This window comes from Zophobas morio, unplaced genomic scaffold (assembly GCF_036711695.1).
Source record: "Zophobas morio isolate AGI-343-1 ecotype UQ-CSIRO unplaced genomic scaffold, CSIRO_AGI_Zmor_V1 ptg000632l, whole genome shotgun sequence".
NCBI lineage: Eukaryota > Metazoa > Arthropoda > Insecta > Coleoptera > Tenebrionidae > Zophobas > Zophobas morio.
The window spans coordinates 7,507-79,595 of record NW_026972735.1 but is presented as its reverse complement, the minus strand read 5'-3'; the positions used below and the strand labels follow the sequence as shown (position 1 = coordinate 79,595).

The following is a 72,089-nucleotide window of genomic DNA, read 5'->3' as shown; positions in this document are numbered from 1 at the left end:
GATTTTTATTGAATTTTAACTATATTTCAACGTTTTTTGATGGTTCTGAGCCACCAAACACACTTAAAGCATGCAGAATCGACTCAGAATAGGAAAAGGAGACGTTTAGGTCAATTTTATGCATTCTGGCGTTCGTAGATACAAGAAAACTGTTAAAATTCTTCAGAAACGTCACTTTTGAAGTGTTTTCTTGTACTTTTAAGCCAATCAGATACCCTACGGGCTCGGAAAGTGCAACGAAACCATCAAATTTTAGCTAGAAACTGTATTTTTGTCGATTTTTATTGAATTTGAACTATATTTCAACGTTTTTTGATGGTTCTGAGCCACCAAACACACTTAAAGCATGCAGAATCGACTCAGAATAGGAAAAGGAGACGTTTAGGTCAATTTTATGCATTCTGGCGTTCGTAGATACAAGAAAACTGTTAAAATTCTTCAGAAACGTCACTTTTGAAGTGTTTTCTTGTACTTTTAAGCCACTCAGATACCCTACGGTCTCGGAAAGTGCAACGAAACCATCAAATTTTAGCTAGAAACTGTATTTTTGTCGATTTTTATTGAATTTGAACTATACTGCAAAGTTTTTTGATGGTTCTGAGCCACCAAACACACTTAAAGCATGCAGAATCGACTCAGAATAGGAAAAGGAGACGTTTAGGTCAATTTTATGCATTCTGGCGTTCGTAGATAAAAGAAAACTGCTAAAATTCTTCAGAAACGTCACTTTTGAAGTGTTTTCTTGTACTTTTAAGCCACTCAGATACCCTACGGGCTCGGAAAGTGCAACGAAACCATCAAATTTTAGCTAGAAACTGTATTTTTGTCGATTTTTATTGAATTTGAACTATCTTTCAACGTTTTTTGATGGTTCTGAGCCACCAAACACGCTTAAAGCATGCAGAATCGACTCAGAATAGGAAAAGGAGACGTTTAGGTCAATTTTATGCATTCTGGCGTTCGTAGATACAAGAAAACTGTTAAAATTCTTCAGAAACGTCACTTTTGAAGTGTTTTCTTGTACTTTTAAGCCACCCAGATACCCTACGGGCTCGGAAAGTGCAACGAAACCATCAAATTTTAGCTAGAAACTGTATTTTTGTCGATTTTTATTGAATTTGAACTATATTTCAACGTTTTTTGATGATTCTGAGCCACCAAACACACTTAAAGCATGCAGAATCGACTCAGAATAAGAAAAGGAGACGTTTAGGTCAATTTAATGCATTCTGGCGTTCGTAGATACAAGAAAACTGTTAAAATTCTTCAGAAACGTCACTTTTGAAGTGTTTTCTTGTACTTTTAAGCCACTCAGATACCCTACGGGCTCGGAAAGTGCAACGAAACCATCAAATTTTAGCTAGAAACTGTATTTTTGTCGATTTTTATTGAATTTGAACTATATTTCAACGTTTTTTGATGGTTCTGAGCCACCAAACACACTTAAAGCATGCAGAATCGACTCAGAATAGGAAAAGGAGACGTTTAGGTCAATTTTATGCATTCTGGCGTTCGTAGATACAAGAAAACTGTTAAAATTCTTCAGAAACGTCACTTTTGAAGTGTTTTCTTGTACTTTTAAGCCACTCAGATACCCTACGGCTCGGAAAGTGCAACGAAACCATCAAATTTTAGCTAGAAACTGTATTTTTGTCGATTTTTATTGAATTTGAACTATATTTCAACGTTTTTTGATGGTTCTGAGCCACCAAACACACTTAAAGCATGCTGAATCGACTCAGAATAGGAAAAGGAGACGTTTAGGTCAATTTTATGCATTCTGGCGTTCGTAGATACAAGAAAACTGTTAAAATTCTTCAGAAACGTCACTTTTGAAGGGTTTTCTTGTACTTTTAAGCCACTCAGATACCCTACGGGCTCGGAAAGTGCAACGAAACCATCAAATTTTAGCTAGAAACTGTATTTTTGTCGATTTTTATTGAATTTGAACTATATTTCAACGTTTTTTGATGGTTCTGAGCCACCAAACACACTTAAAGCATGCAGAATCGACTCAGAATAGGAAAAGGAGACGTTTAGGTCAATTTTATGCATTCTGGCGTTCGTAGATACAAGAAAACTGTTAAAATTCTTCAGAAACGTCACTTTTGAAGTGTTTTCTTGTACTTTTAAGCCACTCAGATACCCTACGGGCTCGGAAAGTGCAACGAAACCATCAAATTTTAGCTAGAAACTGTATTTTTGTCGATTTTTATTGAATTTGAACTATATTTCAACGTTTTTTGATGGTTCTGAGCCACCAAACACACTTAAAGCATGCAGAATCGACTCAGAATAGGAAAAGGAGACGTTTAGGTCAATTTTATGCATTCTGGCGTTCGTAGATACAAGAAAACTGTTAAAATTCTTCAGAAACGTCACTTTTGAAGTGTTTTCTTGTACTTTTAAGCCAATCAGATACCCTACGGGCTCGGAAAGTGCAACGAAACCATCAAATTTTAGCTAGAAACTGTATTTTTGTCGATTTTTATTGAATTTGAACTATATTTCAACGTTTTTTGATGGTTCAGAGCCACCAAACACACTTAAAGCATGCAGAATCGACTCAGAATAGGAAAAGGAGACGTTTAGGTCAATTTTATGCATTCTGGCGTTCGTAGATACAAGAAAACTGTTAAAATTCTTCAGAAACGTCACTTTTGAAGTGTTTTCTAGTACTTTTAAGCCAATCAGATACCCTACGGGCTCGGAAAGTGCAACGAAACCATCAAATTTTAGTTAGAAACTGTATTTTTGTCAATTTTTATTGAATTTGAACTATATTTCAACGTTTTTTGATGGTTCTGAGCCACCAAACACACTTAAAGCATGCAGAATCGACTCAGAATAGGAAAAGGAGACGTTTAGGTCAATTTTATGCATTCTGGCGTTCGTAGATACAAGAAAACTGTTAAAATTCTTCAGAAACGTCACTTTTGAAGTGTTTTCTTGTACTTTTAAGCCAATCAGATACCCAACGGGCTCGGAAAGTGCAACGAAACCATCAAATTTTAGCTAGAAACTGTATTTTTGTCGATTTTTATTGAATTTGAACTATATTTCAACGTTTTTTGATGGTTCTGAGCCACCAAACACACTTAAAGCATGCAGAATCGACTCAGAATAGGAAAAGGAGACGTTTAGGTCAATTTTATGCATTCTGGCGTTCGTAGATACAAGAAAACTGTTAAAATTCTTCAGAAACGTCACTTTTGAAGTGTTTTCTTGTACTTTTAAGCCAATCAGATACCCGACGGGCTCGGAAAGTGCAACGAAACCATCAAATTTTAGCTAGAAACTGTATTTTTGTCGATTTTTATTGAATTTGAACTATATTTCAACGTTTTTTGATGGTTCTGAGCCACCAAACACACTTAAAGCATGCAGAATCGACTCAGAATAGGAAAAGGAGACGTTTAGGTCAATTTTATGCATTCTGGCGTTCGTAGATACAAGAAAACTGTTAAAATTCTTCAGAAACGTCACTTTTGAAGTGTTTTCTTGTACTTTTAAGCCAATCAGATACCCTACGGGCTCGGAAAGTGCAACGAAACCATCAAATTTTAGCTAGAAACTGTATTTTTGTCGATTTTTATTGAATTTGAACTATATTTCAACGTTTTTTGATGGTTCTGAGCCACCAAACACACTTAAAGCATGCAGAATCGACTCAGAATAGGAAAAGGAGACGTTTAGGTCAATTTTATGCATTCTGGCGTTCGTAGATACAAGAAAACTGTTAAAATTCTTCAGAAACGTCACTTTTGAAGTGTTTTCTTGTACTTTTAAGCCAATCAGATACCCTACGGGCTCGGAAAGTGCAACGAAACCATCAAATTTTAGCTAGAAACTGTATTTTTGTCGATTTTTATTGAATTTGAACTATATTTCAACGTTTTTTGATGGTTCTGAGCCACCAAACACACTTAAAGCATGCAGAATCGACTCAGAATAGGAAAAGGAGACGTTTAGGTCAATTTTATGCATTCTGGCGTTCGTAGATACAAGAAAACTGTTAAAATTCTTCAGAAACGTCACTTTTGAAGTGTTTTCTTGTACTTTTAAGCCAATCAGATACCCTACGGGCTCGGAAAGTGCAACGAAACCATTAAATTTTAGCTAGAAACTGTGTTTTTGTCGATTTTTATTGAATTTGAACTATATCTCAACGTTTTTTGATGGTTCTGAGCCACCAAACACACTTAAAGCATGCAGAATCGACTCAGAATAGGAAAAGGAGACGTTTAGGTCAATTTTATGCATTCTGGCGTTCGTAGATACAAGAAAACTGTTAAAATTCTTCAGAAACGTCACTTTTGAAGTGTTTTCTTGTACTTTTAAGCCAATCAGATATCCTACGGGCTCGGAAAGTGCAACGAAACCATCAAATTTTAGCTAGAAACTGTATTTTTGTCGATTTTTATTGAATTTGAACTATATTTCAACGTTTTTTGATGGTTCTGAGCCACCAAACACACTTAAAGCATGCAGAATCGACTCAGAATAGGAAAAGGAGACGTTTAGGTCAATTTTATGCATTCTGGCGTTCGTAGATACAAGAAAACTGTTAAAATTCTTCAGAAACGTCACTTTTGAAGTGTTTTCTTGTAGTTTTAAGCCAATCAGATACCCTACGGGCTCGGAAAGTGCAACGAAACCATTAAATTTTAGCTAGAAACTGTGTTTTTGTCGATTTTTATTGAATTTGAACTATATCTCAACGTTTTTTGATGGTTCTGAGCCACCAAACACACTTAAAGCATGCAGAATCGACTCAGAATAGGAAAAGGAGACGTTTAGGTCAATTTTATGCATTCTGGCGTTCGTAGATACAAGAAAACTGTTAAAATTCTTCAGAAACGTCACTTTTGAAGTGTTTTCTTGTACTTTTAAGCCAATCAGATACCCTACGGGCTCGGAAAGTGCAACGAAACCATCAAATTTTAGCTAGAAACTGTATTTTTGTCGATTTTTATTGAATTTGAACTATATTTCAACGTTTTTTGATGGTTCAGAGCCACCAAACACACTTAAAGCATGCAGAATCGACTCAGAATAGGAAAAGGAGACGTTTAGGTCAATTTTATGCATTCTGGCGTTCGTAGATACAAGAAAACTGTTAAAATTCTTCAGAAACGTCACTTTTGAAGTGTTTTCTTGTACTTTTAAGCCAATCAGATACCCCACGGGCTCGGAAAGTGCAACGAAACCATCAAATTTTAGTTAGAAACTGTATTTTTGTCAATTTTTATTGAATTTGAACTATATTTCAACGTTTTTTGATGGTTCTGAGCCACCAAACACACTTAAAGCATGCAGAATCGACTCAGAATAGGAAAAGGAGACGTTTAGGTCAATTTTATGCATTCTGGCGTTCGTAGATACAAGAAAACTGTTAAAATTCTTCAGAAACGTCACTTTTGAAGTGTTTTCTTGTACTTTTAAGCCAATCAGATACCCTACGGGCTCGGAAAGTGCAACGAAACCATCAAATTTTAGCTAGAAACTGTATTTTTGTCGATTTTTATTGAATTTGAACTATATTTCAACGTTTTTTGATGGTTCTGAGCCACCAAACACACTTAAAGCATGCAGAATCGACTCAGAATAGGAAAAGGAGACGTTTAGGTCAATTTTATGCATTCTGGCGTTCGTAGATACAAGAAAACTGTTAAAATTCTTCAGAAACGTCACTTTTGAAGTGTTTTCTTGTACTTTTAAGCCAATCAGATACCCGACGGGCTCGGAAAGTGCAACGAAACCATCAAATTTTAGCTAGAAACTGTATTTTTGTCGATTTTTATTGAATTTGAACTATATTTCAACGTTTTTTGATGGTTCTGAGCCACCAAACACACTTAAAGCATGCAGAATCGACTCAGAATAGGAAAAGGAGACGTTTAGGTCAATTTTATGCATTCTGGCGTTCGTAGATACAAGCAAACTATTAAAATTCTTCAGAAACGTCACTTTTGAAGTGTTTTCTTGTACTTTTAAGCCAATCAGATACCCTACGGGCTCGGAAAGTGCAACGAAACCATCAAATTTTAGCTAGAAACTGTATTTTTGTCGATTTTTATTGAATTTGAACTATATTTCAACGTTTTTTGATGGTTCTGAGCCACCAAACACACTTAAAGCATGCAGAATCGACTCAGAATAGGAAAAGGAGACGTTTAGGTCAATTTTATGCATTCTGGCGTTCGTAGATACAAGAAAACTGTTAAAATTCTTCAGAAACGTCACTTTTGAAGTGTTTTCTTGTACTTTTAAGCCAATCAGATACCCAACGGGCTCGGAAAGTGCAACGAAACCATCAAATTTTAGCTAGAAACTGTATTTTTGTCGATTTTTATTGAATTTGAACTATATTTCAACGTTTTTTGATGGTTCTGAGCCACCAAACACACTTAAAGCATGCAGAATCGACTCAGAATAGGAAAAGGAGACGTTTAGGTCAATTTTATGCATTCTGGCGTTCGTAGATACAAGAAAACAGTTAAAATTCTTCAGAAACGTCACTTTTGAAGTGTTTTCTTGTACTTTTAAGCCAATCAGAAACCCTACGGGCTCGGAAAGTGCAACGAAACCATCAAATTTTAGCTAGAAACTGTATTTTTGTCGATTTTTATTGAATTTGAACTATATTTCAACGTTTTTTGATGGTTCTGAGCCACCAAACACACTTAAAGCATGCAGAATCGACTCAGAATAGGAAAAGGAGACGTTTAGGTCAATTTTATGCATTCTGGCGTTCGTAGATACAAGAAAACTGTTAAAATTCTTCAGAAACGTCACTTTTGAAGTGTTTTCTTGTACTTTTAAGCCAATCAGATACCCTACGGGCTCGGAAAGTGCAACGAAACCATCAAATTTTAGCTAGAAACTGTATTTTTGTCGATTTTTATTGAATTTGAACTATATTTCAACGTTTTTTGATGGTTCTGAGCCACCAAACACACTTAAAGCATGCAGAATCGACTCAGAATAGGAAAAGGAGACGTTTAGGTCAATTTTATGCATTCTGGCGTTCGTAGATACAAGAAAACTGTTAAAATTCTTCAGAAACGTCACTTTTGAAGTGTTTTCTTGTACTTTTAAGCCAATCAGAAACCCTACGGGCTCGGAAAGTGCAACGAAACCATCAAATTTTAGCTAGAAACTGTATTTTTGTCGATTTTTATTGAATTTGAACTATATTTCAACGTTTTTTGATGGTTCTGAGCCACCAAACACACTTAAAGCATGCAGAATCGACTCAGAATAGGAAAAGGAGACGTTTAGGTCAATTTTATGCATTCTGTCGTTCGTAGATACAAGAAAACTGTTAAAATTCTTCAGAAACGTCACTTTTGAAGTGTTTTCTTGTACTTTTAAGCCAATCAGATACCCTACGGGCTCGGAAAGTGCAACGAAACCATAAAATTTTAGCTAGAAACTGTATTTTTGTCGATTTTTATTGAATTTGAACTATATTTCAACGTTTTTTGATGGTTCTGAGCCACCAAACACACTTAAAGCATGCAGAATCGACTCAGAATAGGAAAAGGAGACGTTTAGGTCAATTTTATGCATTCTGGCGTTCGTAGATACAAGAAAACTGTTAAAATTCTTCAGAAACGTCACTTTTGAAGTGTTTTCTTGTACTTTTAAGCCAATCAGATACCCTACGGGCTCGGAAAGTGCAACGAAACCATCAAATTTTAGCTAGAAACTGTATTTTTGTCGATTTTTATTGAATTTGAACTATATTTCAACGTTTTTTGATGGTTCTGAGCCACCAAACACACTTAAAGCATGCAGAATCGACTCAGAATAGGAAAAGGAGACGTTTAGGTCAATTTTATGCATTCTGGCGTTCGTAGATACAAGAAAACTGTTAAAATTCTTCAGAAACGTCACTTTTCAAGTGTTTTCTTGTACTTTTAAGCCAATCAGATACCCAATGGGCTCGGAAAGTGCAACGAAACCATCAAATTTTAGCTAGAAACTGTATTTTTGTCGATTTTTATTGAATTTGAACTATATTTCAACGTTTTTTGATGGTTCTGAGCCACCAAACACACTTAAAGCATGCAGAATCGACTCAGAATTGGAAAAGGAGACGTTTAGGTCAATTTTATGCATTCTGGCGTTCGTAGATACAAGAAAACTGTTAAAATTCTTCAGAAAAGTCACTTTTGAAGTGTTTTCTTGTACTTTTAAGCCAATCAGATACCCTACGGGCTCGGAAAGTGCAACGAAACCATAAAATTTTAGCTAGAAACTGTATTTTTGTCGATTTTTATTGAATTTGAACTATATTTCAACGTTTTTTGATGGTTCTGAGCCACCAAACACACTTAAAGCATGCAGAATCGACTCAGAATAGGAAAAGGAGACGTTTAGGTCAATTTTATGCATTCTGGCGTTCGTAGATACAAGAAAACTGTTAAAATTCTTCAGAAACGTCACTTTTGAAGTGTTTTCTTGTACTTTTAAGCCAATCAGATACCCTACGGGCTCGGAAAGTGCAACGAAACCATCAAATTTTAGCTAGAAACTGTATTTTTGTCGATTTTTATTGAATTTGAACTATATTTCAACGTTTTTTGATGGTTCTGAGCCACCAAACACACTTAAAGCATGCAGAATCGACTCAGAATAGCAAAAGGAGACGTTTAGGTCAATTTTATGCATTCTGGCGTTCGTAGATACAAGAAAACTGTTAAAATTCTTCAGAAACGTCACTTTTGAAGTGTTTTCTTGTACTTTTAAGCCAATCAGATACCCTACGGGCTCGGAAAGTGCAACGAAACCATAAAATTTTAGCTAGAAACTGTATTTTTGTCGATTTTTATTGAATTTGAACTATATTTCAACGTTTTTTGATGGTTCTGAGCCACCAAACACACTTAAAGCATGCAGAATCGACTCAGAATAGGAAAAGGAGACGTTTAGGTCAATTTTATGCATTCTGGCGTTCGTAGATACAAGAAAACTGTTAAAATTCTTCAGAAACGTCACTTTTGAAGTGTTTTCTTGTACTTTTAAGCCAATCAGATACCCTACGGGCTCGGAAAGTGCAACGAAACCATCAAATTTTAGCTAGAAACTGTATTTTTGTCGATTTTTATTGAATTTGAACTATATTTCAACGTTTTTTGATGGTTCTGAGCCACCAACCACACTTAAAGCATGCAGAATCGACTCAGAATAGGAAAAGGAGACGTTTAGGTCAATTTTATGCATTCTGGCGTTCGTAGATACAAGAAAACTGTTAAAATTCTTCAGAAACGTCACTTTTGAAGTGTTTTCTTGTACTTTTAAGCCAATCAGATACCCTATGGGCTCGGAAAGTGCAACGAAACCATCAAATTTTAGCTAGAAACTGTATTTTTGTCGATTTTTATTGAATTTGAACTATGTTTCAACGTTTTTTGATGGTTCTGAGCCACCAAACACACTTAAAGCATGCAGAATCGACTCAGAATAGGAAAAGGAGACGTTTAGGTCAATTTTATGCATTCTGGCGTTCGTAGATACAAGAAAACTGTATAAATTCTTCAGAAACGTCACTTTTGAAGTGTTTTCTTGTACTTTTAAGCCAATCAGATACCCTACGGGCTCGGAAAGTGCAACGAAACCATCAAATTTTAGCTAGAAACTGTATTTTTGTCGATTTTTATTGAATTTGAACTATATTTCAACGTTTTTTGATGGTTCTGAGCCACCAAACACACTTAAAGCATGCAGAATCGACTCAGAATAGGAAAAGGAGACGTTTAGGTCAATTTTATGCATTCTGGCGTTCGTAGATACAAGAAAACTGTTAAAATTCTTCAGAAACGTCACTTTTGAAGTGTTTTCTTGTACTTTTAAGCCAATCAGATACCCTACGGGCTCGGAAAGTGCAACGAAACCATCAAATTTTAGCTAGAAACTGTATTTTTGTCGATTTTTATTGAATTTGAACTATATTTCAACGTTTTTTGATGGTTCTGAGCCACCAAACACACTTAAAGCATGCAGAATCGACTCAGAATAGGAAAAGGAGACGTTTAGGTCAATTTTATGCATTCTGGCGTTCGTAGATACAAGAAAACTGTTAAAATTCTTCAGAAACGTCACTTTTGAAGTGTTTTCTTGTACTTTTAAGCCAATCAGATACCCTACGGGCTCGGAAAGTGCAACGAAACCATCAAATTTTAGCTAGAAACTGTATTTTTGTCGATTTTTATTGAATTTGAAATATATTTCAACGTTTTTTGATGGTTCTGAGCCACCAAACACACTTAAAGCATGCAGAATCGACTCAGAATAGGAAAAGGAGACGTTTAGGTCAATTTTATGCATTCTGGCGTTCGTAGATACAAGAAAACTGTTAAAATTCTTCAGAAACATCGCTTTTGAAGTGTTTTCTTGTACTTTTAAGCCAATCAGATACCCTACGGGCTCGGAAAGTGCAACGAAACCATCAAATTTTAGCTAGAAACTGTATTTTTGTCGATTTTTATTGAATTTGAACTATATTTCAACGTTTTTTGATGGTTCTGAGCCACCAAACACACTTAAAGCATGCAGAATCGACTCAGAATAGGAAAAGGAGACGTTTAGGTCAATTTTATGCATTCTGGCGTTCGTAGATACAAGAAAACTGTTAAAATTCTTCAGAAACGTCACTTTTGAAGTGTTTTCTTGTACTTTTAAGCCAATCAGATACCCTACGGGCTCGGAAAGTGCAACGAAACCATTAAATTTTAGCTAGAAACTGTGTTTTTGTCAATTTTTATTGAATTTGAACTATATCTCAACGTTTTTTGATGGTTCTGAGCCACCAAACACACTTAAAGCATGCAGAATCGACTCAGAATGGGAAAAGGAGACGTTTAGGTCAATTTTATGCATTCTGGTGTTCGTAGATACAAGAAAACTGTTAAAATTCTTCAGAAACGTCACTTTTGAAGTGTTTTCTTGTACTTTTAAGCCAATCAGATACCCTACGGGCTCGGAAAGTGCAACGAAACCATCAAATTTTAGCTAGAAACTGTATTTTTGTCGATTTTTATTGAATTTGAACTATATTTCAACGTTTTTTGATGGTTCTGAGCCACCAAACACACTTAAAGCATGCAGAATCGACTCAGAATAGGAAAAGGAGACGTTTAGGTCAATTTTATGCATTCTGGCGTTCGTAGATACAAGAAAACTGTTAAAATTCTTCAGAAACGTCACTTTTGAAGTGTTTTCTTGTACTTTTAAGCCAATCAGATACCCTACGGGCTCGGAAAGTGCAACGAAACCATTAAATTTTAGCTGGAAACTGTGTTTTTGTCGATTTTTATTGAATTTGAACTATATCTCAACGTTTTTTGATGGTTCTGAGCCACCAAACACACTTAAAGCATGCAGAATCGACTCAGAATAGGAAAAGGAGACGTTTAGGTCAATTTTATGCATTCTGGCGTTCGTAGATACAAGAAAACTGTTAAAATTCTTCAGAAACGTCACTTTTGAAGTGTTTTCTTGTACTTTTAAGCCAATCAGATACCCTACGGGCTCGGAAAGTGCAACGAAACCATCAAATTTTAGCTAGAAACTGTATTTTTGTCGATTTTTATTGAATTTGAACTATATTTCAACGTTTTTTGATGGTTCTGAGCCACCAAACACACTTAAAGCATGCAGAATCGACTCAGAATAGGAAAAGGAGACGTTTAGGTCAATTTTATGCATTCTGGCGTTCGTAGATACAAGAAAACTGTTAAAATTCTTCAGAAACGTCACTTTTGAAGTGTTTTCTTGTACTTTTAAGCCAATCAGATACCCTACGGGCTCGGAAAGTGCAACGAAACCATCAAATTTTAGCTAGAAACTGTATTTTTGTCGATTTTTATTGAATTTGAACTATATTTCAACGTTTTTTGATGGTTCTGAGCCACCAACCACACTTAAAGCATGCAGAATCGACTCAGAATAGGAAAAGGAGACGTTTAGGTCAATTTTATGCATTCTGGCGTTCGTAGATACAAGAAAACTGTTAAAATTCTTCAGAAACGTCACTTTTGAAGTGTTTTCTTGTACTTTTAAGCCAATCAGATACCCTATGGGCTCGGAAAGTGCAACGAAACCATCAAATTTTAGCTAGAAACTGTATTTTTGTCGATTTTTATTGAATTTGAACTATGTTTCAACGTTTTTTGATGGTTCTGAGCCACCAAACACACTTAAAGCATGCAGAATCGACTCAGAATAGGAAAAGGAGACGTTTAGGTCAATTTTATGCATTCTGGCGTTCGTAGATACAAGAAAACTGTATAAATTCTTCAGAAACGTCACTTTTGAAGTGTTTTCTTGTACTTTTAAGCCAATCAGATACCCTACGGGCTCGGAAAGTGCAACGAAACCATCAAATTTTAGCTAGAAACTGTATTTTTGTCGATTTTTATTGAATTTGAACTATATTTCAACGTTTTTTGATGGTTCTGAGCCACCAAACACACTTAAAGCATGCAGAATCGACTCAGAATAGGAAAAGGAGACGTTTAGGTCAATTTTATGCATTCTGGCGTTCGTAGATACAAGAAAACTGTTAAAATTCTTCAGAAACGTCACTTTTGAAGTGTTTTCTTGTACTTTTAAGCCAATCAGATACCCTACGGGCTCGGAAAGTGCAACGAAACCATCAAATTTTAGCTAGAAACTGTATTTTTGTCGATTTTTATTGAATTTGAACTATATTTCAACGTTTTTTGATGGTTCTGAGCCACCAAACACACTTAAAGCATGCAGAATCGACTCAGAATAGGAAAAGGAGACGTTTAGGTCAATTTTATGCATTCTGGCGTTCGTAGATACAAGAAAACTGTTAAAATTCTTCAGAAACGTCACTTTTGAAGTGTTTTCTTGTACTTTTAAGCCAATCAGATACCCTACGGGCTCGGAAAGTGCAACGAAACCATCAAATTTTAGCTAGAAACTGTATTTTTGTCGATTTTTATTGAATTTGAAATATATTTCAACGTTTTTTGATGGTTCTGAGCCACCAAACACACTTAAAGCATGCAGAATCGACTCAGAATAGGAAAAGGAGACGTTTAGGTCAATTTTATGCATTCTGGCGTTCGTAGATACAAGAAAACTGTTAAAATTCTTCAGAAACATCGCTTTTGAAGTGTTTTCTTGTACTTTTAAGCCAATCAGATACCCTACGGGCTCGGAAAGTGCAACGAAACCATCAAATTTTAGCTAGAAACTGTATTTTTGTCGATTTTTATTGAATTTGAACTATATTTCAACGTTTTTTGATGGTTCTGAGCCACCAAACACACTTAAAGCATGCAGAATCGACTCAGAATAGGAAAAGGAGACGTTTAGGTCAATTTTATGCATTCTGGCGTTCGTAGATACAAGAAAACTGTTAAAATTCTTCAGAAACGTCACTTTTGAAGTGTTTTCTTGTACTTTTAAGCCAATCAGATACCCTACGGGCTCGGAAAGTGCAACGAAACCATTAAATTTTAGCTAGAAACTGTGTTTTTGTCAATTTTTATTGAATTTGAACTATATCTCAACGTTTTTTGATGGTTCTGAGCCACCAAACACACTTAAAGCATGCAGAATCGACTCAGAATGGGAAAAGGAGACGTTTAGGTCAATTTTATGCATTCTGGTGTTCGTAGATACAAGAAAACTGTTAAAATTCTTCAGAAACGTCACTTTTGAAGTGTTTTCTTGTACTTTTAAGCCAATCAGATACCCTACGGGCTCGGAAAGTGCAACGAAACCATCAAATTTTAGCTAGAAACTGTATTTTTGTCGATTTTTATTGAATTTGAACTATATTTCAACGTTTTTTGATGGTTCTGAGCCACCAAACACACTTAAAGCATGCAGAATCGACTCAGAATAGGAAAAGGAGACGTTTAGGTCAATTTTATGCATTCTGGCGTTCGTAGATACAAGAAAACTGTTAAAATTCTTCAGAAACGTCACTTTTGAAGTGTTTTCTTGTACTTTTAAGCCAATCAGATACCCTACGGGCTCGGAAAGTGCAACGAAACCATTAAATTTTAGCTGGAAACTGTGTTTTTGTCGATTTTTATTGAATTTGAACTATATCTCAACGTTTTTTGATGGTTCTGAGCCACCAAACACACTTAAAGCATGCAGAATCGACTCAGAATAGGAAAAGGAGACGTTTAGGTCAATTTTATGCATTCTGGCGTTCGTAGATACAAGAAAACTGTTAAAATTCTTCAGAAACGTCACTTTTGAAGTGTTTTCTTGTACTTTTAAGCCAATCAGATACCCTACGGGCTCGGAAAGTGCAACGAAACCATCAAATTTTAGCTAGAAACTGTATTTTTGTCGATTTTTATTGAATTTGAACTATATTTCAACGTTTTTTGATGGTTCTGAGCCACCAAACACACTTAAAGCATGCAGAATCGACTCAGAATAGGAAAAGGAGACGTTTAGGTCAATTTTATGCATTCTGGCGTTCGTAGATACAAGAAAACTGTTAAAATTCTTCAGAAACGTCACTTTTGAAGTGTTTTCTTGTACTTTTAAGCCAATCAGATACCCTACGGGCTCGGAAAGTGCAACGAAACCATCAAATTTTAGCTAGAAACTGTATTTTTGTCGATTTTTATTGAATTTGAACTATATTTCAACGTTTTTTGATGGTTCTGAGCCACCAACCACACTTAAAGCATGCAGAATCGACTCAGAATAGGAAAAGGAGACGTTTAGGTCAATTTTATGCATTCTGGCGTTCGTAGATACAAGAAAACTGTTAAAATTCTTCAGAAACGTCACTTTTGAAGTGTTTTCTTGTACTTTTAAGCCAATCAGATACCCTATGGGCTCGGAAAGTGCAACGAAACCATCAAATTTTAGCTAGAAACTGTATTTTTGTCGATTTTTATTGAATTTGAACTATGTTTCAACGTTTTTTGATGGTTCTGAGCCACCAAACACACTTAAAGCATGCAGAATCGACTCAGAATAGGAAAAGGAGACGTTTAGGTCAATTTTATGCATTCTGGCGTTCGTAGATACAAGAAAACTGTATAAATTCTTCAGAAACGTCACTTTTGAAGTGTTTTCTTGTACTTTTAAGCCAATCAGATACCCTACGGGCTCGGAAAGTGCAACGAAACCATCAAATTTTAGCTAGAAACTGTATTTTTGTCGATTTTTATTGAATTTGAACTATATTTCAACGTTTTTTGATGGTTCTGAGCCACCAAACACACTTAAAGCATGCAGAATCGACTCAGAATAGGAAAAGGAGACGTTTAGGTCAATTTTATGCATTCTGGCGTTCGTAGATACAAGAAAACTGTTAAAATTCTTCAGAAACGTCACTTTTGAAGTGTTTTCTTGTACTTTTAAGCCAATCAGATACCCTACGGGCTCGGAAAGTGCAACGAAACCATCAAATTTTAGCTAGAAACTGTATTTTTGTCGATTTTTATTGAATTTGAACTATATTTCAACGTTTTTTGATGGTTCTGAGCCACCAAACACACTTAAAGCATGCAGAATCGACTCAGAATAGGAAAAGGAGACGTTTAGGTCAATTTTATGCATTCTGGCGTTCGTAGATACAAGAAAACTGTTAAAATTCTTCAGAAACGTCACTTTTGAAGTGTTTTCTTGTACTTTTAAGCCAATCAGATACCCTACGGGCTCGGAAAGTGCAACGAAACCATCAAATTTTAGCTAGAAACTGTATTTTTGTCGATTTTTATTGAATTTGAAATATATTTCAACGTTTTTTGATGGTTCTGAGCCACCAAACACACTTAAAGCATGCAGAATCGACTCAGAATAGGAAAAGGAGACGTTTAGGTCAATTTTATGCATTCTGGCGTTCGTAGATACAAGAAAACTGTTAAAATTCTTCAGAAACGTCGCTTTTGAAGTGTTTTCTTGTACTTTTAAGCCAATCAGATACCCTACGGGCTCGGAAAGTGCAACGAAACCATCAAATTTTAGCTAGAAACTGTATTTTTGTCGATTTTTATTGAATTTGAACTATATTTCAACGTTTTTTGATGGTTCTGATCCACCAAACACACTTAAAGCATGCAGAATCGACTCAGAATAGGAAAAGGAGACGTTTAGGTCAATTTTATGCATTCTGGCGTTCGTAGATACAAGAAAACTGTTAAAATTCTTCAGAAACGTCACTTTTGAAGTGTTTTCTTGTACTTTTAAGCCAATCAGATACCCTACGGGCTCGGAAAGTGCAACGAAACCATCAAATTTTAGCTAGAAACTGTATTTTTGTCGATTTTTATTGAATTTGAATTATATTTCAACGTTTTTTGATGGTTCTGAGCCACCAAACACACTTAAAGCATGCAGAATCGACTCAGAATAGGAAAAGGAGACGTTTAGGTCAATTTTATGCATTCTGGCGTTCGTAGATACAAGAAAACTGTTAAAATTCTTCAGAAACGTCACTTTTGAAGTGTTTTCTTGTACTTTTAAGCCAATCAGATACCCTACGGGCTCGGAAAGTGCAACGAAACCATCAAATTTTAGCTAGAAACTGTATTTTTGTCGATTTTTATTGAATTTGAACTATATTTCAACGTTTTTTGATGGTTCTGAGCCACCAAACACACTTAAAGCATGCAGAATCGACTCAGAATAGGAAAAGGAGACGTTTAGGTCAATTTTATGCATTCTGGCGTTCGTAGATACAAGAAAACTGTTAAAATTCTTCAGAAACGTCACTTTTGAAGTGTTTTCTTGTACTTTTAAGCCAATCAGATACCCTACGGGCTCGGAAAGTGCAACGAAACCATCAAATTTTAGCTAGAAACTGTATTTTTGTCGATTTTTATTGAATTTGAACTATATTTCAACGTTTTTTGATGGTTCTGAGCCACCAAACACACTTAAAGCATGCAGAATCGACTCAGAATAGGAAAAGGAGACGTTTAGGTCAATTTTATGCATTCTGGCGTTCGTAGATACAAGAAAACTGTTAAAATTCTTCAGAAACGTCACTTTTGAAGTGTTTTCTTGTACTTTTAAGCCAATCAGATACCCTACGGGCTCGGAAAGTGCAACGAAACCATCAAATTTTAGCTAGAAACTGTATTTTTGTCGATTTTTATTGAATTTGAACTATATTTCAACGTTTTTTGATGGTTCTGAGCCACCAAACACACTTAAAGCATGCAGAATCGACTCAGAATAGGAAAAGGAGACGTTTAGGTCAATTTTATGCATTCTGGCGTTCGTAGATACAAGAAAACTGTTAAAATTCTTCAGAAACGTCACTTTTGAAGTGTTTTGTTGTACTTTTAAGCCAATCAGATACCCAACGGGCTCGGAAAGTGCAACGAAACCATCAAATTTTAGCTAGAAACTGTATTTTTGTCGATTTTTATTGAATTTGAACTATATTTCAACGTTTTTTGATGGTTCTGAGCCACCAAACACACTTAAAGCATGCAGAATCGACTCAGAATAGGAAAAGGAGACGTTTAGGTCAATTTTATGCATTCTGGCGTTCGTAGATACAAGAAAACTGTTAAAATTCTTCAGAAACGTCACTTTTGAAGTGTTTTCTTGTACTTTTAAGCCAATCAGATACCCTACGGGCTCGGAAAGTGCAACGAAACCATCAAATTTTAGCTAGAAACTGTATTTTTGTCGATTTTTATTGAATTTGAACTATATTTCAACGTTTTTTGATGGTTCTGAGCCACCAAACACACTTAAAGCATGCAGAATCGACTCAGAATAGGAAAAGGAGACGTTTAGGTCAATTTTATGCATTCTGGCGTTCGTAGATACAAGAAAACTGTTAAAATTCTTCAGAAACGTCACTTTTGAAGTGTTTTCTTGTACTTTTAAGCCAATCAGATACCCTACGGGCTCGGAAAGTGCAAGGAAACCATCAAATTTTAGCTAGAAACTGTATTTTTGTCGATTTTTATTGAATTTGAACTATATTTCAACGTTTTTTGATGGTTCTGAGCCACCAAACACACTTAAAGCATGCAGAATCGACTCAGAATAGGAAAAGGAGACGTTTAGGTCAATTTTATGCATTCTGGCGTTCGTAGATACAAGAAAACTGTTAAAATTCTTCAGAAACGTCACTTTTGAAGTGTTTTCTTGTACTTTTAAGCCAATCAGATACCCTACGGGCTCGGAAAGTGCAACGAAACCATCAAATTTTAGCTAGAAACTGTATTTTTGTCGATTTTTATTGAATTTGAACTATATTTCAACGTTTTTTGATGGTTCTGAGCCACCAAACACACTTAAAGCATGCAGAATCGACTCAGAATAGGAAAAGGAGACGTTTAGGTCAATTTTATGCATTCTGGCGTTCGTAGATACAAGAAAACTGTTAAAATTCTTCAGAAACGTCACTTTTGAAGTGTTTTCTTGTACTTTTAAGCCAATCAGATACCCTACGGGCTCGGAAAGTGCAACGAAACCATCAAATTTTAGCTAGAAACTGTATTTTTGTCAGATTTTTATTGAATTTGAACTTATTTCAACGTTTTTTGATGGTTCTGAGCCACCAAACACACTTAAAGCATGCAGAATCGACTCAGAATAGGAAAAGGAGACGTTTAGGTCAATTTTATGCATTCTGGCGTTCGTAGATAAGAGAAAACTGTTAAAATTCTTCAGAAACGTCACTTTTGAAGTGTTTTCTTGTACTTTTAAGCCAATCAGATACCCAACGGGCTCGGAAAGTGCAACGAAACCATCAAATTTTAGCTAGAAACTGTATTTTTGTCGATTTTTATTGAATTTGAACTATATTTCAACGTTTTTTGATGGTTCTGAGCCACCAAACACACTTAAAGCATGCAGAATCGACTCAGAATAGGAAAAGGAGACGTTTAGGTCAATTTTATGCATTCTGGCGTTCGTAGATACAAGAAAACTCTTAAAATTCTTCAGAAACGTCACTTTTGAAGTGTTTTCTTGTACTTTTAAGCCAATCAGATACCCTACGGGCTCGGAAAGTGCAACGAAACCATCAAATTTTAGCTAGAAACTGTATTTTTGTCGATTTTTATTGAATTTGAACTATATTTCAACGTTTTTTGATGGTTCTGAGCCACCAAACACACTTAAAGCATGCAGAATCGACTCAGAATAGGAAAAGGAGACGTTTAGGTCAATTTTATGCATTCTGGCGTTCGTAGATACAAGAAAACTGTTAAAATTCTTCAGAAACGTCACTTTTGAAGTGTTTTCTTGTACTTTTAAGCCAATCAGATACCCTACGGGCTCAGAAAGTGCAACGAAACCATCAAATTTTAGCTAGAAACTGTATTTTTGTCGATTTTTATTGAATTTGAACTATATTTCAACGTTTTTTGATGGTTCTGAGCCACCAAACACACTTAAAGCATGCAGAATCGACTCAGAATAGGAAAAGGAGACGTTTAGGTCAATTTTATGCATTCTGGCGTTCGTAGATACAAGAAAACTGTTAAAATTCTTCAGAAACGTCACTTTTGAAGTGTTTTCTTGTACTTTTAAGCCAATCAGATACCCTACGGGCTCGGAAAGTGCAACGAAACCATCAAATTTTTGCTAGAAACTGTATTTTTGTCGATTTTTATTGAATTTGAACTATATTTCAACGTTTCTTGATGGTTCTGAGCCACCAAACACACTTAAAGCATGCAGAATCGACTCAGAATAGGAAAAGGAGACGTTTAGGTCAATTTTATGCATTCTGGCGTTCGTAGATACAAGAAAACTGTTAAAATTCTTCAGAAACGTCACTTTTGAAGTGTTTTCTTGTACATTTAAGCCAATCAGATACCCTACGGGCTCGGAAAGTGCAACGAAACCATCAAATTTTAGCTAGAAACTGTATTTTTGTCGATTTTTATTGAATTTGAACTATATTTCAACGTTTTTTGATGGTTCTGAGCCACCAAACACACTTAAAGCATACAGAATCGACTCAGAATAGGAAAAGGAGACGTTTAGGTCAATTTTATGCATTCTGGCGTTCGTAGATACAAGAAAACTGTTAAAATTCTTCAGAAACGTCACTTTTGAAGTGTTTTCTTGTACTTTTAAGCCAATCAGATACCCTACGGGCTCGGAAAGTGCAACGAAACCATCAAATTTTAGCTAGAAACTGTATTTTTGTCGATTTTTATTGAATTTGAACTATATTTCAACGTTTTTGATGGTTCTGAGCCACCAAACACACTTAAAGCATGCAGAATCGACTCAGAATAGGAAAAGGAGACGTTTAGGTCAATTTTATGCATTCTGGCGTTCGTAGATACAAGAAAACTGTTAAAATTCTTCAGAAACGTCACTTTTGAAGTGTTTTCTTGTACTTTTAAGCCAATCAGATACCCAACGGGCTCGGAAAGTGCAACGAAACCATCAAATTTTAGCTAGAAACTGTATTTTTGTCGATTTTTATTGAATTTGAACTATATTTCAACGTTTTTTGATGGTTCTGAGCCACCAAACACACTTAAAGCATGCAGAATCGACTCAGAATAGGAAAAGGAGACGTTTAGGTCAATTTTATGCATTCTGGCGTTCGTAGATACAAGAAAACTGTTAAAATTCTTCAGAAACGTCACTTTTGAAGTGTTTTCTTGTACCTTTAAGCCAATCAGATACCCTACGGGCTCGGAAAGTGCAACGAAACCATCAAATTTTAGCTAGAAACTGTGTTTTTGTCGATTTTTATTGAATTTGAACTATATTTCAACGTTTTTTGATGGTTCTCAGCCACCAAACACACTTAAAGCATGCAGAATCGACTCAGAATAGGAAAAGGAGACGTTTAGGTCAATTTTATGCATTCTGGCGTTCGTAGATACAAGAAAACTGTTAAAATTCTTCAGAAACGTCACTTTTGAAGTGTTTTCTTGTACTTTTAAGCCAATCAGATACCCTACGGGCTCGGAAAGTGCAACGAAACAATCAAATTTTAGCTAGAAACTGTATTTTTGTCGATTTTTATTGAATTTGAACTATATTTCAACGTTTTTTGATGGTTCTCAGCCACCAAACACACTTAAAGCATGCAGAATCGACTCAGAATAGGAAAAGGAGACGTTTAGGTCAATTTTATGCATTCTGGCGTTCGTAGATACAAGAAAACTGTTAAAATTCTTCAGAAACGTCACTTTTGAAGTGTTTTCTTGTACTTTTAAGCCAATCAGATACCCGACGGGCTCGGAAAGTGCAACGAAACCATCAAATTTTAGCTAGAAACTGTATTTTTGTCGATTTTTATTGAATTTGAACTATATTTCAACGTTTTTTGATGGTTCTGAGCCACCAAACACACTTAAAGCATGCAGAATCGACTCAGAATAGGAAAAGGAGACGTTTAGGTCAATTTTATGCATTCTGGCGTTCGTAGATACAAGAAAACTGTTAAAATTCTTCAGAAACGTCACTTTTGAAGTGTTTTCTTGTACTTTTAAGCCAATCAGATACCCTACGGGCTCGGAAAGTGCAACGAAACCATCAAATTTTAGCTAGAAACTGTATTTTTGTCGATTTTTATTGAATTTGAACTATATTTCAACGTTTTTTGATGGTTCTTAGCCACCAAACACACTTAAAGCATGCAGAATCGACTCAGAATAGGAAAAGGAGACGTTTAGGTCAATTTTATGCATTCTGGCGTTCGTAGATACAAGAAAACTGTTAAAATTCTTCAGAAACGTCACTTTTGAAGTGTTTTCTTGTACTTTTAAGCCAATCAGATACCCTACGGGCTCGGAAAGTGCAACGAAACCATCAAATTTTAGCTAGAAACTGTATTTTTGTCGATTTTTATTGAATTTGAACTATATTTCAACGTTTTTTGATGGTTCTGAGCCACCAAACACACTTAAAGCATGCAGAATCGACTCAGAATAGGAAAAGGAGACGTTTAGGTCAATTTTATGCATTCTGGCGTTCGTAGATACAAGAAAACTGTTAAAATTCTTCAGAAACGTCACTTTTGAAGTGTTTTCTTGTACTTTTAAGCCAATCAGATACCCTACGGGCTCGGAAAGTGCAACGAAACCATCAAATTTTAGCTAGAAACTGTATTTTTGTCGATTTTTATTGAATTTGAACTATATTTCAACGTTTTTTGATGGTTCTGAGCCACCAAACACACTTAAAGCATGCAGAATCGACTCAGAATAGGAAAAGGAGACGTTTAGGTCAATTTTATGCATTCTGGCGTTCGTAGATACAAGAAAACTGTTAAAATTCTTCAGAAACGTCACTTTTGAAGTGTTTTCTTGTACATTTAAGCCAATCAGATACCCTACGGGCTCGGAAAGTGCAACGAAACCATCAAATTTTAGCTAGAAACTGTATTTTTGTCGATTTTTATTGAATTTGAACTATATTTCAACGTTTTTTGATGGTTCTGAGCCACCAAACACACTTAAAGCATACAGAATCGACTCAGAATAGGAAAAGGAGACGTTTAGGTCAATTTTATGCATTCTGGCGTTCGTAGATACAAGAAAACTGTTAAAATTCTTCAGAAACGTCACTTTTGAAGTGTTTTCTTGTACTTTTAAGCCAATCAGATACCCTACGGGCTCGGAAAGTGCAACGAAACCATCAAATTTTAGCTAGAAACTGTATTTTTGTCGATTTTTATTGAATTTGAACTATATTTCAACGTTTTTTGATGGTTCTGAGCCACCAAACACACTTAAAGCATGCAGAATCGACTCAGAATAGGAAAAGGAGACGTTTAGGTCAATTTTATGCATTCTGGCGTTCGTAGATACAAGAAAACTGTTAAAATTCTTCAGAAACTTCACTTTTGAAGTGTTTTCTTGTACTTTTAAGCCAATCAGATACCCTACGGGCTCGGAAAGTGCAACGAAACCATCAAATTTTAGCTAGAAACTGTATTTTTGTCGATTTTTATTGAATTTGAACTATATTTCAACGTTTTTTGATGGTTCTGAGCCACCAAACACACTTAAAGCATGCAGAATCGACTCAGAATAGGAAAAGGAGACGTTTAGGTCAATTTTATGCATTCTGGCGTTCGTAGATACAAGAAAACTGTTAAAATTCTTCTGAAACGTCACTTTTGAAGTGTTTTCTTGTACTTTTAAGCCAATCAGATACCCAACGGGCTCGGAAAGTGCAACGAAACCATCAAATTTTAGCTAGAAACTGTATTTTTGTCGATTTTTATTGAATTTGAACTATATTTCAACGTTTTTTGATGGTTCTGAGCCACCAAACACACTTAAAGCATGCAGAATCGACTCAGAATAGGAAAAGGAGACGTTTAGGTCAATTTTATGCATTCTGGCGTTCGTAGATAAGAGAAAACTGTTAAAATTCTTCAGAAACGTCACTTTTGAAGTGTTTTCTTGTACTTTTAAGCCAATCAGATACCCAACGGGCTCGGAAAGTGCAACGAAACCATCAAATTTTAGCTAGAAACTGTATTTTTGTCGATTTTTATTGAATTTGAACTATATTTCAACGTTTTTTGATGGTTCTGAGCCACCAAACACACTTAAAGCATGCAGAATCGACTCAGAATAGGAAAAGGAGACGTTTAGGTCAATTTTATGCATTCTGGCGTTCGTAGATACAAGAAAACTCTTAAAATTCTTCAGAAACGTCACTTTTGAAGTGTTTTCTTGTACTTTTAAGCCAATCAGATACCCTACGGGCTCGGAAAGTGCAACGAAACCATCAAATTTTAGCTAGAAACTGTATTTTTGTCGATTTTTATTGAATTTGAACTATATTTCAACGTTTTTTGATGGTTCTGAGCCACCAAACACACTTAAAGCATGCAGAATCGACTCAGAATAGGAAAAGGAGACGTTTAGGTCAATTTTATGCATTCTGGCGTTCGTAGATACAAGAAAACTGTTAAAATTCTTCAGAAACGTCACTTTTGAAGTGTTTTCTTGTACTTTTAAGCCAATCAGATACCCTACGGGCTCAGAAAGTGCAACGAAACCATCAAATTTTAGCTAGAAACTGTATTTTTGTCGATTTTTATTGAATTTGAACTATATTTCAACGTTTTTTGATGGTTCTGAGCCACCAAAACACACTTAAAGCATGCAGAATCGACTCAGAATAGGAAAAGGAGACGTTTAGGTCAATTTTATGCATTCTGGCGTTCGTAGATACAAGAAAACTGTTAAAATTCTTCAGAAACGTCACTTTTGAAGTGTTTTCTTGTACTTTTAAGCCAATCAGATACCCTACGGGCTCGGAAAGTGCAACGAAACCATCAAATTTTTGCTAGAAACTGTATTTTTGTCGATTTTTATTGAATTTGAACTATATTTCAACGTTTCTTGATGGTTCTGAGCCACCAAACACACTTAAAGCATGCAGAATCGACTCAGAATAGGAAAAGGAGACGTTTAGGTCAATTTTATGCATTCTGGCGTTCGTAGATACAAGAAAACTGTTAAAATTCTTCAGAAACGTCACTTTTGAAGTGTTTTCTTGTACTTTTAAGCCAATCAGATACCCTACGGGCTCGGAAAGTGCAACGAAACCATCAAATTTTAGCTAGAAACTGTATTTTTGTCGATTTTTATTGAATTTGAACTATATTTCAACGTTTTTTGATGGTTCTGAGCCACCAAACACACTTAAAGCATGCAGAATCGACTCAGAATAGGAAAAGGAGACGTTTAGGTCAATTTTATGCATTCTGGCGTTCGTAGATACAAGAAAACTGTTAAAATTCTTCAGAAACGTCACTTTTGAAGTGTTTTCTTGTACTTTTGAGCCAATCAGATACCCTACGGGCTCGGAAAGTGCAACGAAACCATCAAATTTTAGCTAGAAACTGTATTTTTGTCGATTTTTATTGAATTTGAACTATATTTCAACGTTTTTTGATGGTTCTGAGCCACCAAACACACTTAAAGCATGCAGAATCGACTCAGAATAGGAAAAGGAGACGTTTAGGTCAATTTTATGCATTCTGGCGTTCGTAGATACAAGAAAACTGTTAAAATTCTTCAGAAACGTCACTTTTGAAGTGTTTTCTTGTACTTTTAAGCCAATCAGATACCCTACGGGCTCGGAAAGTGCAACGAAACCATCAAATTTTAGCTAGAAACTGTATTTTTGTCGATTTTAATTGAATTTGAACTATATTTCAACGTTTTTTGATGGTTCTGAGCCACCAAACACACTTAAAGCATGCAGAATCGACTCAGAATAGGAAAAGGAGACGTTTAGGTCAATTTTATGCATTCTGGCGTTCGTAGATACAAGAAAACTGTTAAAATTCTTCAGAAACGTCACTTTTGAAATGTTTTCCTTGTACTTTTAAGCCAATCAGATACCCAACGGGCTCGGAAAGTGCAACGAAACCATCAAATTTTAGCTAGAAACTGTATTTTTGTCGATTTTTATTGAATTTGAACTATATTTCAACGTTTTTTGATGGTTCTGAGCCACCAAACACACTTAAAGCATGCAGAATCGATTCAGAATAGGAAAAGGAGACGTTTAGGTCAATTTTATGCATTCTGGCGTTCGTAGATACAAGAAAACTGTTAAAATTCTTCAGAAACGTCACTTTTGAAGTGTTTTCTTGTACTTTTAAGCCAATCAGATACCCTACGGGCTCGGAAAGTGCAACGAAACCATCAAATTTTAGCTAGAAACTGTATTTTTGTCGATTTTTATTGAATTTGAACTATATTTCAACGTTTTTTGATGGTTCTGAGCCACCAAACACACTTAAAGCATGCAGAATCGACTCAGAATAGGAAAAGGAGACGTTTAGGTCAATTTTATGCATTCTGGCGTTCGTAGATACAAGAAAACTGTTAAAATTCTTCAGAAACGTCACTTTTGAAGTGTTTTCTTGTACTTTTAAGCCAATCAGATACCCTACGGGCTCGGAAAGTGCAACGAAACCATCAAATTTTAGCTAGAAACTGTATTTTTGTCGATTTTTATTGAATTTGAACTATATTTCAACGTTTTTTGATGGTTCTGAGCCACCAAACACACTTAAAGCATGCAGAATCGACTCAGAATAGGAAAAGGAGACGTTTAGGTCAATTTTATGCATTCTGGCGTTCATGCATAAAATTGACCTAAACGTCTCTTACTTTTCCTATTCTGAGTCGATTCTGCATGCTTTAAGTGTGTTTGGTGGCTCAGAACCATCAAAAAACGTTGTAATATAGTTCAAATTCAATAAAAATCGACAAAAATACAGTTTCTAGCTAAAATTTGATGGTTTCGTTGCACTTTCCGAGCCCGTAGGGTATCTGATTGGCTTAAAAGTACAAGAAAACACTTCAAAAGTGACGTTTCTGAAGAATTTTAACAGTTTTCTTGTATCTACGAACGCCAGAATGCATAAAATTGACCTAAACGTCTCCTTTTCCTATTCTGAGTCGATTCTGCATGCTTTAAGAGTGTTTGGTGGCTCAGAACCATCAAAAAACGTTGAAATATAGTTCAAATTCAATAAAAATCGACAAAAATACAGTTTCTAGCTAAAATTTGATGGTTTCGTTGCACTTTCCGAGCCCGTAGGGTATCTGATTGGCTTAAAAGTACAAGAAAACACTTTAAAAGTGACGTTTCTGAAGAATTTTAACAGTTTTCTTGTATCTACGAACGCCAGAATGCATAAAATTGACCTAAACGTCTCCTTTTCCTATTCTGAGTCGATTCTGCATGCTTTAAGTGTGTTTGGTGGCTCAGAACCATCAAAAAACGTTGAAATATAGTTCAAATTCAATAAAAATCGACAAAAATACAGTTTCTAGCTAAAATTTGATGGTCTCGTTGCACTTTCCGAGCCCGTTGGGTATCTGATTGGCTTAAAAGTACAAGAAAACACTTCAAAAGTGACGTTTCTGAAGAATTTTAACAGTTTTCTTGTATCTACGAACGCCAGAATGCATAAAATTGACCTAAACGTCTCCTTTTCCTATTCTGAGTCGATTCTGCATGCTTTAAGTGTGTTTGGTGGCTCAGAACCATCAAAAAACGTTGAAATATAGTTCAAATTCAATAAAAATCGACAAAAATACAGTTTCTAGCTAAAATTTGATGGTTTCGTTGCACTTTCCGAGCCCGTAGGGTATCTGATTGGCTTAAAAGTACAAGAAAACACTTAAAAAGTGACGTTTCTGAAGAATTTTAACAGTTTTCTTGTATCTACGAACGCCAGAATGCATAAAATTGACCTAAACGTCTCCTTTTCCTATTCTGAGTCGATTCTGCATGCTTTAAGTGTGTTTGGTGGCTCAGAACCATCAAAAAACGTTGAAATATAGTTCAAATTCAATAAAAATCGACAAAAATACAGTTTCTAGCTAAAATTTGATGGTTTCGTTGCACTTTCCGAGCCCGTAGGGTATCTGATTGGCTTAAAAGTACAAGAAAACACTTCAAAAGTGACGTTTCTGAAGAAGTTTAACAGTTTTCTTGTATCTACGAACGCCAGAATGCATAAAATTGACCTAAACGTCTCTTTTTCCTATTCTGAGTCGATTCTGCATGCTTTAAAGTGTGTTTGGTGGCTCAGAACCATCAAAAAACGTTGAAATATAGTTCAAATTCAATAAAAATCGACAAAAATACAGTTTCTAGCTAAAATTTGATGGTTTCGTTGCACTTTCCGAGCCCGTAGGGTATCTGATTGGCTTAAAAGTACAAGAAAACACTTCAAAAGTGACGTTTCTGAAGAATTTTAACAGTTTTCTTGTATCTACGAACGCCAGAATGCATAAAATTGACCTAAACGTCTCTTTTTCCTATTCTGAGTCGATTCTGCATGCTTTAAGTGTGTTTGGTGGCTCAGAACCATCAAAAAACGTTGAAATATAGTTCAAATTCAATAAAAATCGACAAAAATACAGTTTCTAGCTAAAATTTGATGGTTTCGTTGCACTTTCCGAGCCCGTAGGGTATCTGATTGGCTTAAAAGTACAAGAAAACACTTCAAAAGTGACGTTTCTGAAGAATTTTAACAGTTTTCTTGTATCTACGAACGCCAGAATGCATAAAATTGACCTAAACGTCTCCTTTTTCCTATTCTGAGTCGATTCTGCATGCTTTAAGTGTGTTTGGTGGCTCAGAACCATCAAAAAACGTTGAAATATAGTTCAAATTCAATAAAAATCGACAAAAATTTCTAGCTAAAATTTGATGGTTTCGTTGCACTTTCCGAGCCCGTAGGGTATCTGATTGGCTTAAAAGTACAAGAAAACACTTCAAAAGTGACGTTTCTGAAGAATTTTAACAGTTTTCTTGTATCTACGAACGCCAGAATGCATAAAATTGACCTAAACGTCTCCTTTTCCTATTCTGAGTCGATTCTGCATGCTTTAAGTGTGTTTGGTGGCTCAGAACCATCAAAAAACGTTGAAATATAGTTCAAATTCAATAAAAATCGACAAAAATACAGTTTCTAGCTAAAATTTGATGGTTTCGTTGCACTTTCCGAGCCCGTAGGGTATCTGATTGGCTTAAAAGTCCAAGAAAACACTTCAAAAGTGACGTTTCTGAAGAATTTTAACAGTTTTCTTGTATCTACGAACGCCAGAATGCATAAAATTGACCTAAACGTCTCCTTTTCCTATTCTGAGTCGATTCTGCATGCTTTAAGTGTGTTTGGTGGCTCAGAACCATCAAAAAACGTTGAAATATAGTTCAAATTCAATAAAAATCGACAAAAATACAGTTTCTAGCTAAAATTTGATGGTTTCGTTGCACTTTCCGAGCCCGTAGGGTATCTGATTGGCTTAAAAGTACAAGAAAACACTTCAAAAGTGACGTTTCTGAAGAATTTTAACAGTTTTCTTGTATCTACGAACGCCAGAATGCATAAAATTGACCTAAACGTCTCCTTTTCCTATTCTGAGTCGATTCTGCATGCTTTAAGTGTGTTTGGTGGCTCAGAACCATCAAAAAACGTTGAAATATAGTTCAAATTCAATAAAAATCGACAAAAATACAGTTTCTAGCTAAAATTTGATGGTTTCGTTGCACTTTCCGAGCCCGTAGGGTATCTGATTGGCTTAAAAGTACAAGAAAACACTTCAAAAGTGACGTTTCTGAAGAATTTTAACAGTTTTCTTGTATCTACGAACGCCAGAATGCATAAAATTGACCTAAACGTCTCCTTTTCCTATTCTGAGTCGATTCTGCATGCTTTAAGTGTGTTTGGTGGCTCAGAACCATCAAAAAACGTTGAAACATAGTTCAAATTCAATAAAAATCGACAAAAATACAGTTTCTAGCTAAAATTTGATGGTCTCGTTGCACTTTCCGAGCCCGTAGGGTATCTGATTGGCTTAAAAGTACAAGAAAACACTTCAAAAGTGACGTTTCTGAAAAATTTTAACAGTTTTCTTGTATCTACGAACGCCAGAATGCATAAAATTGACCTAAACGTCTCCTTTTCCTATTCTGAGTCGATTCTGCATGCTTTAAGTGTGTTTGGTGGCTCAGAACCATCAAAAAACGTTGAAATATAGTTCAAATTCAATAAAAATCGACAAAAATACAGTTTCTAGCTAAAATTTGATGGTTTCGTTGCACTTTCCGAGCCCGTAGGGTATCTGATTGGCTTAAAAGTACAAGAAAACACTTCAAAAGTGACGTTTCTGAAGAATTTTAACAGTTTTCTTGTATCTACGAACGCCAGAATGCATAAAATTGACCTAAACGTCTCCTTTTCCTATTCTGAGTCGATTCTGCATGCTTTAAGTGTGTTTGGTGGCTCAGAACCATCAAAAAACGTTGAAATATAGTTCAAATTCAATAAAAATCGACAAAAATACAGTTTCTAGCTAAAATTTGATGATTTCGTTGCACTTTCCGAGCCCGTAGGGTATCTGATTGGCTTAAAAGTACAAGAAAACACTTCAAAAGTGACGTTTCTGAAGAATTTTAACAGTTTTCTTGTATCTACCAACGCCAGAATGCATAAAATTGACCTAAACGTCTCCTTTTCCTACTCTGAGTCGATTCTGCATGCTTTAAGTGTGTTTGGTGGCTCAGAACCATCAAAAAACGTTGAAATATAGTTCAAATTCAATAAAAATCGACAAAAATACAGTTTCTAGCTAAAATTTGATGGTTTCGTTGCACTTTCCGAGCCCGTAGGGTATCTGATTGGCTTAAAAGTACAAGAAAACACTTCAAAAGTGACGTTTCTGAAGAATTTTAACAGTTTTCTTGTATCTACGAACGCCAGAATGCATAAAATTGACCTAAACGTCTCCTTTTCGTATTCTGAGTCGATTCTGCATGCTTTAAGTGTGTTTGGTGGCTCAGAACCATCAAAAAACGTTGAAATATAGTTCAAATTCAATAAAAATCGACAAAAATACAGTTTCTAGCTAAAATTTGATGGTTTCGTTGCACTTTCCGAGCCCGTAGGGTATCTGATTGGCTTAAAAGTACAAGAAAACACTTCAAAAGTGACGTTTCTGAAGAATTTTAACAGTTTTCTTGTATCTACGAACGCCAGAATGCATAAAATTGACCTAAACGTCTCCTTTTCCTATTCTGAGTCGATTCTGCATGCTTTAAGTGTGTTTGGTGGCTCAGAACCATCAAAAAACGTTGAAATATAGTTCAAATTCAATAAAAATCGACAAAAATACAGTTTCTAGCTAAAATTTGATGGTTTCGTTGCACTTTCGGAGCCCGTAGGGTATCTGATTGGCTTAAAAGTACAAGAAAACACTTCAAAAGTGACGTTTCTGAAGAATTTTAACAGTTTTCTTGTATCTACGAACGCCAGAATGCATAAAATTGACCTAAACGTCTCCTTTTCCTATTCTGAGTCGATTCTGCATGCTTTAAGTGTGTTTGGTGGCTCAGAACCATCAAAAAACGTTGAAATATAGTTCAAATTCAATAAAAATCGACAAAAATACAGTTTCTAGCTAAAATTTGATGGTTTCGTTGCACTTTCCGAGCCCGTAGGGTATCTGATTGGCTTAAAAGTACAAGAAAACACTTCAAAAGTGACGTTTCTGAAGAATTTTAACAGTTTTCTTGTATCTACGAACGCCAGAATGCATAAAATTGACCTAAACGTCTCCTTTTCCTATTCTGAGTCGATTCTGCATGCTTTAAGTGTGTTTGGTGGCTCAGAACCATCAAAAAACGTTGAAATATAGTTCAAACTCAATAAAAATCGACAAAAATACAGTTTCTAGCTAAAATTTGATGGTTTCGTTGCACTTTCCGAGCCCGTAGGGTATCTGATTGGCTTAAAAGTACAAGAAAACACTTCAAAAGTGACGTTTCTGAAGAATTTTAACAGTTTTCTTGTATCTACGAACGCCAGAATGCATAAAATTGACCTAAACGTCTCCTTTTCCTATTCTGAGTCGATTCTGCATGCTTTAAGTGTGTTTGGTGGCTCAGAACCATCAAAAAACGTTGAAATATAGTTCAAATTCAATAAAAATCGACAAAAATACAGTTTCTAGCTAAAATTTGATGGTTTCGTTGCACTTTCCGAGCCCGTAGGGTATCTGATTGGCTTAAAAGTACAAGAAAACACTTCAAAAGTGACGTTTCTGAAGAATTTTAACAGTTTTCTTGTATCTACGAACGCCAGAATGCATAAAATTGACCTAAACCTCTCCTTTTCCTATTCTGAGTCGATTCTGCATGCTTTAAGTGTGTTTGGTGGCTCAGAACCATCAAAAAACGTTGAAATATAGTTCAAATTCAATAAAAATCGACAAAAATACAGTTTCTAGCTAAAATTTGATGGTTTCGTTGCACTTTCCGAGCCCGTAGGGTATCTGATTGGCTTAAAAGTACAAGAAAACACTTCAAAAGTGACGTTTCTGAAGAATTTTAACAGTTTTCTTGTATCTACGAACGCCAGAATGCATAAAATTGACCTAAACGTCTCCTTTTCCTATTCTGAGTCGATTCTGCATGCTTTAAGTGTGTTTGGTGGCTCAGAACCATCAAAAAACGTTGAAATATAGTTCAAATTCAATAAAAATCGACAAAAATACAGTTTCTAGCTAAAATTTGATGGTTTCCTTGCACTTTCCGAGCCCGTAGGGTATCTGATTGGCTTAAAAGTACAAGAAAACACTTCAAAAGTGACGTTTCTGAAGAATTTTAACAGTTTTCTTGTATCTACGAACGCCAGAATGCATAAAATTGACCTAAACGTCTCCTTTTCCTATTCTGAGTCGATTCTGCATGCTTTAATTGTGTTTGGTGGCTCAGAACCATCAAAAAACGTTGAAATATAGTTCAAATTCAATAAAAATCGACAAAAATACAGTTTCTAGCTAAAATTTGATGGTTTCGTTGCACTTTCCGGAGCCCGTAGGGTATCTGATTGGCTTAAAAGTACAAGAAAACACTTCAAAAGTGACGTTTCTGAAGAATTTTAACAGTTTTCTTGTATCTACGAACGCCAGAATGCATAAAATTGACCTAAACGTCTCCTTTTCCTATTCTGAGTCGATTCTGCATGCTTTAAGTGTGTTTGGTGGCTCAGAACCATCAAAAAACGTTGAAATATAGTTCAAATTCAATAAAAATCGACAAAAATACAGTTTCTAGCTAAAATTTGATGGTTTCGTTGCACTTTCCGAGCCCGTTGGGTATCTGATTGGCTTAAAAGTACAAGAAAACACTTCAAAAGTGACGTTTCTGAAGAATTTTAACAGTTTTCTTGTATCTACGAACGCCAGAATGCATAAAATTGACCTAAACGTCTCCTTTTCCTATTCTGAGTCGATTCTGCATGCTTTAAGTGTGTTTGGTGGCTCAGAACCATCAAAAAACGTTGAAATATAGTTCAAACTCAATAAAAATCGACAAAAATACAGTTTCTAGCTAAAATTTGATGGTTTCGTTGCACTTTCCGAGCCCGTAGGGTATCTGATTGGCTTAAAAGTACAAGAAAACACTTCAAAAGTGACGTTTCTGAAGAATTTTAACAGTTTTCTTGTATCTACGAACGCCAGAATGCATAAAATTGACCTAAACGTCTCCTTTTCCTATTCTGAGTCGATTCTGCATGCTTTAAGTGTGTTTGGTGGCTCAGAACCATCAAAAAACGTTGAAATATAGTTCAAATTCAATAAAAATCGACAAAAATACAGTTTCTAGCTAAAATTTGATGGTTTCGTTGCACTTTCCGAGCCCGTAGGGTTTCTGATTGGCTTAAAAGTACAAGAAAACACTTCAAAAGTGACGTTTCTGAAGAATTTTAACAGTTTTCTTGTATCTACGAACGCCAGAATGCATAAAATTGACCTAAACGTCTCCTTTTCCTATTCTGAGTCGATTCTGCATGCTTTAAGTGTGTTTGGTGGCTCAGAACCATCAAAAAACGTTGAAATATAGTTCAAATTCAATAAAAATCGACAAAAATACAGTTTCTAGCTAAAATTTGATGGTTTCGTTGCACTTTCCGAGCCCGTAGTGTATCTGATTGGCTTAAAAGGACAAGAAAACACTTCAAAAGTGACGTTTCTGAAGAATTTTAACAGTTTTCTTGTATCTACGAACGCCAGAATGCATAAAATTGACCTAAACGTCTCCTTTTCCTATTCTGAGTCGATTCTGCATGCTTTAAGTGTGTTTGGTGGCTCAGAACCATCAAAAAACGTTGAAATATAGTTCAAATTCAATAAAAATCGACAAAAATACAGTTTCTAGCTAAAATTTGATGGTTTCGTTGCACTTTCCGAGCCCGTAGGGTATCTGATTGGCTTAAAAGTACAAGAAAACACTTCAAAAGTGACGTTTCTGAAGAATTTTAACAGTTTTCTTGTATCTACGAACGCCAGAATGCATAAAATTGACCTAAACGTCTCCTTTTCCTATTCTGAGTCGATTCTGCATGCTTTAAGTGTGTTTGGTGGCTCAGAACCATCAAAAAACGTTGAAATATAGTTCAAATTCAATAAAAATCGACAAAAATACAGTTTCTAGCTAAAATTTGATGGTTTCGTTGCACTTTCCGAGCCCGTAGGGTATCTGATTGGCTTAAAAGTACAAGAAAACACTTCAAAAGTGACGTTTCTGAAGAATTTTAACAGTTTTCTTGTATCTACGAACGCCAGAATGCATAAAATTGTCCTAAACGTCTCCTTTTCCTATTCTGAGTCGATTCTGCATGCTTTAAGTGTGTTTGGTGGCTCAGAACCATCAAAAAACGTTGAAATATAGTTCAAATTCAATAAAAATCGACAAAAATACAGTTTCTAGCTAAAATTTGATGGTTTCGTTGCACTTTCCGAGCCCGTTGGGTATCTGATTGGCTTAAAAGTACAAGAAAACACTTCAAAAGTGACGTTTCTGAAGAATTTTAACAGTTTTCTTGTATCTACGAACGCCAGAATGCATAAAATTGACCTAAACGTCTCCTTTTCCTATTCTGAGTCGATTCTGCATGCTTTAAGTGTGTTTGGTGGCTCAGAACCATCAAAAAACGTTGAAATATAGTTCAAATTCAATAAAAATCGACAAAAATACAGTTTCTAGCTAAAATTTGATGGTTTCGTTGCACTTTCCGAGCCCGTAGGGTATCTGATTGGCTTAAAAGTACAAGAAAACACTTCGAAAGTGACGTTTCTGAAGAATTTTAACAGTTTTCTTGTATCTACGAACGCCAGAATGCATAAAATTGACCTAAACGTCTCCTTTTCCTATTCTGAGTCGATTCTGCATGCTTTAAGTGTGTTTGGTGGCTCAGAACCATCAAAAAACGTTGAAATATAGTTCAAATTCAATAAAAATCGACAAAAATACAGTTTCTAGCTAAAATTTGATGGTTTCGTTGCACTTTCCGAGCCCGTAGGGTATCTGATTGGCTTAAAAGTACAAGAAAACACTTCAAAAGTGACGTTTCTGAAGAATTTTAACAGTTTTCTTGTATCTACGAACGCCAGAATGCATAAAATTGACCTAAACGTCTCCTTTTCCTATTCTGAGTCGATTCTGCATGCTTTAAGTGTGTTTGGTGGCTCAGAACCATCAAAAAACGTTGAAATATAGTTCAAATTCAATAAAAATCGACAAAAATACAGTTTCTAGCTAAAATTTGATGGTTTCGTTGCACTTTCCGAGCCCGTAGGGTATCTGATTGGCTTAAAAGTACAAGAAAACACTTCAAAAGTGACGTTTCTGAAGAATTTTAACAGTTTTCTTGTATCTACGAACGCCAGAATGCATAAAATTGACCTAAACGTCTCCTTTTCCTATTCTGAGTCGATTCTGCATGCTTTAAGTGTGTTTGGTGGCTCAGAACCATCAAAAAACGTTGAAATATAGTTCAAATTCAATAAAAATCGACAAAAATACAGTTTCTAGCTAAAATTTGATGGTTTCGTTGCACTTTCCGAGCCCGTAGGGTTTCTGATTGGCTTAAAAGTACAAGAAAACACTTCAAAAGTGACGTTTCTGAAGAATTTTAACAGTTTTCTTGTATCTACGAACGCCAGAATGCATAAAATTGACCTAAACGTCTCCTTTTCCTATTCTGAGTCGATTCTGCATGCTTTAAGTGTGTTTGGTGGCTCAGAACCATCAAAAAACGTTGAAATATAGTTCAAATTCAATAAAAATCGACAAAAATTATTGCAAAACCCCCTCTTCTATACTCAACATTAAAACCAGAAACCAACTCAGATTCACCTTCTGCAAAATCAAAAGGAGTACGATTAGTTTCAGCCAATCCCGAAATCAGCCATATTAAACTTAGAGGCAAACACAAAAAAATAAATCAACCATAATTCTGAACATAATAATAATCAAGCAAATTAAAACTCAAAGACAAAAAAATAAAAGATATTATAATTAAAGCCAACCTCACCTCATAAGAAATAGTTTGAGCAACAGAACGTAAACCTCCCAACAATGAGTAAGAAGAATTAGAAGACCATCCAGCTATTATGATAGTATAAACTCCTAATCTAGAAACTCTCAAAAAAAACAATAAAGATAAATTAAAATTTAAACACACTCTTAAAAAAGGCATCATCATTCACAAGAAAAGAGAAATAAATAAATTAACGACAGGACAAAAATAATAAATATTAAAATTTGACATAACAGGAAAAGTTTGTTCCTTAGTAAACAACTTAATTGCATCAGCAAACGGCTGTAACAACCCAATAAAACCAACCTTATTAGGACCCTTACGAATTTGAATAGTTAATTTCTAGTCCTATCCATATTCTTAATCATGAGCATGATGAAATTGCAATGAGAGTTCCTATGATTATGGAATTAATAAATACAATTTTATAAATTTTAATTAAAAAGGGAAAGGTTTTACTTTCATTGACAGGGTATGAACCTATAAGCTTACTTAGCTTACCTTTTTATATCTTAGTATAAGACGTATAAGGGTTTTTGATGCTCTAGGAAATAGTTTGATTCTATTAGATATAATGAAGGTATTTTTATACATAATTTATTCTATCAAAATAATCCTTTTATCAGGCACTTCATTGTTAAAACTTTATGTATAAAAAAAAAAGTTCAAGGGAGAAGTTAATTGGGGTGAATTTTTGGTTTTGTTATTATAAAATTGTTAAAAAAAAAAAATGTAATTTAAACGTTTTTTTTTTTCGGGGTCATTTTTCCTGATTTTATATTAACTAGGGCATTACTATGATAATTCAGAAATTTTTTAAAAAAGTTTTGTTCAAGGGTGCTCAAATAATTAAAACTTATTAAATAGTAGAGAAGAGTATACAGTAATATATACATGACGTAGACTGATTATTATAATGAAAGTATATTTGTATGTAGGTGTATTTAATTATTATATAATACCAATTTATATACTATTCTTATTTAATAATAAAGACTCTAAAAAAAAGAGAGAGAAATTTAATAAAAATTAAATATTATCATTAGATACTTATATTATTATATAATAAATTATTTATATATATATAATTCAATTATAGAATAGTATCTTTAATAATAATAAATTTACCTAATGTTAATTGGATACTCATAAATTATTTATATAAAAAAAAAAACTACTAGCTTTATATAATAAAAGCTTTATAGAATAGGAATTATATCTAAATACGGTTATTATTAGGTTTTATTTTTAAATAAGTAATTATAAATATAGAGTTAGAAATTTGTTGTTTATAATTAAATAATTAAAGGGGGCGTGAAAAAAGTCTAGGGAGATAGTTCATTTAGGGTTAGGTTTGGGCGGCGTGTAAGAAAAGTTTTATTTTGGCTTAGGGTTTTTCTTGAGGATTGATATATATATAAGTTTTAGCTTAAGTTGGTTTTAGATAGAAATTTGAGTTTAATTGGTAGTATATAATTTTAAATTTTCATTATTTTGAGATTTAGCAATTGTTCTTAACATAAACAAAATTTGTGCCAGCAGTAGCGGTTATACAAATTATGTAAGTAAAACTTTTCGAGATTAGTTAAAAGTTAATTTTTTGGATTATAATTTTGGTTTTTTAGGTGAAATTTAAAATTGAATTATTTTCTATATTAGTTTTTGAGGCTGTAAAATTTGTTTGTAGACTAGGATTAGATACCCTATTATTTCATATGTGAATTTTTGTTCTTTGATTATTAGTAGTTATGGTCTTTAAAATTAAAAAATTTGGCGGTATTTTAGTCTGTTCAGAGGAACCTGTTTTTTAATTGATGGTCCACGATAATTTTTACTTTAGTTTTTAATTTGCATATCGTCGTTTATAAAAATTTTAAGAGAATAACAATTTTTATGATTTTTGATTATAAAGTATTTCAGATCAAGGTGTAGTTTATATTAAAGTTAAAATGGGTTACAATGATATAATTTTTGGCTTTTTCATTTAAAATTTAAATTAAATTGGATTTGATAGTAAGTTCTTTATTTATGGGAATTGATTTAGCTCTAAAATATGCACATATCGCCCGTCGCTTTCATTTTAAAGTGAAATAAGTCGTAACAAAGTAGGCTTATTGGAAAATGAGCCTGGAATGAACAAATTAGAGCTTGAGAGAAGCGTTTTATTTACACTAAAAAGTTAATTGTGAAATTCAATTTAATTTGAGTTTAGGGTGTTGTTTATTTTATTGTTGTTAAATTTTTATTGGAAATATATTAATTTTTATTATTTTTATTAGAAAAAATTTTGTTAACTATAGTTTATTGTATTGTAAGAGATTTTCTTTTAATTTTTATAAGTAGATTTAGTTTATTGTACCTTGTGTATCAGGGTTAATTAATTTAGTATTAAATATTTAGTTTTCCCGAATTTAGAAGAGCTATAAGTTAATTTATTTTGTTGTGGAATAACCATTTATAATTGATTTATAGTAGTGAAATGTTATTCGTTTCTAAATTTATCTGGTTTTTTAGGAAATTAATTTAATTATTTTAATATTAGGAAAATTATTTATTGTTATTTTTTTCTTGTTATTATGTAATGCTTAAGGGGATGAGCTTTTAAGTAAATTTTTATAATTTTTTGTTTAGTAAATCTTATGTAGGATTAGAATTTTTTATCATTAGGAGGATGTTATAATTGAAGATTTATTTTATTTGTTTTATGTTTATTTTAAATTTTTACTAAAATATTGGTTTTAATTTTGTTTGCTGTGTAATAATGATTAAATTAGTATATATTTTGTGTGTGAGTAAATTTGTTTTTTTAGACGATAAAAAGGAACTCGGCAAATAATTGTTTCCACCTGTTTATTAAAAACATGTCTTTTTGTTGTTGATTTAAGGTCAGGCCTGCCCAATGATTATTTAAATGGCCGCAGTACTTTGACTGTGCAAAGGTAGCATAATCATTAGTTTTTTAATTGGAAGCTGGTATGAAAGGTTTGATGAGAAATAAGCTGTCTCTTTGTTGTAATTAGAACTTGATTTTTGAGTAAAAAAGCTTAAATTTTATATAAAGACGAGAAGACCCTATAGAGTTTTATAAATTTAATGAGTATATAATAGGTTTTTAGTTTTTTATTAAATTTATTTTGTTGGGGTGATATAAAAATTAAATTAACTTTTTATATTTCTTAAAGCAGTTAACATACCGGCATTATATGACTTTACATTTTGATAACAAATAACTAAACAATAAGAAACCAAACCTAATCCATCCCAACCCAATAAAATTCTAATTAAATTAGGACTAATAATAAGCAATATTATTGAAACTACAAATATAACTACAAGCAAAATAAAACGATTTAAATACAAATCTCCTCTTATATATTCACGACTATAATAAATAACCATACCAGAAATAAACAATACAAAACTCATAAACAAAAGAGACATTCAATCAAAAATAAAAGTCATTACAAACGATGAAGAATTAATCATAACCAAATTAAATTCTAAAAAATAAGTCAAATCCAAAATTATAAAATTAATTCTAAGAAAAAACAAAATCAATCTAAAAACAGTTATAAAATAAAAATAAATTAAACAAATATTCAATATTATCTAAAATACTATAGTATATCTCTGATTCCACAAATCAAAATTTTATTTAAACTACTTAGATAAACTCATAAAACCATAAAATCCCCAACTAAAACAAGTAAATTTAATGGGACTCAATGCAACGATAACAATAAAAATTCTCGAAACCTACAAGTAAAAAACGAATACAAACCTGAATAGACCATTCCATGTTGACTATAAGAATATAAAAATAAAGAATAGACAGCCCCAAAAAAAGAAATTAATATTAAAAAAAACATATTAAATATTCTAAAACCAACAATTCTATTAATAAGCATAATCTCACCCATCAAGTTTAATGAAGGAGGAGCAGCCATATTTGAAGAAATAAGCAAAAATCAAAGTAAAGACAAACTAGGTATAACATTAATTAACCCCTTATTAATATATAAACTCCGTCTCATCAAACGTTCATAACAAATATTAGCCAAACAAAAAAGACCAGAAGAACAAAGACCATGAGCTACCATTATAGCTAATGCCCCTCTTAACCCTCAATAATTCAAAGTTATAATTCCAGCCAACACTAATCCCATATGAGAAACAGAAGAGTAAGCAATCAAAGATTTCATATCTCTTTGACGTAAACAAATCAAAGACACATAAAAACCCCCGACCAATCTCAAACTAATAAAAAATAAATTAATCTTTATCCCAATTAAAGAAAAAATAACTATAAGTCGTATTATACCATAGCCTCCTAATTTAAGTATAATTCCAGCTAAAATCATTGAACCCGAAACTGGGGCTTCAACATGAGCTTTTGGTAGTCACAAATGAACAAAAAACATGGGAATTTTAATAAAAAAAACAAAATTAATAAGCAAGTAAATAATCAATCTATCAACATTATCATTAAAAAAAATAATAATGTAAAGAACCAAAACAATCATAACAAAAAAACAAAGAAACCATTATAGGCAAGGACGCCAAAAGAGTATAGAACAACAAATAAATCCCAGCCTGTAAACGTTCAGGCTGATAGCCCCATCCCACAATTAAAATTAATGTAGGAATTAGCCTAACCTCAAAAAAAATATAAAACAAAAAAACATTTAAAGAACCAAAAGTCAAAAATAATGAAATTATTAAAATCAAAACAACAAATAAAAATAAGCCATATCAATTATTTTTAAGATAAATCTTTTCCCTTGCCATAATCATTAATCTACAAATTCAAAAACTAAGCAAAATCAATACATAAGATAATAAATCAATCCCTAATTCACCTGAAACTCTAGAAAATAATCCAACAGAAACAAATCCAAACAAAAAAAATAAACTAACAATAAACCATACTACCTGATTCAATCAAAAATCAAAGAAAAAAGATAAAGGAATCATAAAAACTAATGAAAATAGGAATTTTATCATAAAACATTAAATCTTTGAAAATAGTCGTTTCCATGAGTACGAATTAAAGAAACCAATACAGACAAGCCTAAAACCCCCTCACAAACTCTAAAAGTTAAAAAAACCATACTAAAAAAATAATCCCCACCTAAAAATCTAAAATAAAAAAACATTAAAAAATAAATGGATAAAATAATAAATTCCAATCTTAACAATATTAAAAGTAAATGCTTTCGTTTCAATGAAAAAACCAGTAAACCCCCCAAAAACATAAAAAATCTTGTAAACTTAAAAATTATCATTAGTTTTTATAATTTAATATAAAATATTAGTCTTGTAAACTAAAAATAAGTTCAACTTTAAAAACATCAAGAAAGAACATAAATTCATCTTTAATCTCCAAAATTAATATTTTAATAAACTATTTCTTGAAATTTTATCTATTCTTATCGCAACAAACATAATCCTAACCTCTATTTTTATTATAATAAAACACCCCTTATCAATAGGATCAATTTTATTATTACAAACCATTACAATCAGATTAACCACAGGATTCATAAATCAAAATATATGATTTTCTTACATTCTATTCTTAATTATAATTGGTGGGATACTCATTCTTTTTATATATATAACAAGAATTGCATCAAACGAAAAATTTAAAACAAATCTTAAGATTTTAATAATTATTACCCCTTTACCCATTATTGCCTGACTAACATCCTATATTAATAAATTATTAATCTCAAACAACGAACTCTTAATTTTTAATCAAAAAACCGAATTCATATTAACAATCAATAAATTCATCAATTTTCCATTAAGAATAATTCTATTATTCATAATATTTTATCTCCTACTAGCTTTAATTGCCACAGTCAAAATTACCAATTTCAAACAAGGATCCATCCGTCAAATAAACTAATGAAAAAAGCAATACGTAAATATTCCCCTCTCTTCAAAATCGTAAATAATTCTCTAATCGATCTTCCTACTCCTTCTAATATTTCCCTTTTGTGAAACTATGGATCCCTACTAGGAGTTTGTTTAGGAGTTCAAATCATTACAGGTGTATTTTTAGCAATACATTATTGCCCTAATATCGAAATAGCTTTCAATAGAGTAGCCCATATTTGTCGAGACGTCAATCAAGGATGATTAATACGAACACTTCACGCTAACGGAGCGTCCTTTTTTTTCATCTGTATTTACATACACGTTGGACGAGGAATATATTATGGTTCATATAACCTACTTCACACTTGAATAGTAGGAGTAACAATCTTATTCCTAGTAATAGCAACTGCATTCCTGGGATATGTTCTTCCATGAGGACAAATATCATTATGAGGGGCAACCGTAATTACAAATCTTCTATCAGCAATTCCTTACCTAGGATCTACTATTGTACAATGAGTATGAGGAGGCTTCGCAGTAGACAATGCCACCTTGACACGATTCTTTTCATTCCACTTTCTTTTACCTTTTATTATTGCAGCCATAGTTATAATTCATCTTTTATTCCTTCACCAAACAGGATCCAATAACCCTCTAGGACTTAATAGAAACATTGACAAAATTCCCTTCCACCCCTATTTTTCATACAAGGACGTAATAGGATTTCTTCTTATATTATTAACTCTTACTGCACTTTCACTTCTCCATCCTTATATATTAGGAGATCCAGACAATTTCACACCAGCTAACCCCCTTGTTACCCCCGTTCATATTCAACCAGAATGATATTTTTTATTTGCCTATGCAATTCTCCGTTCAATTCCTAACAAACTAGGAGGAGTAATCGCCTTAGCAATGTCAATTGCCATCCTATACATCCTACCCTTCACAAACAAAAAAAAATTCACAAGAAGACAGTTCTATCCCTTAAACAAAACTCTTTTTTGATCAATAGTATCAATAGTAATTCTATTAACTTGAATTGGAGCCCGACCTGTAGAAGACCCCTACATTATTACAGGACAAACCCTTACTGTCCTATACTTTCTATATTACATTATTAACCCTTTAACATTCAAAATTTGAGACAAAATTATTAATTAACTAATGAACTTGAACAAGTATATATTTTGAAAATATATGAAAGAAACAAAAATTTTCTATTAGTTTATACTAAATTTTTTTAACTACAATAAAAGGACAAAAATCATCACCTTTAATCCAAAAAACAAAAACAAATAATTTAACGAACAAGGAAGAAAACTTTTCCAAGCTAAATACATCAACTTATCATAACGAAACCGAGGAAGAGTTCCACGAACTCATAACCAAAAAAATGATACAAACACCAACTTAACAAAAAAAATAAAAGAATTTAAATCACCTCCTAAAAAAAGTATAACTCTAATTATTCTCATAAAAAGAATTCTTGCATATTCAGCAAGAAAAATTATTGCAAAACCCCCTCTTCTATACTCAACATTAAAACCAGAAACCAACTCAGATTCACCTTCTGCAAAATCAAAAGGAGTACGATTAGTTTCAGCCAATCCCGAAATCAGCCATATTAAACTTAGAGGCAAACACAAAAAAATAAATCAACCATAATTCTGAACATAATAATAATCAAGCAAATTAAAACTCAAAGACAAAAAAATAAAAGATATTATAATTAAAGCCAACCTCACCTCATAAGAAATAGTTTGAGCAACAGAACGTAAACCTCCCAACAATGAGTAAGAAGAATTAGAAGACCATCCAGCTATTATGATAGTATAAACTCCTAATCTAGAAACTCTCAAAAAAAACAATAAAGATAAATTAAAATTTAAACACACTCTTAAAAAAGGCATCATCATTCACAAGAAAAGAGAAATAAATAAATTAACGACAGGACAAAAATAATAAATATTAAAATTTGACATAACAGGAAAAGTTTGTTCCTTAGTAAACAACTTAATTGCATCAGCAAACGGCTGTAACAACCCAATAAAACCAACCTTATTAGGACCCTTACGAATTTGAATAGTTAATTTCTAGTCCTATCCATATTCTTAATCATGAGTATGATGAAATTGCAATGAGAGTTCCTATGATTATGGAATTAATAAATACAATTTTATAAATTTTAATTAAAAAGGGAAAGGTTTTACTTTCATTGACAGGGTATGAACCTATAAGCTTACTTAGCTTACCTTTTTATATCTTAGTATAAGACGTATAAGGGTTTTTGATGCTCTAGGAAATAGTTTGATTCTATTAGATATAATGAAGGTATTTTTATACATAATTTATTCTATCAAAATAATCCTTTTATCAGGCACTTCATTGTTAAAACTTTATGTATAAAAAAAAAAGTTCAAGGGAGAAGTTAATTGGGGTGAATTTTTGGTTTTGTTATTATAAAATTGTTAAAAAAAAAAAATGTAATTTAAACGTTTTTTTTTTTTTCGGGGTCATTTTTCCTGATTTTATATTAACTAGGGCATTACTATGATAATTCAGAAATTTTTTAAAAAAGTTTTGTTCAAGGGTGCTCAAATAATTAAAACTTATTAAATAGTAGAGAAGAGTATACAGTAATATATACATGACGTAGACTGATTATTATAATGAAAGTATATTTGTATGTAGGTGTATTTAATTATTATATAATACCAATTTATATACTATTCTTATTTAATAATAAAGACTCTAAAAAAAAGAGAGAGAAATTTAATAAAAATTAAATATTATCATTAGATACTTATATTATTATATAATAAATTATTTATATATATATAATTCAATTATAGAATAGTATCTTTAATAATAATAAATTTACCTAATGTTAATTGGATACTCATAAATTATTTATATAAAAAAAAAAACTACTAGCTTTATATAATAAAAGCTTTATAGAATAGGAATTATATCTAAATACGGTTATTATTACGTTTTATTTTTAAATAAGTAATTATAAATATAGAGTTAGAAATTTGTTGTTTATAATTAAATAATTAAAGGGGGCGTGAAAAAAGTCTAGGGAGATAGTTCATTTAGGGTTAGGTTTGGGCGGCGTGTAAGAAAAGTTTTATTTTGGCTTAGGGTTTTTCTTGAGGATTGATATATATATAAGTTTTAGCTTAAGTTGGTTTTAGATAGAAATTTGAGTTTAATTGGTAGTATATAATTTTAAATTTTCATTATTTTGAGATTTAGCAATTGTTCTTAACATAAACAAAATTTGTGCCAGCAGTAGCGGTTATACAAATTATGTAAGTAAAACTTTTCGAGATTAGTTAAAAGTTAATTTTTTGGATTATAATTTTGGTTTTTTAGGTGAAATTTAAAATTGAATTATTTTCTATATTAGTTTTTGAGGCTGTAAAATTTGTTTGTAGACTAGGATTAGATACCCTATTATTTCATATGTGAATTTTTGTTCTTTGATTATTAGTAGTTATGGTCTTTAAAATTAAAAAATTTGGCGGTATTTTAGTCTGTTCAGAGGAACCTGTTTTTTAATTGATGGTCCACGATAATTTTTACTTTAGTTTTTAATTTGCATATCGTCGTTTATAAAAATTTTAAGAGAATAACAATTTTTATGATTTTTGATTATAAAGTATTTCAGATCAAGGTGTAGTTTATATTAAAGTTAAAATGGGTTACAATGATATAATTTTTGGCTTTTTCATTTAAAATTTAAATTAAATTGGATTTGATAGTAAGTTCTTTATTTATGGGAATTGATTTAGCTCTAAAATATGCACATATCGCCCGTCGCTTTCATTTTAAAGTGAAATAAGTCGTAACAAAGTAGGCTTATTGGAAAATGAGCCTGGAATGAACAAATTAGAGCTTGAGAGAAGCGTTTTATTTACACTAAAAAGTTAATTGTGAAATTCAATTTAATTTGAGTTTAGGGTGTTGTTTATTTTATTGTTGTTAAATTTTTATTGGAAATATATTAATTTTTATTATTTTTATTAGAAAAAATTTTGTTAACTATAGTTTATTGTATTGTAAGAGATTTTCTTTTAATTTTTATAAGTAGATTTAGTTTATTGTACCTTGTGTATCAGGGTTAATTAATTTAGTATTAAATATTTAGTTTTCCCGAATTTAGAAGAGCTATAAGTTAATTTATTTTGTTGTGGAATAACCATTTATAATTGATTTATAGTAGTGAAATGTTATTCGTTTCTAAATTTATCTGGTTTTTTAGGAAATTAATTTAATTATTTTAATATTAGGAAAATTATTTATTGTTATTTTTTTCTTGTTATTATGTAATGTTTAAGGGGATGAGCTTTTAAGTAAATTTTTATAATTTTTTGTTTAGTAAATCTTATGTAGGATTAGAATTTTTTATCATTAGGAGGATGTTATAATTGAAGATTTATTTTATTTGTTTTATGTTTATTTTAAATTTTTACTAAAATATTGGTTTTAATTTTGTTTGCTGTGTAATAATGATTAAATTAGTATATATTTTGTGTGTGAGTAAATTTGTTTTTTTAGACGATAAAAAGGAACTCGGCAAATAATTGTTTCCACCTGTTTATTAAAAACATGTCTTTTTGTTGTTGATTTAAGGTCAGGCCTGCCCAATGATTATTTAAATGGCCGCAGTACTTTGACTGTGCAAAGGTAGCATAATCATTAGTTTTTTAATTGGAAGCTGGTATGAAAGGTTTGATGAGAAATAAGCTGTCTCTTTGTTGTAATTAGAACTTGATTTTTGAGTAAAAAAGCTTAAATTTTATATAAAGACGAGAAGACCCTATAGAGTTTTATAAATTTAATGAGTATATAATAGGTTTTTAGTTTTTTATTAAATTTATTTTGTTGGGGTGATATAAAAATTAAATTAACTTTTTATTATTTTTACATTAGATGGTGAGTATTTGATCCTTATTTTTGGATTATAAGATTAAATTACCTTAGGGATAACAGCGTAATTTTTTTTGAAAGTTCTTATTGATAAAAAAGTTTGCGACCTCGATGTTGGATTAAGGTTAATGAGTGGTGTAGCAGCTGCTTAATTAGGTCTGTTCGACCTTTAAAACTTTACATGATCTGAGTTTAGACCGGCGTGAGCCAGGTTAGTTTCTATCTTTTATTATTTTAAAATATTTTAGTACGAAAGGACCATTTATTTAAATTATATTTTTATTTTGAATTCTATTATTATTTTGGCAGATTAGTGCGATAGATTTAGAATCTTTTTATGTAATTTAAATTACAAATAATATTGGTTTTGAAGGATTTATTATTGATTTTAATTTCTTTGGTTTTATTAATTATCTGTGTTTTGGTGGGGGTTGCTTTTCTTACTTTGCTTGAGCGAAAGGTTTTGAGTTATATTCAAATTCGTAAGGGTCCTAATAAGGTTGGTTTTATTGGGTTGTTACAGCCGTTTGCTGATGCAATTAAGTTGTTTACTAAGGAACAAACTTTTCCTGTTATGTCAAATTTTAATATTTATTATTTTTGTCCTGTCGTTAATTTATTTATTTCTCTTTTCTTGTGAATGATGATGCCTTTTTTAAGAGTGTGTTTAAATTTTAATTTATCTTTATTGTTTTTTTTTGAGAGTTTCTAGATTAGGAGTTTATACTATCATAATAGCTGGATGGTCTTCTAATTCTTCTTACTCATTGTTGGGAGGTTTACGTTCTGTTGCTCAAACTATTTCTTATGAGGTGAGGTTGGCTTTAATTATAATATCTTTTATTTTTTTGTCTTTGAGTTTTAATTTGCTTGATTATTATTATGTTCAGAATTATGGTTGATTTATTTTTTTGTGTTTGCCTCTAAGTTTAATATGGCTGATTTCGGGATTGGCTGAAACTAATCGTACTCCTTTTGATTTTGCAGAAGGTGAATCTGAGTTGGTTTCTGGTTTTAATGTTGAGTATAGAAGAGGGGGTTTTGCAATAATTTTTCTTGCTGAATATGCAAGAATTCTTTTTATGAGAATAATTAGAGTTATACTTTTTTTAGGAGGTGATTTAAATTCTTTTATTTTTTTTGTTAAGTTGGTGTTTGTATCATTTTTTTGGTTATGAGTTCGTGGAACTCTTCCTCGGTTTCGTTATGATAAGTTGATGTATTTAGCTTGGAAAAGTTTTCTTCCTTGTTCGTTAAATTATTTGTTTTTGTTTTTTGGATTAAAGGTGATGATTTTTGTCCTTTTATTGTAGTTAAAAAAATTTAGTATAAACTAATAGAAAATTTTTGTTTCTTTCATATATTTTCAAAATATATACTTGTTCAAGTTCATTAGTTAATTAATAATTTTGTCTCAAATTTTGAATGTTAAAGGGTTAATAATGTAATATAGAAAGTATAGGACAGTAAGGGTTTGTCCTGTAATAATGTAGGGGTCTTCTACAGGTCGGGCTCCAATTCAAGTTAATAGAATTACTATTGATACTATTGATCAAAAAAGAGTTTTGTTTAAGGGATAGAACTGTCTTCTTGTGAATTTTTTTTTGTTTGTGAAGGGTAGGATGTATAGGATGGCAATTGACATTGCTAAGGCGATTACTCCTCCTAGTTTGTTAGGAATTGAACGGAGAATTGCATAGGCAAATAAAAAATATCATTCTGGTTGAATATGAACGGGGGTAACAAGGGGGTTAGCTGGTGTGAAATTGTCTGGATCTCCTAATATATAAGGATGGAGAAGTGAAAGTGCAGTAAGAGTTAATAATATAAGAAGAAATCCTATTACGTCCTTGTATGAAAAATAGGGGTGGAAGGGAATTTTGTCAATGTTTCTATTAAGTCCTAGAGGGTTATTGGATCCTGTTTGGTGAAGGAATAAAAGATGAATTATAACTATGGCTGCAATAATAAAAGGTAAAAGAAAGTGGAATGAAAAGAATCGTGTCAAGGTGGCATTGTCTACTGCGAAGCCTCCTCATACTCATTGTACAATAGTAGATCCTAGGTAAGGAATTGCTGATAGAAGATTTGTAATTACGGTTGCCCCTCAAAATGATATTTGTCCTCATGGAAGAACATATCCCAGGAATGCAGTTGCTATTACTAGGAATAAGATTGTTACTCCTACTATTCAAGTGTGAAGTAGGTTATATGAACCATAATATATTCCTCGTCCAACGTGTATGTAAATACAGATGAAAAAAAAGGACGCTCCGTTAGCGTGAAGTGTTCGTATTAATCATCCTTGATTGACGTCTCGACAAATATGGGCTACTCTATTGAAAGCTATTTCGATATTAGGGCAATAATGTATTGCTAAAAATACACCTGTAATGATTTGAACTCCTAAACAAACTCCTAGTAGGGATCCATAGTTTCACAAAAGGGAAATATTAGAAGGAGTAGGAAGATCGATTAGAGAATTATTTACGATTTTGAAGAGAGGGGAATATTTACGTATTGCTTTTTTCATTAGTTTATTTGACGGATGGATCCTTGTTTGAAATTGGTAATTTTGACTGTGGCAATTAAAGCTAGTAGGAGATAAAATATTATGAATAATAGAATTATTCTTAATGGAAAATTGATGAATTTATTGATTGTTAATATGAATTCGGTTTTTTGATTAAAAATTAAGAGTTCGTTGTTTGAGATTAATAATTTATTAATATAGGATGTTAGTCAGGCAATAATGGGTAAAGGGGTAATAATTATTAAAATCTTAAGATTTGTTTTAAATTTTTCGTTTGATGCAATTCTTGTTATATATATAAAAAGAATGAGTATCCCACCAATTATAATTAAGAATAGAATGTAAGAAAATCATATATTTTGATTTATGAATCCTGTGGTTAATCTGATTGTAATGGTTTGTAATAATAAAATTGATCCTATTGATAAGGGGTGTTTTATTATAATAAAAATAGAGGTTAGGATTATGTTTGTTGCGATAAGAATAGATAAAATTTCAAGAAATAGTTTATTAAAATATTAATTTTGGAGATTAAAGATGAATTTATGTTCTTTCTTGATGTTTTTAAAGTTGAACTTATTTTTAGTTTACAAGACTAATATTTTATATTAAATTATAAAAACTAATGATAATTTTTAAGTTTACAAGATTTTTTATGTTTTTGGGGGGTTTACTGGTTTTTTCATTGAAACGAAAGCATTTACTTTTAATATTGTTAAGATTGGAATTTATTATTTTATCCATTTATTTTTTAATGTTTTTTTATTTTAGATTTTTAGGTGGGGATTATTTTTTTAGTATGGTTTTTTTAACTTTTAGAGTTTGTGAGGGGGTTTTAGGCTTGTCTGTATTGGTTTCTTTAATTCGTACTCATGGAAACGACTATTTTCAAAGATTTAATGTTTTATGATAAAATTCCTATTTTCATTAGTTTTTATGATTCCTTTATCTTTTTTCTTTGATTTTTGATTGAATCAGGTAGTATGGTTTATTGTTAGTTTATTTTTTTTGTTTGGATTTGTTTCTGTTGGATTATTTTCTAGAGTTTCAGGTGAATTAGGGATTGATTTATTATCTTATGTATTGATTTTGCTTAGTTTTTGAATTTGTAGATTAATGATTATGGCAAGGGAAAAGATTTATCTTAAAAATAATTGATATGGCTTATTTTTATTTGTTGTTTTGATTTTAATAATTTCATTATTTTTGACTTTTGGTTCTTTAAATGTTTTTTTGTTTTATATTTTTTTTGAGGTTAGGCTAATTCCTACATTAATTTTAATTGTGGGATGGGGCTATCAGCCTGAACGTTTACAGGCTGGGATTTATTTGTTGTTCTATACTCTTTTGGCGTCCTTGCCTATAATGGTTTCTTTGTTTTTTTGTTATGATTGTTTTGGTTCTTTACATTATTATTTTTTTAATGATAATGTTGATAGATTGATTATTTACTTGCTTATTAATTTTGTTTTTTTTATTAAAATTCCCATGTTTTTTGTTCATTTGTGACTACCAAAAGCTCATGTTGAAGCCCCAGTTTCGGGTTCAATGATTTTAGCTGGAATTATACTTAAATTAGGAGGCTATGGTATAATACGACTTATAGTTATTTTTTCTTTAATTGGGATAAAGATTAATTTATTTTTTATTAGTTTGAGATTGGTCGGGGGTTTTTATGTGTCTTTGATTTGTTTACGTCAAAGAGATATGAAATCTTTGATTGCTTACTCTTCTGTTTCTCATATGGGATTAGTGTTGGCTGGAATTATAACTTTGAATTATTGAGGGTTAAGAGGGGCATTAGCTATAATGGTAGCTCATGGTCTTTGTTCTTCTGGTCTTTTTTGTTTGGCTAATATTTGTTATGAACGTTTGATGAGACGGAGTTTATATATTAATAAGGGGTTAATTAATGTTATACCTAGTTTGTCTTTACTTTGATTTTTGCTTATTTCTTCAAATATGGCTGCTCCTCCTTCATTAAACTTGATGGGTGAGATTATGCTTATTAATAGAATTGTTGGTTTTAGAATATTTAATATGTTTTTTTTAATATTAATTTCTTTTTTTGGGGCTGTCTATTCTTTATTTTTATATTCTTATAGTCAACATGGAATGGTCTATTCAGGTTTGTATTCGTTTTTTACTTGTAGGTTTCGAGAATTTTTATTGTTATCGTTGCATTGAGTCCCATTAAATTTACTTGTTTTAGTTGGGGATTTTATGGTTTTATGAGTTTATCTAAGTAGTTTAAATAAAATTTTGATTTGTGGAATCAGAGATATACTATAGTATTTTAGATAATATTGAATATTTGTTTAATTTATTTTTATTTTATAACTGTTTTTAGATTGATTTTGTTTTTTCTTAGAATTAATTTTATAATTTTGGATTTGACTTATTTTTTAGAATTTAATTTGGTTATGATTAATTCTTCATCGTTTGTAATGACTTTTATTTTTGATTGAATGTCTCTTTTGTTTATGAGTTTTGTATTGTTTATTTCTGGTATGGTTATTTATTATAGTCGTGAATATATAAGAGGAGATTTGTATTTAAATCGTTTTATTTTGCTTGTAGTTATATTTGTAGTTTCAATAATATTGCTTATTATTAGTCCTAATTTAATTAGAATTTTATTGGGTTGGGATGGATTAGGTTTGGTTTCTTATTGTTTAGTTATTTATTATCAAAATGTAAAGTCATATAATGCCGGTATGTTAACTGCTTTAAGAAATCGAATTGGTGATGTTGCCTTATTGATGGCTATTGCTTGAATATTAAATTATGGTAGATGAAATTATGTTTTTTACTTAGAGGAATTGAAGGATAGGTTTTATATATCTATAATTTCTTATTTGGTTTTGTTGGCTGCTATAACTAAGAGAGCTCAGATTCCATTTTCTTCTTGGTTACCTGCAGCTATGGCTGCTCCTACTCCTGTTTCTTCTTTGGTCCATTCTTCAACACTGGTAACTGCGGGTGTGTATTTATTGATTCGTTTTAATTTTGCTTTTAGAAATTATTTGATGTATTTGTTACTTTTTATTGCTATGATAACAATGTTTATATCAGGAATTGGGGCTAGGTTTGAATTTGATTTAAAAAAAATTATTGCTTTATCAACTTTAAGTCAGTTAGGGTTAATAATGAGTATTTTGGCGTTAGGTAGGTATAAGTTGGCTTTTTTTCACTTGCTTACCCATGCTTTATTTAAGGCTTTATTGTTTATGTGTGCTGGTAATGTTATTCATAATTTGGGCAATTGTCAAGATATTCGTTTTATGGGCGGGTTAGTAAAATTTATGCCTCTTACTTGTGTGTATTTTAATATTTGTAGTTTATCATTGTGCGGTTTACCTTTTTTGAGAGGATTTTATTCTAAGGATTTAATTTTGGAAGTAATATCAATAGGGTATTTGAATTTGTTTGTTTATTTAATTTTTTATTTATCTATTGGGTTAACAGTTTGTTATAGAGCTCGTCTTGTTTATTATAGTTGGGTGGGTAATTGAAATTTTTTTTCTTTAGGAAGAGTCTCTGATAGAGGGGTTGTTATGCTAAAGGGAATAAGAGGTTTAATTTTACTTGTTGTTTTTATGGGTAGGTTATTAGGTTGAATTATGTTTCCTTTTCCTTATATTATTATTTTACCTTTTTATATAAAGTTAATGGCTTTAATTATAGTCTTTTTAGGGGCTTGAATTGGATATGAAATGTCAAAGTTTAATTTAAGTTATAGAAATATTTATGCGAATAACTATGGTGTTTCTTGGTTTTTATCAGGTATGTGAAATATGCCAGTGATTTCTACTTTTGGTGTAAATTATTATCCTGTTGTTGGAGGATCTGTTCTTTATAAAACATTTGATCAGGGTTGAACTGAATATTTCGGTGCTCAAAAAATTTATGGTTTATTAGTGAGGGGATCTTCGTTTGTTCAAATTTTAATGTATAATAGAATTAAAATTTTCTTTGTTTTGATGTTGTTTTGAGTTATATTATTACTTATGCTTTAACTTGGATAGCTTATATAGAGCATGATATTGAAGATATCAGGGAAATTATTAAATTTTCAGGTATTTATAAATGTTAATTAATTTTACATTGAAAATGTAATGTTTTTTTTAAACTATATAAATAGAAATATAAACATGTTAATGCTTTTTATTAAGTTAGAAGCTTATTTTTGTATATTTCTTTAATTGGAACTTAGTTCAGTTTTATCATTAACAGTGATATACCTCTATTTTGGTTTCAATTAAAAATAAGGATTGTTAAAATCAGATTTTTAGGTCGAAACTAAATGCAATTCTTTGCTTCTTATTTAAGATAAATTGATTAGATCAATTATTTTTAAGTGCAAATTAAATGTTATTATTAACTATTATCCTAGTTTGTTCAGTTAAGAGCTCCTTGTTTTCATTCGTGATATAGTCCAATTAATAAGATTGCAATGAAAACTGATGTTGTAATAAAATATGATATAAGAGAGTTTGATTTTAGAGTGATGATTATTGGTAATAAAAGAGTGATTTCTACGTCGAAAATTAAGAAAATAATAGCAATGAGGAAAAATTGTAGTGAAAATGGAAGTCGAGAGGAAGATTTGGGGTCAAATCCACACTCAAAAGGAGATCTTTTTTCTCGATCTGTAATGGTTTTTTTAGACGTTAAGTTTAGGACTATAATTAGAATGAGTGTGATTAGTCTAATAATTGTGGCTATAATGAATAGAATTTGGATTATTTATACTATTTTCTAGATCTTTTGATTGGAAGTCAAAAATAATTTTTATACTATATAAATATCTACCTCATCAGTAAATTGAAATGTAAAGGAATAGTCATACTACGTCTACGAAATGTCAATATCAGGCTGCGGCTTCAAATCCAAAATGATGAATTTGTGAAAAATGATTGTTAATATGACGAATTAAGCAGACTAGAAGAAAGGTGGTTCCAATAATTACATGAATTCCATGAAATCCTGTAGCAACGAAAAATGATGAACCATACGCTGCATCTGAAATTGAAAATGAAGATTCATAATATTCGAATGCCTGGAGGGCTGTAAAGTATAGTCCTAGTACTACTGTTAAGGTAAGTCCTTGAGTTGTTTGTTTGAAATTATTTTCTATTAGTCTGTGATGAGCCACCAAACACACTTAAAGCATGCAGAATCGACTCAGAATAGGAAAAGGAGACGTTTAGGTCAATTTTATGCATTCTGGCGTTCGTAGATACAAGAAAACTGTTAAAATTCTTCAGAAACGTCACTTTTGAAGTGTTTTCTTGTACTTTTAAGCCAATCAGATACCCTACGGGCTCGGAAAGTGCAACGAAACCATCAAATTTTAGCTAGAAACTGTATTTTTGTCGATTTTTATTGAATTTGAACTATATTTCAACGTTTTTTGATGGTTCTGAGCCACCAAACACACTTAAAGCATGCAGAATCGACTCAGAATAGGAAAAGGAGACGTTTAGGTCAATTTTATGCATTCTGGCGTTCGTAGATACAAGAAAACTGTTAAAATTCTTCAGAAACGTCACTTTTGAAGTGTTTTCTTGTACTTTTAAGCCAATCAGATACCCAACGGGCTCGGAAAGTGCAACGAAACCATCAAATTTTAGCTAGAAACTGTATTTTTGTCGATTTTTATTGAATTTGAACTATATTTCAACGTTTTTTGATGGTTCTGAGCCACCAAACACACTTAAAGCATGCAGAATCGACTCAGAATAGGAAAAGGAGACGTTTAGGTCAATTTTATGCATTCTGGCGTTCGTAGATACAAGAAAACTGTTAAAATTCTTCAGAAACGTCACTTTTGAAGTGTTTTCTTGTACTTTTAAGCCAATCAGATACCCTACGGGCTCGGAAAGTGCAACGAAACAATCAAATTTTAGCTAGAAACTGTATTTTTGTCGATTTTTATTGAATTTGAACTATATTTCAACGTTTTTTGATGGTTCTCAGCCACCAAACACACTTAAAGCATGCAGGATCGACTCAGAATAGGAAAAGGAGACGTTTAGGTCAATTTTATGCATTCTGGCGTTCGTAGATACAAGAAAACTGTTAAAATTCTTCAGAAACGTCACTTTTGAAGTGTTTTCTTGTACTTTTAAGCCAATCAGATACCCGACGGGCTCGGAAAGTGCAACGAAACCATCAAATTTTAGCTAGAAACTGTATTTTTGTCGATTTTTATTGAATTTGAACTATATTTCAACGTTTTTTGATGGTTCTGAGCCACCAAACACACTTAAAGCATGCAGAATCGACTCAGAATAGGAAAAGGAGACGTTTAGGTCAATTTTATGCATTCTGGCGTTCGTAGATACAAGAAAACTGTTAAAATTCTTCAGAAACGTCACTTTTGAAGTGTTTTCTTGTACTTTTAAGCCAATCAGATACCCTACGGGCTCGGAAAGTGCAACGAAACCATCAAATTTTAGCTAGAAACTGTATTTTTGTCGATTTTTATTGAATTTGAACTATATTTCAACGTTTTTTGATGGTTCTTAGCCACCAAACACACTTAAAGCATGCAGAATCGACTCAGAATAGGAAAAGGAGACGTTTAGGTCAATTTTATGCATTCTGGCGTTCGTAGATACAAGAAAACTGTTAAAATTCTTCAGAAACGTCACTTTTGAAGTGTTTTCTTGTACTTTTAAGCCAATCAGATACCCTACGGGCTCGGAAAGTGCAACGAAACCATCAAATTTTAGCTAGAAACTGTATTTTTGTGGATTTTTATTGAATTTGAACTATATTTCAACGTTTTTTGATGGTTCTGAGCCACCAAACACACTTAAAGCATGCAGAATCGACTCAGAATAGGAAAAGGAGACGTTTAGGTCAATTTTATGCATTCTGGCGTTCGTAGATACAAGAAAACTGTTAAAATTCTTCAGAAACGTCACTTTTGAAGTGTTTTCTTGTACTTTTAAGCCAATCAGATACCCTACGGGCTCGGAAAGTGCAACGAAACCATCAAATTTTAGCTAGAAACTGTATTTTTGTCGATTTTTATTGAATTTGAACTATATTTCAACGTTTTTTGATGGTTCTGAGCCACCAAACACACTTAAAGCATGCAGAATCGACTCAGAATAGGAAAAGGAGACGTTTAGGTCAATTTTATGCATTCTGGCGTTCGTAGATACAAGAAAACTGTTAAAATTCTTCAGAAACGTCACTTTTGAAGTGTTTTCTTGTACTTTTAAGCCAATCAGATACCCTACGGGCTCGGAAAGTGCAACGAAACCATCAAATTTTAGCTAGAAACTGTATTTTTGTCGATTTTTATTGAATTTGAACTATATTTCAACGTTTTTTGATGGTTCTGAGCCACCAAACACACTTAAAGCATGCAGAATCGACTCAGAATAGGAAAAGGAGACGTTTAGGTCAATTTTATGCATTCTGGCGTTCGTAAATACAAGAAAACTGTTAAAATTCTTCAGAAACGTCACTTTTGAAGTGTTTTCTTGTACTTTTAAGCCAATCAGATACCCTACGGGCTCGGAAAGTGCAACGAAACCATCAAATTTTAGCTAGAAACTGTATTTTTGTCGATTTTTATTGAATTTGAACTATATTTCAACGTTTTTTGATGGTTCTGAGCCACCAAACACACTTAAAGCATGCAGAATCGACTCAGAATAGGAAAAGGAGACGTTTAGGTCAATTTTATGCATTCTGGCGTTCGTAGATACAAGAAAACTGTTAAAATTCTTCAGAAACGTCACTTTTGAAGTGTTTTCTTGTACTTTTAAGCCAATCAGATACCCTACGGGCTCGGAAAGTGCAACGAAACCATCAAATTTTAGCTAGAAACTGTATTTTTGTCGATTTTTATTGAATTTGAACTATATTTCAACGTTTTTTGATGGTTCTGAGCCACCAAACACACTTAAAGCATGCAGAATCGACTCAGAATAGGAAAAGGAGACGTTTAGGTCAATTTTATGCATTCTGGCGTTCGTAGATACAAGAAAACTGTTAAAATTCTTCAGAAACTTCACTTTTGAAGTGTTTTCTTGTACTTTTAAGCCAATCAGATACCCTACGGGCTCGGAAAGTGCAACGAAACCATCAAATTTTAGCTAGAAACTGTATTTTTGTCGATTTTTATTGAATTTGAACTATATTTCAACGTTTTTTGATGGTTCTGAGCCACCAAACACACTTAAAGCATGCAGAATCGACTCAGAATAGGAAAAGGAGACGTTTAGGTCAATTTTATGCATTCTGGCGTTCGTAGATACAAGAAAACTGTTAAAATTCTTCTGAAACGTCACTTTTGAAGTGTTTTCTTGTACTTTTAAGCCAATCAGATACCCAACGGGCTCGGAAAGTGCAACGAAACCATCAAATTTTAGCTAGAAACTGTATTTTTGTCGATTTTTATTGAATTTGAACTATATTTCAACGTTTTTTGATGGTTCTGAGCCACCAAACACACTTAAAGCATGCAGAATCGACTCAGAATAGGAAAAGGAGACGTTTAGGTCAATTTTATGCATTCTGGCGTTCGTAGATAAGAGAAAACTGTTAAAATTCTTCAGAAACGTCACTTTTGAAGTGTTTTCTTGTACTTTTAAGCCAATCAGATACCCTACGGGCTCGGAAAGTGCAACGAAACCATCAAATTTTAGCTAGAAACTGTATTTTTGTCGATTTTTATTGAATTTGAACTATATTTCAACGTTTTTTGATGGTTCTGAGCCACCAAACACACTTAAAGCATGCAGAATCGACTCAGAATAGGAAAAGGAGACGTTTAGGTCAATTTTATGCATTCTGGTGTTCGTAGATACAAGAAAACTCTTAAAATTCTTCAGAAACGTCACTTTTGAAGTGTTTTCTTGTACTTTTAAGCCAATCAGATACCCTACGGGCTCGGAAAGTGCAACGAAACCATCAAATTTTAGCTAGAAACTGTATTTTTGTCGATTTTTATTGAATTTGAACTATATTTCAACGTTTTTTGATGGTTCTGAGCCACCAAACACACTTAAAGCATGCAGAATCGACTCAGAATAGGAAAAGGAGACGTTTAGGTCAATTTTATGCATTCTGGCGTTCGTAGATACAAGAAAACTGTTAAAATTCTTCAGAAACGTCACTTTTGAAGTGTTTTCTTGTACTTTTAAGCCAATCAGATACCCTACGGGCTCAGAAAGTGCAACGAAACCATCAAATTTTAGCTAGAAACTGTATTTTTGTCGATTTTTATTGAATTTGAACTATATTTCAACGTTTTTTGATGGTTCTGAGCCACCAAACACACTTAAAGCATGCAGAATCGACTCAGAATAGGAAAAGGAGACGTTTAGGTCAATTTTATGCATTCTGGCGTTCGTAGATACAAGAAAACTGTTAAAATTCTTCAGAAACGTCACTTTTGAAGTGTTTTCTTGTACTTTTATGCCAATCAGATACCCTACGGGCTCGGAAAGTGCAACGAAACCATCAAATTTTTGCTAGAAACTGTATTTTTGTCGATTTTTATTGAATTTGAACTATATTTCAAGGTTTCTTGATGGTTCTGAGCCACCAAACACACTTAAAGCATGCAGAATCGACTCAGAATAGGAAAAGGAGACGTTTAGGTCAATTTTATGCATTCTGGCGTTCGTAGATACAAGAAAACTGTTAAAATTCTTCAGAAACGTCACTTTTGAAGTGTTTTCTTGTACTTTTAAGCCAATCAGATACACTACGGGCTCGGAAAGTGCAACGAAACCATCAAATTTTAGCTAGAAACTGTATTTTTGTCGATTTTTATTGAATTTGAACTATATTTCAACGTTTTTTGATGGTTCTGAGCCACCAAACACACTTAAAGCATGCAGAATCGACTCAGAATAGGAAAAGGAGACGTTTAGGTCAATTTTATGCATTCTGGCGTTCGTAGATACAAGAAAACTGTTAAAATTCTTCAGAAACGTCACTTTTGAAGTGTTTTCTTGTACTTTTGAGCCAATCAGATACCCTACGGTCTCGGAAAGTGCAACGAAACCATCAAATTTTAGCTAGAAACTGTATTTTTGTCGATTTTTATTGAATTTGAACTATATTTCAACGTTTTTTGATGGTTCTGAGCCACCAAACACACTTAAAGCATGCAGAATCGACTCAGAATAGGAAAAGGAGACGTTTAGGTCAATTTTATGCATTCTGGCGTTCGTAGATACAAGAAAACTGTTAAAATTCTTCAGAAACGTCACTTTTGAAGTGTTTTCTTGTACTTTTAAGCCAATCAGATACCCTACGTGCTCGGAAAGTGCAACGAAACCATCAAATATTAGCTAGAAACTGTATTTTTGTCGATTTTTATTGAATTTGAACTATATTTCAACGTTTTTTGATGGTTCTGAGCCACCAAACACACTTAAAGCATGCAGAATCGACTCAGAATAGGAAAAGGAGACGTTTAGGTCAATTTTATGCATTCTGGCGTTCGTAGATACAAGAAAACTGTTAAAATTCTTCAGAAACGTCACTTTTGAAGTGTTTTCTTGGACTTTTAAGCCAATCAGATACCCTACGGGCTCGGAAAGTGCAACGAAACCATCAAATTTTAGCTAGAAACTGTATTTTTGTCGATTTTTATTGAATTTGAACTATATTTCAACGTTTTTTGATGGTTCTGAGCCACCAAACACACTTAAAGCATGTAGAATCGACTCAGAATAGGAAAAGGAGACGTTTAGGTCAATTTTATGCATTCTGGCGTTCGTAGATACAAGAAAACTGTTAAAATTCTTCAGAAACGTCACTTTTGAAGTGTTTTCTTGTACTTTTAAGCCAGTCAGATACCCTACGGCCTCGGAAAGTGCAACGAAACCATCAAATTTTAGCTAGAAACTGTATTTTTGTCGATTTTTATTGAATTTGAACTATATTTCAACGTTTTTTGATGGTTCTGAGCCACCAAACACACTTAAAGCATGCAGAATCGACTCAGAATAGGAAAAGGAGACGTTTAGGTCAATTTTATGCATTCTGGCGTTCGTAGATACAAGAAAACTGTTAAAATTCTTCAGAAACGTCACTTTTGAAGTGTTTTCTTGTACTTTTAAGCCAATCAGATACCCTACGGGCTCGGAAAGTGCAACGAAACCATCAAATTTTAGCTAGAAACTGTATTTTTGTCGATTTTTATTGAATTTGAACTAGATTTCAACGTTTTTTGATGGTTCTGAGCCACCAAACACACTTAAACCATGCAGAATCGACTCAGAATAGGAAAAGGAGACGTTTAGGTCAATTTTATGCATTCTGGCGTTCGTAGATACAAGAAAACTGTTAAAATTCTTCAGAAACGTCACTTTTGAAGTGTTTTCTTGTACTTTTAAGCCAATCAGATACCCTACGGGCTCGGAAAGTGCAACGAAACCATCAAATTTTAGCTAGAAACTGTATTTTTGTCGATTTTTATTGAATTTGAACTATATTTCAACGTTTTTTGATGGTTCTGAGCCACCAAACACACTTAAAGCATGCAGAATCGACTCAGAATAGGAAAAGGAGACGTTTAGGTCAATTTTATGCATTCTGGCGTTCGTAGATACAAGAAAACTGTTAAAATTCTTCAGAAACGTCACTTTTGAAGTGTTTTCTTGTACTTTTAAGCCAATCAGATACCCTACGGGCTCGGAAAGTGCAACGAAACCATCAAATTTTAGCTAGAAACTGTATTTTTGTCGATTTTTATTGAATTTGAACTATATTTCAACGTTTTTTGATGGTTCTGAGCCACCAAACACACTTAAAGCATGCAGAATCGACTCAGAATAGGAAAAGGAGACGTTTAGGTCAATTTTATGCATTCTGGCGTTCGTAGATACAAGAAAACTGTTAAAATTCTTCAGAAACGTCACTTTTGAAGTGTTTTCTTGTACTTTTAAGCCAATCAGATACCCTACGGGCTCGGAAAGTGCAACGAAACCATCAAATTTTAGCTAGAAACTGTATTTTTGTCGATTTTTATTGAATTTGAACTATATTTCAACGTTTTTTGATGGTTCTGAGCCACCAAACACACTTAAAGCATGCAGAATCGACTCAGAATAGGAAAAGGAGACGTTTAGGTCAATTTTATGCATTCTGGCGTTCGTAGATACAAGAAAACTGTTAAAATTCTTCAGAAACGTCACTTTTGAAGTGTTTTCTTGTACTTTTAAGCCAATCAGATACCCTACGGGCTCGGAAAGTGCAACGAAACCATCAAATTTTAGCTAGAAACTGTATTTTTGTCGATTTTTATTGAATTTGAACTATATTTCAACGTTTTTTGATGGTTCTGAGCCACCAAACACACTTAAAGCATGCAGAATCGACTCAGAATAGGAAAAGGAGACGTTTAGGTCAATTTTATGCATTCTGGCGTTCGTAGATACAAGAAAACTGTTAAAATTCTTCAGAAACGTCACTTTTGAAGTGTTTTCTTGTACTTTTAAGCCAATCAGATACCCTACGGGCTCGGAAAGTGCAACGAAACCATCAAATTTTAGCTAGAAACTGTATTTTTGTCGATTTTTATTGAATTTGAACTATATTTCAACGTTTTTTGATGGTTCTGAGCCACCAAACACACTTAAAGCATGCAGAATCGACTCAGAATAGGAAAAGGAGACGTTTAGGTCAATTTTATGCATTCTGGCGTTCGTAGATACAAGAAAACTGTTAAAATTCTTCAGAAACGTCACTTTTGAAGTGTTTTCTTGTACTTTTAAGCCAATCAGATACCCTACGGGCTCGGAAAGTGCAACGAAACCATCAAATTTTAGCTAGAAACTGTATTTTTGTCGATTTTTATTGAATTTGAACTATATTTCAACGTTTTTTGATGGTTCTGAGCCACCAAACACACTTAAAGCATGCAGAATCGACTCAGAATAGGAAAAGGAGACGTTTAGGTCAATTTTATGCATTCTGGCGTTCGTAGATACAAGAAAACTGTTAAAATTCTTCAGAAACGTCACTTTTGAAGTGTTTTCTTGTACTTTTAAGCCAATCAGATACCCTACGGGCTCGGAAAGTGCAACGAAACCATCAAATTTTAGCTAGAAACTGTATTTTTGTCGATTTTTATTGAATTTGAACTATATTTCAACGTTTTTTGATGGTTCTGAGCCACCAAACACACTTAAAGCATGCAGAATCGACTCAGAATAGGAAAAGGAGACGTTTAGGTCAATTTTATGCATTCTGGCGTTCGTAGATACAAGAAAACTGTTAAAATTCTTCAGAAACGTCACTTTTGAAGTGTTTTCTTGTACTTTTAAGCCAATCAGATACCCAACGGGCTCGGTAAGTGCAACGAAACCATCAAATTTTAGCTAGAAACTGTATTTTTGTCGATTTTTATTGAATTTGAACTATATTTCAACGTTTTTTGATGGTTCTGAGCCACCAAACACACTTAAAGCATGCAGAATCGACTCAGAATAGGAAAAGGAGACGTTTAGGTCAATTTTATGCATTCTGGCGTTCGTAGATACAAGAAAACTGTTAAAATTCTTCAGAAACGTCACTTTTGAAGTGTTTTCTCGTACTTTTAAGCCAATCAGATACCCTACGGGCTCGGAAAGTGCAACGAAACCATCAAATTTTAGCTAGAAACTGTATTTTTGTCGATTTTTATTGAATTTGAACTATATTTCAACGTTTTTTGATGGTTCTGAGCCACCAAACACACTTAAAGCATGCAGAATCGACTCAGAATAGGAAAAGGAGACGTTTAGGTCAATTTTATGCATTCTGGCGTTCGTAGATACAAGAAAACTGTTAAAATTCTTCAGAAACGTCACTTTTGAAGTGTTTTCTTGTACTTTTAAGCCAATCAGATACCCTACGGGCTCGGAAAGTGCAACGAAACCATCAAATTTTAGCTAGAAACTGTATTTTTGTCGATTTTTATTGAATTTGAACTATATTTCAACGTTTTTTGATGGTTCTGAGCCACCAAACACACTTAAAGCATGCAGAATCGACTCAGAATAGGAAAAGGAGACGTTTAGGTCAATTTTATGCATTCTGGCGTTCGTAGATACAAGAAAACTGTTAAAATTCTTCAGAAACGTCACTTTTGAAGTGTTTTCTTGTACTTTTAAGCCAATCAGATACCCTACGGGCTCGGAAAGTGCAACGAAACCATCAAATTTTAGCTAGAAACTGTATTTTTGTCGATTTTTATTGAATTTGAACTAGATTTCAACGTTTTTTGATGGTTCTGAGCCACCAAACACACTTAAACCATGCAGAATCGACTCAGAATAGGAAAAGGAGACGTTTAGGTCAATTTTATGCATTCTGGCGTTCGTAGATACAAGAAAACTGTTAAAATTCTTCAGAAACGTCACTTTTGAAGTGTTTTCTTGTACTTTTAAGCCAATCAGATACCCTACGGGCTCGGAAAGTGCAACGAAACCATCAAATTTTAGCTAGAAACTGTATTTTTGTCGATTTTTATTGAATTTGAACTATATTTCAACGTTTTTTGATGGTTCTGAGCCACCAAACACACTTAAAGCATGCAGAATCGACTCAGAATAGGAAAAGGAGACGTTTAGGTCAATTTTATGCATTCTGGCGTTCGTAGATACAAGAAAACTGTTAAAATTCTTCAGAAACGTCACTTTTGAAGTGTTTTCTTGTACTTTTAAGCCAATCAGATACCCTACGGGCTCGGAAAGTGCAACGAAACCATCAAATTTTAGCTAGAAACTGTATTTTTGTCGATTTTTATTGAATTTGAACTATATTTCAACGTTTTTTGATGGTTCTGAGCCACCAAACACACTTAAAGCATGCAGAATCGACTCAGAATAGGAAAAGGAGACGTTTAGGTCAATTTTATGCATTCTGGCGTTCGTAGATACAAGAAAACTGTTAAAATTCTTCAGAAACGTCACTTTTGAAGTGTTTTCTTGTACTTTTAAGCCAATCAGATACCCTACGGGCTCGGAAAGTGCAACGAAACCATCAAATTTTAGCTAGAAACTGTATTTTTGTCGATTTTTATTGAATTTGAACTATATTTCAACGTTTTTTGATGGTTCTGAGCCACCAAACACACTTAAAGCATGCAGAATCGACTCAGAATAGGAAAAGGAGACGTTTAGGTCAATTTTATGCATTCTGGCGTTCGTAGATACAAGAAAACTGTTAAAATTCTTCAGAAACGTCACTTTTGAAGTGTTTTCTTGTACTTTTAAGCCAATCAGATACCCTACGGGCTCGGAAAGTGCAACGAAACCATCAAATTTTAGCTAGAAACTGTATTTTTGTCGATTTTTATTGAATTTGAACTATATTTCAACGTTTTTTGATGGTTCTGAGCCACCAAACACACTTAAAGCATGCAGAATCGACTCAGAATAGGAAAAGGAGACGTTTAGGTCAATTTTATGCATTCTGGCGTTCGTAGATACAAGAAAACTGTTAAAATTCTTCAGAAACGTCACTTTTGAAGTGTTTTCTTGTACTTTTAAGCCAATCAGATACCCTACGGGCTCGGAAAGTGCAACGAAACCATCAAATTTTAGCTAGAAACTGTATTTTTGTCGATTTTTATTGAATTTGAACTATATTTCAACGTTTTTTGATGGTTCTGAGCCACCAAACACACTTAAAGCATGCAGAATCGACTCAGAATAGGAAAAGGAGACGTTTAGGTCAATTTTATGCATTCTGGCGTTCGTAGATACAAGAAAACTGTTAAAATTCTTCAGAAACGTCACTTTTGAAGTGTTTTCTTGTACTTTTAAGCCAATCAGATACCCAACGGGCTCGGAAAGTGCAACGAAACCATCAAATTTTAGCTAGAAACTGTATTTTTGTCGATTTTTATTGAATTTGAACTATATTTCAACGTTTTTTGATGGTTCTGAGCCACCAAACACACTTAAAGCATGCAGAATCGACTCAGAATAGGAAAAGGAGACGTTTAGGTCAATTTTATGCATTCTGGCGTTCGTAGATACAAGAAAACTGTTAAAATTCTTCAGAAACGTCACTTTTGAAGTGTTTTCTTGTACTTTTAAGCCAATCAGATACCCTACGGGCTCGGAAAGTGCAACGAAACCATCAAATTTTAGCTAGAAACTGTATTTTTGTCGATTTTTATTGAATTTGAACTATATTTCAACGTTTTTTGATGGTTCTGAGCCACCAAACACACTTAAAGCATGCAGAATCGACTCAGAATAGGAAAAGGAGACGTTTAGGTCAATTTTATGCATTCTGGCGTTCGTAGATACAAGAAAACTGTTAAAATTCTTCAGAAACGTCACTTTTGAAGTGTTTTCTTGTACTTTTAAGCCAATCAGATACCCTACGGGCTCGGAAAGTGCAACGAAACCATCAAATTTTAGCTAGAAACTGTATTTTTGTCGATTTTTATTGAATTTGAACTATATTTCAACGTTTTTTGATGGTTCTGAGCCACCAAACACACTTAAAGCATGCAGAATCGACTCAGAATAGGAAAAGGAGACGTTTAGGTCAATTTTATGCATTCTGGCGTTCATGCATAAAATTGACCTAAACGTCTCCTTTTCCTATTCTGAGTCGATTCTGCATGCTTTAAGTGTGTTTGGTGGCTCAGAACCATCAAAAAACGTTGAAATATATTTCAAATTCAATAAAAATCGACAAAAATACAGTTTCTAGCTAAAATTTGATGGTTTCGTTGCACTTTCCGAGCCCGTAGGGTATCTGATTGGCTTAAAAGTACAAGAAAACACTTCAAAAGTGACGTTTCTGAAGAATTTTAACAGTTTTCTTGTATCTACGAACGCCAGAATGCATAAAATTGACCTAAACGTCTCCTTTTCCTATTCTGAGTCGATTCTGCATGCTTTAAGTGTGTTTGGTGGCTCAGAACCATCAAAAAACGTTGAAATATAGTTCAAATTCAATAAAAATCGACAAAAATACAGTTTCTAGCTAAAATTTGATGGTTTCGTTGCACTTTCCGAGCCCGTAGGGTATCTGATTGGCTTAAAAGTACAAGAAAACACTTCAAAAGTGACGTTTCTGAAGAAGTTTAACAGTTTTCTTGTATCTACGAACGCCAGAATGCATAAAATTGACCTAAACGTCTCCTTTTCCTATTCTGAGTCGATTCTGCATGCTTTAAGTGTGTTTGGTGGCTCAGAACCATCAAAAAACGTTGAAATATAGTTCAAATTCAATAAAAATCGACAAAAATACAGTTTCTAGCTAAAATTTGATGGTTTCGTTGCACTTTCCGAGCCCGTAGGGTATCTGATTGGCTTAAAAGTACAAGAAAACACTTCAAAAGTGACGTTTCTGAAGAATTTTAACAGTTTTCTTGTATCTACGAACGCCAGAATGCATAAAATTGACCTAAACGTCTCCTTTTCCTATTCTGAGTCGATTCTGCATGCTTTAAGTGTGTTTGGTGGCTCAGAACCATCAAAAAACGTCGAAATATAGTTCAAATTCAATAAAAATCGACAAAAATACAGTTTCTAGCTAAAATTTGATGGTTTCGTTGCACTTTCCGAGCCCGTAGGGTATCTGATTGGCTTAAAAGTACAAGAAAACACTTCAAAAGTGACGTTTCTGAAGAATTTTAACAGTTTTCTTGTATCTACGAACGCCAGAATGCATAAAATTGACCTAAACGTCTCCTTTTCCTATTCTGAGTCGATTCTGCATGCTTTAAGTGTGTTTGGTGGCTCAGAACCATCAAAAAACGTTGAAATATAGTTCAAATTCAATAAAAATCGACAAAAATACAGTTTCTAGCTAAAAATTTGATGGTTTCGTTGCACTTTCCGAGCCCGTAGGGTATCTGATTGGCTTAAAAGTACAAGAAAACACTTCAAAAGTGACGTTTCTGAAGAATTTTAACAGTTTTCTTGTATCTACGAACGCCAGAATGCATAAAATTGACCTAAACGTCTCCTTTTCCTATTCTGAGTCGATTCTGCATGCTTTAAGTGTGTTTGGTGGCTCAGAACCATCAAAAAACGTTGAAATATAGTTCAAATTCAATAAAAATCGACAAAAATACAGTTTCTAGCTAAAATTTGATGGTTTCGTTGCACTTTCCGAGCCCGTTGGGTATCTGATTGGCTTAAAAGTACAAGAAAACACTTCAAAAGTGACGTTTCTGAAGAATTTTAACAGTTTTCTTGTATCTACGAACGCCAGAATGCATAAAATTGACCTAAACGTCTCCTTTTCCTATTCTGAGTCGATTCTGCATGCTTTAAGTGTGTTTGGTGGCTCAGAACCATCAAAAAACGTTGAAATATAGTTCAAATTCAATAAAAATCGACAAAAATACAGTTTCTAGCTAAAATTTGATGGTTTCGTTGCACTTTCCGAGCCCGTAGGGTATCTGATTGGCTTAAAAGTACAAGAAAACACTTCAAAAGTGACGTTTCTGAAGAATTTTAACAGTTTTCTTGTATCTACGAACGCCAGAATGCATAAAATTGACCTAAACGTCTCCTTTTCCTATTCTGAGTCGATTCTGCATGCTTTAAGTGTGTTTGGTGGCTCAGAACCATCAAAAAACGTTGAAAAATAGTTCAAATTCAATAAAAATCGACAAAAATACAGTTTCTAGCTAAAATTTGATGGTTTCGTTGCACTTTCCGAGCCCGTAGGGTATCTGATTGGCTTAAAAGTACAAGAAAACACTTCAAAAGTGACGTTTCTGAAGAATTTTAACAGTTTTCTTGTATCAACGAACGCCAGAATGCATAAAATTGACCTAAACGTCTCCTTTTCCTATTCTGAGTCGATTCTGCATGCTTTAAGTGTGTTTGGTGGCTCAGAACCATCAAAAAACGTTGAAACATAGTTCAAATTCAATAAAAATCGACAAAAATACAGTTTCTAGCTAAAATTTGATGGTCTCGTTGCACTTTCCGAGCCCGTAGGGTATCTGATTGGCTTAAAAGTACAAGAAAACACTTCAAAAGTGACGTTTCTGAAGAATTTTAACAGTTTTCTTGTATCTACGAACGCCAGAATGCATAAAATTGACCTAAACGTCTCCTTTTCCTATTCTGAGTCGATTCTGCATGCTTTAAGTGTGTTTGGTGGCTCAGAACCATCAAAAAACGTTGAAATATAGTTCAAATTCAATAAAAATCGACAAAAATACAGTTTCTAGCTAAAATTTGATGATTTCGTTGCACTTTCCGAGCCCGTAGGGTATCTGATTGGCTTAAAAGTACAAGAAAACACTTCAAAAGTGACGTTTCTGAAGAATTTTAACAGTTTTCTTGTATCTACCAACGCCAGAATGCATAAAATTGACCTAAACGTCTCCTTTTCCTACTCTGAGTCGATTCTGCATGCTTTAAGTGTGTTTGGTGGCTCAGAACCATCAAAAAACGTTGAAATATAGTTCAAATTCAATAAAAATCGACAAAAATACAGTTTCTAGCTAAAATTTGATGGTTTCGTTGCACTTTCCGAGCCCGTAGGGTATCTGATTGGCTTAAAAGTACAAGAAAACACTTCAAAAGTGACGTTTCTGAAGAATTTTAACAGTTTTCTTGTATCTACGGACGCCAGAATGCATAAAATTGACCTAAACGTCTCCTTTTCGTATTCTGAGTCGATTCTGCATGCTTTAAGTGTGTTTGGTGGCTCAGAACCATCAAAAAACGTTGAAATATAGTTCAAATTCAATAAAAATCGACAAAAATACAGTTTCTAGCTAAAATTTGATGGTTTCGTTGCACTTTCCGAGCCCGTAGGGTATCTGATTGGCTTAAAAGTACAAGAAAACACTTCAAAAGTGACGTTTCTGAAGAATTTTAACAGTTTTCTTGTATCTACGAACGCCAGAATGCATAAAATTGACCTAAACGTCTCCTTTTCCTATTCTGAGTCGATTCTGCATGCTTTAAGTGTGTTTGGTGGCTCAGAACCATCAAAAAACGTTGAAATATAGTTCAAATTCAATAAAAATCGACAAAAATACAGTTTCTAGCTAAAATTTGATGGTTTCGTTGCACTTTCGGAGCCCGTAGGGTATCTGATTGGCTTAAAAGTACAAGAAAACACTTCAAAAGTGACGTTTCTGAAGAATTTTAACAGTTTTCTTGTATCTACGAACGCCAGAATGCATAAAATTGACCTAAACGTCTCCTTTTCCTATTCTGAGTCGATTCTGCATGCTTTAAGTGTGTTTGGTGGCTCAGAACCATCAAAAAACGTTGAAATATAGTTCAAATTCAATAAAAATCGACAAAAATACAGTTTCTAGCTAAAATTTGATGGTTTCGTTGCACTTTCCGAGCCCGTAGGGTATCTGATTGGCTTAAAAGTACAAGAAAACACTTCAAAAGTGACGTTTCTGAAGAATTTTAACAGTTTTCTTGTATCTACGAACGCCAGAATGCATAAAATTGACCTAAACGTCTCCTTTTCCTATTCTGAGTCGATTCTGCATGCTTTAAGTGTGTTTGGTGGCTCAGAACCATCAAAAAACGTTGAAATATAGTTCAAACTCAATAAAAATCGACAAAAATACAGTTTCTAGCTAAAATTTGATGGTTTCGTTGCACTTTCCGAGCCCGTAGGGTATCTGATTGGCTTAAAAGTACAAGAAAACACTTCAAAAGTGACGTTTCTGAAGAATTTTAACAGTTTTCTTGTATCTACGAACGCCAGAATGCATAAAATTGACCTAAACGTCTCCTTTTCCTATTCTGAGTCGATTCTGCATGCTTTAAGTGTGTTTGGTGGCTCAGAACCATCAAAAAACGTTGAAATATAGTTCAAATTCAATAAAAATCGACAAAAATACAGTTTCTAGCTAAAATTTGATGGTTTCGTTGCACTTTCCGAGCCCGTAGGGTATCTGATTGGCTTAAAAGTACAAGAAAACACTTCAAAAGTGACGTTTCTGAAGAATTTTAACAGTTTTCTTGTATCTACGAACGCCAGAATGCATAAAATTGACCTAAACGTCTCCTTTTCCTATTCTGAGTCGATTCTGCATGCTTTAATTGTGTTTGGTGGCTCAGAACCATCAAAAAACGTTGAAATATAGTTCAAATTCAATAAAAATCGACAAAAATACAGTTTCTAGCTAAAATTTGATGGTTTCGTTGCACTTTCGGAGCCCGTAGGGTATCTGATTGTCTTAAAAGTACAAGAAAACACTTCAAAAGTGACGTTTCTGAAGAATTTTAACAGTTTTCTTGTATCTACGAACGCCAGAATGCATAAAATTGACCTAAACGTCTCCTTTTCCTATTCTGAGTCGATTCTGCATGCTTTAAGTGTGTTTGGTGGCTCAGAACCATCAAAAAACGTTGAAATATAGTTCAAATTCAATAAAAATCGACAAAAATACAGTTTCTAGCTAAAATTTGATGGTTTCGTTGCACTTTCCGAGCCCGTTGGGTATCTGATTGGCTTAAAAGTACAAGAAAACACTTCAAAAGTGACGTTTCTGAAGAATTTTAACAGTTTTCTTGTATCTACGAACGCCAGAATGCATAAAATTGACCTAAACGTCTCCTTTTCCTATTCTGAGTCGATTCTGCATGCTTTAAGTGTGTTTGGTGGCTCAGAACCATCAAAAAACGTTGAAATATAGTTCAAACTCAATAAAAATCGACAAAAATACAGTTTCTAGCTAAAATTTGATGGTTTCGTTGCACTTTCCGAGCCCGTAGGGTATCTGATTGGCTTAAAAGTACAAGAAAACACTTCAAAAGTGACGTTTCTGAAGAATTTTAACAGTTTTCTTGTATCTACGAACGCCAGAATGCATAAAATTGACCTAAACGTCTCCTTTTCCTATTCTGAGTCGATTCTGCATGCTTTAAGTGTGTTTGGTGGCTCAGAACCATCAAAAAACGTTGAAATATAGTTCAAATTCAATAAAAATCGACAAAAATACAGTTTCTAGCTAAAATTTGATGGTTTCGTTGCACTTTCCGAGCCCGTAGGGTATCTGATTGGCTTAAAAGTACAAGAAAACACTTCAAAAGTGACGTTTCTGAAGAATTTTAACAGTTTTCTTGTATCTACGAACGCCAGAATGCATAAAATTGACCTAAACGTCTCCTTTTCCTATTCTGAGTCGATTCTGCATGCTTTAAGTGTGTTTGGTGGCTCAGAACCATCAAAAAACGTTGAAATATAGTTCAAATTCAATAAAAATCGACAAAAATACAGTTTCTAGCTAAAATTTGATGGTTTCGTTGCACTTTCCGAGCCCGTAGGGTATCTGATTGGCTTAAAAGGACAAGAAAACACTTCAAAAGTGACGTTTCTGAAGAATTTTAACAGTTTTCTTGTATCTACGAACGCCAGAATGCATAAAATTGACCTAAACGTCTCCTTTTCCTATTCTGAGTCGATTCTGCATGCTTTAAGTGTGTTTGGTGGCTCAGAACCATCAAAAAACGTTGAAATATAGTTCAAATTCAATAAAAATCGACAAAAATACAGTTTCTAGCTAAAATTTGATGGTTTCGTTGCACTTTCCGAGCCCGTCGGGTATCTGATTGGCTTAAAAGTACAAGAAAACACTTCAAAAGTGACGTTTCTGAAGAATTTTAACAGTTTTCTTGTATCTACGAACGCCAGAATGCATAAAATTGACCTAAACGTCTCCTTTTCCTATTCTGAGTCGATTCTGCATGCTTTAAGTGTGTTTGGTGGCTCAGAACCATCAAAAAACGTTGAAATATAGTTCAAATTCAATAAAAATCGACAAAAATACAGTTTCTAGCTAAAATTTGATGGTTTCGTTGCACTTTCCGAGCCCGTAGGGTATCTGATTGGCTTAAAAGTACAAGAAAACACTTCAAAAGTGACGTTTCTGAAGAATTTTAACAGTTTTCTTGTATCTACGAA

General features: G+C 33.1%; 2 protein-coding genes and 3 pseudogenes across 2 annotated transcripts; 3 read left to right on the top strand and 2 right to left on the bottom strand.

Moving 5' to 3' along the window:
• Positions 1-39,508: 39,508 nt before the first annotated feature.
• LOC135121588 (NADH-ubiquinone oxidoreductase chain 4-like) lies at positions 39,509-40,579 on the bottom strand (the record flags this gene model as incomplete). The annotated part of the gene is given in 2 exon segments (XM_064045889.1): positions 39,509-40,330; positions 40,332-40,579. Coding segments are annotated over 2 exon segments (1,017 nt in total), but the record flags the coding sequence as incomplete, so codon positions are not given.
• A 692-nt stretch (positions 40,580-41,271) lies between these two features.
• LOC135121585 (cytochrome b-like) lies at positions 41,272-42,886 on the top strand (annotated as a pseudogene).
• A 5,170-nt stretch (positions 42,887-48,056) lies between these two features.
• On the bottom strand, positions 48,057-49,670 carry LOC135121584 (cytochrome b-like; annotated as a pseudogene).
• Positions 49,671-49,816: 146 nt separating this feature from the next.
• LOC135121589 (NADH-ubiquinone oxidoreductase chain 4-like) lies at positions 49,817-51,428 on the top strand (annotated as a pseudogene).
• Positions 51,429-51,528: 100 nt separating this feature from the next.
• Positions 51,529-54,182, top strand: LOC135121586 (NADH-ubiquinone oxidoreductase chain 5-like). The gene has a single exon (XM_064045888.1). It carries the CDS (start codon positions 52,118-52,120, stop codon positions 52,706-52,708), a length of 591 nt encoding a protein of 196 aa, XP_063901958.1. The 5' UTR covers positions 51,529-52,117; the 3' UTR covers positions 52,709-54,182.
• Positions 54,183-72,089: the final 17,907 nt, after the last annotated feature.

What these genes read in the sequence shown, in the direction of transcription:
- LOC135121586 (XM_064045888.1), top strand. Translation starts at nt 52,118, where the DNA reads ATGGCTGCTCCTACTCCTGTTTCTTCTTTGGTCCATTCTTCAACACTG.